This window comes from Gracilinanus agilis, chromosome 3, assembly GCF_016433145.1.
Source record: "Gracilinanus agilis isolate LMUSP501 chromosome 3, AgileGrace, whole genome shotgun sequence".
NCBI lineage: Eukaryota > Metazoa > Chordata > Mammalia > Didelphimorphia > Didelphidae > Gracilinanus > Gracilinanus agilis.
Genome location: NC_058132.1, coordinates 519,826,972 through 519,899,060, shown reverse-complemented (window position 1 = coordinate 519,899,060; position 72,089 = coordinate 519,826,972).

The following is a 72,089-nucleotide window of genomic DNA, read 5'->3' as shown; positions in this document are numbered from 1 at the left end:
TACAGGTTGTATTTCATACCTCATTATATTTCATTCTTCTTCCCATACTCTATATTTTAATACAAGTTAACTGCCTGGAAGCTAGGTGGTAAAATAGATAGAATGTTGGGCCTGAAGTCAGACAGGTCTGAGTTCTAATCTGATTTCATATACTTTCTTGCTTTGTGACTTTAAGAACATTTACCTTTGCTTATCAATTATAAATAGGAATAATAATAGCTCTTACCTCCCAGGAATGCTATGACAATAAAAAGAGATAATATTTGTGAAGTATTTAGCACAACCTAGAACCTAGAAGCAAATTTATGAAGAACAAATAAAAGTTTAAAACAAAAATACTTTTTTTTCCTCCTTGGGATCCTTAGTTCTAAGGTCTGCCATTTCCAAGGTAGGAAGTAAGTAAAAAAGGACCAGTAAAGGAATCTGCCACTTTAGGCTTAGTCTTTTCCTTTCAACAACTTTTCTTGGTATAAGTTTGGTCACTGATCCTCACAACAACTTTGAGAGGTAGATACTATCATCATCCCCATTTTATAGATCAGGAAACTAAGGTGAACAGAGATTAAATGACTTGCTCAAGGTCATAGCTAATAAGTATCTGAAATCAAAATGCATACAAAATAAATACAAGACAGTCTGGAGAGCAGGGCACTATTTGTGGGAGAAGGGAACAAAGGGCTTCATGTGTAAAGTAGCACTGGAGCTGAGGTGAAGTAAGGATTAAAAGAGAAGAGAATAGGAAAAGAATAAGCATATATTTGGCCAGATAACCATGCTAAGCTCATTACAAATATTATCTCAATTGATCAGAGACTAAGTACTACTACTAAGCCTAAAATGGTGCTAGATTCCTAGACTGACAGTCATTTTTTTTCTGCCTCCTACCTAGGAGATGGCAAACCTTAGAGCTATGGACCCCAAGGAGCAAAACTGGGAGACTTTTGCTAGTACTAGGATAAGGCTACTTATCTCAGAAAAGCACAACAGTTCTTCAGCCAGGACAACAAATCTGATTATAGCTGGATTAAGAAAGGCCAAGAAAAGTGATGTTTAGCTTGGAAAGTGGAAGCATGGGCAAAGGAAAAAGGAAAATTCCTTGAGGAATAGAGAAGAACACCAGGGGTGAGACTGTTTGGACTGATTTTCAGTCATTTTTCAGTGGTGTTTGACTATTTTGATTATTGCCTTTTTCTTAGTAAATATTATGGAATGGCTTACCACTTTATTTTCCAGCTCATTTTGTAAGATGAGGAAACTAAGGCAGACAGGGTTAAGTGACTTGCAAGGGTCACCTACTAGTGTCTGAGGCTTGATTTGAAATCAGGAAGAGATGAGTCTTTATAACCCCATCCTGGCACTCTACTAGGTCACCTAGTTGCCCCTGTGGACTGATTAGACATTAAAAGTATTCTTTTCCTTCCACCCACATAGACCCCACTGGTAATTCTTTAGCTCCATTCTCTCATTGGCCTTGCTTTTGGGACTCTAAGTCTTTCCCCCTAGATGCTAGGAAATATTATTTGCTTCTCTTCATTTGAAACTTTTAATTTTGTCTTTATAAGTTTTATAACCACAGAGATGTGCTAACTTAGGTGCATTTATTGGGAGCGCATTTGGAAAGGAATAATTAGGAGAGAGGGGGATATTCTTGAAGAGAGAAAGCTAGATTTAAGATTGAAATATTTTGTCAGTGATGCTTTTAGCTGGTGGTTTCTATCTAAAGAAGGAGAATTGTGAATACTTTTTTTACAATTGCTCAGGGCAGAGAGATAATAATTATACAAGGAAAATCTTTTGGGTAATAAGTGAGTAGAAGGGTTAGAGTGGGAGCAAAAAAAGAAGAACTGAATATTACCACCCTGCTGCATTATTGCACAGTATAGGTGTACACACACAAATATTGTCTGTACAGTTAGTTCATTAACTTCCTGAGGACAGGGACTGCTGCACTTTTGTTTTTATATCACTAGTAACTAACCCGATATTTGTGCTTTGTTGTTGTTCAATTATTTCAGACGTGTCTGAAACTTCCTGACCCCATTTGGGATTCTCCCACAAAGATACTGGAACGGTTTGCCACTGTCTAGCTTATTGTACATCTGAGGATGCTAAGGCAAAACAAGGAAGTGTCTGAGGGTAGATGAGTCTTCCCTAGCACCAGCACTGTATCTTTTGTACTACTTTGCTGCCCCAGTCTAGTACCTGGCACATAATATGTTTTTGTGGATTAATTGTTTGAAAATACTTAAAACAGGGGGCAGCTGGGTAGCTCAGTGGATTGAGAGTCAGACCTAGAGACGGGAGGTCCTAGGTTCAAATCTGGCCTCAAACACTTCCCAGCTGTGTGACCCTGAGCAAGTCACTTGACCCCCATTGCCCACCCTTACCACTCTTCCACCTATGAGCCAATACATAGAAGCTAAGGGTTAAAAAAACAAAAGAAAAACAATTTGAAAATACTTAAAATGGACATAAAACACTTTAAGGTCTAGTAAGTAAAACCATAGACAGTTTGAAGGAAAGGAAATAGGTATACAAATTGCTCAAATATCTCAGTGTCAAATGACATCTTTCCCTTGGTATATATTGGGACCAAATAAAACTGTTCTCCACATGCTTAAAACACTATTTTGTTAAGGCTCATAAAGAGATTCTCAGACATACCCAAACTTAACGATTTAAGTATAACACTGGCGTTAGTATTCCAACCCAACTCCTCAGCTACTATAAAGGAGTTGACATATTGAGAGAGATGACTTACGCAGTTTTAGTTATTAACACAAAGAACATTAATTCTCAATAAACTCCCAACATGTGTTGTTATTTAGCATTCTGCCAACAATGTGCATTTGCAAATTGCTTCATAAACAATTATTTGTTTCCATGACAACCCTCCTTTTTAAATTATTTTCTTTCATTTCAATCTGATCTGGATTTTGCAAAAATGTTCTGAACCACTATTCAATATGGCAGGCGTGGCTTTTCTTCTATTGATGATTCTGGAGAGGGTGATTTAAATCTAGTCTTCCTTATAATTTTCACAATATAACCTTATAGAATGACCATATTGCCAGATGTTGTGCTGAACAACACATCGGATTAAGGTTAAAATGTGTCATAGACTCACCCTAAATGACTTCTCTTTGGTCATAAAATGTACTCAATTGCCATCACAGGCTTTGAATTATCTTCATTCTTTCTTTGGTCTGTAGCATTTCTCACAAAGTTTATATTAAAGCCAGAGAGCTACAAAGAACTTTAAGAGGTCATCTGTCTCATTGCCATCCCATCACTCTTTCCAGATGCAGTCATTGAAGAAAGAGCTTCTGGTTAGCACACTGACCTTTTCAGTCAGCTTTAGGAGGAGGAGAAGGAGGAGTATTTTTTACATAAAATAACATTTAAAAGAATAAAAAAAACCCATTTCTTTTTCTCCTCTTCATTGGTCATGGACGATAGCTTACCTTTTTAAGAATCAACAACCCAAACAATCTCAGCTCACTGGAATTATGGATCAAATGAATCAAGATGAAATTTAATGGGAATAAGTACAAAACCCTGCAGATGCAGTGTTGTTTGGTGGGGGAGAGGCTTGGAATCAGAAAAATCTGGATTTATGTCACACCACTAGTACTTAACAATTCTGTAGAACCAAGCCAGGCATATAACCTCTATGTACCTAATGTGATTCTCTATGACATTATCCATGAAATTACACACATGTCACTATAGTTGTGAGCATGAGGAGCCTTCACACTGATAGAAGCCTTTGAGTATTTGTGTAAATATGAAGTTATACATTTTAGTGTAAATGAAGTCAACCTCAGAAGAGCAACAGTGTGACTAGGGAGGAATTCAAGTGAAGATGATGGGGGATTTTAATGGACTATAAATTCAATGTGAGTCACTAGTCACCAAATAAGAGTTAGTATGGCTTTAGAACTATAAGGGACCTCTGAGCCCATCTAGTCTAAATTCTCATTCTATTGATGAGGAAACTGAAATCTCCAAAAGGGAGGTGATTTAGCTATGTTCATACAGAGCCTGAGTGGCAGAGGTGAGAGTTTTAAACATCTGGCTACACATTAGAGTGACATGGCAGCCAAAAAGAGGTGATAATATCTCAAAATATCTTAATAAAGGCATAGTATATGAAATGAAGGAGGGGATGATTTTTCTGTACTGGTCAGATCACATACTTGGTGCTCAATTTTCTTTTTTTTGAGGCAGTGTTAGATAGTGGAGAGAGCACTGAACTTGGAGTTAGAATGGCTCTGAATTCTAATTCTGCTTCTCACACAAGTCATGTGAGTATGATCAAGTTAGTACAGAATGGTCAAGTCAGTATATCAGGGTGGGGAGTAGTGTCACAAAACCATCTCTAACCTTTCTTAAACTCAATTTCCTAATATGGGGATTGATTAAAACAGGGTTAAAATGTATTTGGGCAGCTACATTGGTTGTACAATGGATAGAGCGCTGGGTCTAGAGTTAAGCAGATCTGAGTTTATATTTGGCTTTAGATATTTACAAGCTGTATGACTCTGGGTAAGTCACTTAATCCTGTTTACCTCGGTTTCCTTATCCATAAAATGAGCTGGAGAAGGAAATGGCCAACCACTATAGTATATTTACCAAGAAAACCCCAAATGGGGTCACGGAGAGTTGGGCATAACTAAAATGACTGAACAACAGCTACCATCACCAAATCAATATAACCATGAAAGGTTTTCTGTCCTTCACTTCTCCTATTCAATAATAACTTTCTGCAAGTCTATCAAAATCTATCTATATTTTTCTTTACTGTTTATTATGGTAGTTTTGAGTCTTATGAGAGGTTTGAAGCAGAAGAATATATTATCTGAAAGCTTATTTTATTGGTGACAATTTTAATGCTGCTTTCCCATTTCTGGCATATGTAGGATGTAAAATTATAAAGCCATCTGGTATATGACAAAACCTTAGGTACAAGTGACTCATAAGCGTAGCTACTGCCTAGGTAGCCTGAGCTTTTGGGGGTACTCAAATGATCTGAATCCTTATGGATGCCTCTGGAGAAAGTGTGATGGAAAATAGTTTTTATTTTTTAAATAAAGTTCTACTTGGAACCTCAGAACTTTAACTCATGCCTCTGGATTGAAAGGACTCTATTAAAGGCTATAATGTTCATACCAAAGAGCTATAATCCTGAGGAACATTTATGGGCTGTATCTACACTGCCAAAGTGGATGGCATGAGCTCTAACACTCCACCTCATTGCCACAGGGATTTGGCTGTCTGCAGTCTCAACAATAGTATATGGGCTTGATCAGCCTTTCCATTACATAAAAGGATTTTTCCGTCCTGGCACTCTGAGCCTAACCTCAGAATTCTGCAATATTTGACTCCCACTCATAGAATGCAAGGCTGACACCACATTGGCCACCTTTCAAGTTACCTGTGCCAAAATCTATTCAGACTCCTTGCACCAGAAAGCGGTAGTTAGATTAATTCCATCTATGCTTTAAATAAACATACAAGTGTGTTTGGGTCATAAGGAACATTTCAGATTCCCAGGTCATTTGACAACCCAAAGGAATCTGTAGGATGTCCATTTTTTTTCTTAAACCCTTAACTTTGTCTTAGGCTAGGCAATGGAGGTTAAGTGTGTTGACCAGGGTAACATAACCAGAAAGTGTCTGAGATAAAATTTGAATCCAGGACTCACTGCCTGGCTCTCAAACCATGAACCCACCTAGCTGCCTCTAGGATGTCTTTTTAATAACGATTATTAGTCACTGAAGATACTTCCATGACAAATTTGAGTGCAGCTTAGCATATTGCTTGGCACATAGTAGGTGCTTCATAAACACTAGATTATAATGATTTAATAAATGACCTTCTGAAGTTTGGTGAATTCTAACTTCTTTAGCATCCAGAACCTACGACTTTTTCTTTCAAATTTAAAAGATTGGGTGTTAGAGTGTTTGCCCTAAGAAATGACCCAGAACTATCCACAAAAGTGGTATGGCAAAATGGATAGAGAGCTAGGTGGCTTCCACTTCAGTTCAAGTACTCCCTCTGCCATGTGCTGACTTCTAGATGCTGGGAAATTTATTTAATATCTCAGTGCCTCTGACTCCAAACTCAAAACACTCTAGTGGCTCCCTTTTGTCTTTAGGACTAAAATATAAACTTTTCTATTTAGCATTTAAAACTTTTTGCCATCCAGGCCAATCTGTATTTCAAACTTTATTATATATTGCTCCTCCTACTGTAATCTGAAATCCAGCTAAACTGACCTTTTCTCCATTCATTTGACTTAATGAAGTATCTCCCATCTCCATCCTTTTGCACTGGTCAGCCCCCATGAGTGGAATGCATATTCTCAATCAGTCTTCAACTGAGAAGCTAGCTCTTCTTTCAAGATATAGCCCAGACTTTTTCTAATTTCCCCAACTACTAGTGCCTTCTATAACAAATAAAAGGTGCTGCAGGCTCAAAACCAGAATTATAAGCATTTATTAGTAAAAAGAGAGAGATTGACATCCACTACGGGATAGAGGTATTTTATTATTCCACACACTTCCCTTCCTAACTACCTTTTATTTAACTCCTTGGCAATTATTTATATTTATTCTCTTTATTTTTTATGTACTAATATAAGTCCTTGTTATCTTTCTCATAATATAAGGTCCTTGTGAGTAGAGATTGTTTCATTCTTTCTATTTATTTCCATAGTGCTGACATAGAAAAGGCTCTCAAAAATGTTTATTGATTGATTGATTTTCTTTAGTATGTCTTGTCCATCTCTTATAGAAACTAGGATATATTCTAGCAGACTCTCTATTTTTCTACCTTCCATGCTAAAGGCTAACACTCTCAAGAGAAGGGATATTTCAAAGATTTCCGAGTGACACTATTATGTCTCTCTCAATAAACATGTATCTTAGGGATTGTGACTGAAAAAAATGCAAGAAAGGGAAATGTTTTCTAAACATTTTGTATAAACCCTATGCAGTGACTGAAAAAAAAATTTGCTGCCACAGGTCATCATCTTCCAGACAAACAATTAAAAGTTAAAAAATAAAAGAGAAGCAAATAAAGTTCAAGAGAAAAAACATCAGTGGTTTAAAAACACAAATTAAAGAAAACACAATCAAACATTATCTGAAGGTTAATAACCCTATAAAAGGGTTCTTTTACTTAACTGAACAATTTTTGACCTTTTTAGATTCTTATCTAACTTGAACATAATATTAATACATGTGAATACAAGCACCTTTCTTTTTAGGATTGTAGATTTTAAATATGTCATCTTGGAATGTATTCAGTTCTGTTCTTTAAAAAATGAATTTCCGCCCTCTCATAATTTCACCCAAATCAAAAAAATAATAAAAACTTTGATAAAATATAGTGCCAATGAAAGTTTTATCTGAAGGTTATTTTATTATTTTTTATCTTAATGGTGCTGCCTATGCATGGTTTAAATTAGACATTAGAGAGTCTCTATTCTGTATCATAAGCGACAGACACATATTGCAAGGTGAAATTCTGAAACTGTTTTTGTGTGTTAGTAATAGTCATGAAAATGCCCTGAGGGCGGATTTGGTGACACACCCAAGGCAGACAAAGCCACAAGAATATTATTATAATGTGTCTGAGAGAATAATATGGGAGAAGAGCATTAGCCATCAACTGGAGACATTGGTTTTCCCAAGCATACACATGGTGTAAGTTAAAATGTTGACCACCCAAAACCTCTAGTTCATGCTCAGTCATCTGAATCTTCTTCCAAGTCACGCCTGCTGACTATGGTTGTTGTTTCCCAAATCTCTGTCTTAGGCCTTCTTCTTTACATTTTTTACTTGTTGGTCTCATCAACTCTCATGAATTCAACAATCTTCTCTGTGCAGAAGATTCTCAGATATTTTTTGTCCAACCCTAACCTCTTTCTTGACTGCAAGTCTTACATCTCTTTTAGAAATCTAAAATGGGTGTCTGATAAATATCTAAAATTCAGTATGTACACAAATGATGGCAAACACCTGGATTGACATTTCTTGAGATAAAAAACATTTCCTTTATTACTGAATAATATCCCCTTACCTTTCTCTTTTCAGTGTCAAATGATCTCTTTTGCCATCATCTTTTTTCTTCCAACTCAGAATCCTTTTGAGTATTTTTAGTGACTGCTCTCTCATATCTTTGTCCATTTCTTAACATTCGTTTCCTTAAAAAATACTTCAAAGGACAAAGTTTACTTTGCAGTCCAATAATAAGTACTTTAATCAATACTGAGTTAATGGAATGTACATTTTCTGGCTCTTGCTAGTAATATTAGTAATGTACTGTTATCATTAAAAACACAGTCCTTTTATGTCACAGTCACTCATGTAGCAATCCGCCTATGCTATTTTTCCATCTAACTACAGCTCCCGCCCTGATCTTTTGAGCCTAAATTTATTCCTTTACATTAATCTTTTTTTTAATTTTATTACATTAGATTTTTCTGTGCTATACATAATTAGGATATTTTAGCATCCTTGCTTTATCCATCAATATGTCAGCTAATCCCATCCTACTTCATTGTCATACAGGAATTTGATAAGTATTCCATTGATATAACTTCCAAATCATTGTGTGGTATAGCAAAAATCAAAGATCAGGTCCTTGCATCAGCTGGAAAACTTATAAGAACATAGACTCATTAAGAGCTATATTTTGAGTCTGGTCATTCATTCAATTAGTTAGGAATTCTCTTAACTATAGTCTCATAGCACATATCTCCATTTAATCTACAGGAATGATACTTTGTTCAAAGTTCTGCTAATATAGGTATCTTTTGTCTATAGCTTTTATCTGAATTAGCTATCCCATGAAATCAGTGTGGTTCTGTAGTATATCTGAAGATGACAAATTCAATTCCTAGTTCTTTAATTGACTAGATATATAATATGGATAATTAAATAATTTTTTTCTGATTTTTAGTTTTCTTTTCTAAAATGTGGATAATAATTTGACCCACCTACTGCATAGGAATATCATAAAGGTAAAAGTAGGTAATGCATGAAAATAGTTTTTGGACTATCAGATCATAATATATATGAAAATGTGCTATGGGCCAGAAGATATAGATCCGAGTCCTAATTCTATAGCTAATTTGTACAGTGATTTCAGTTTTTAGGCTTCAGTTTCTATATCTAAAAAATATGAGATGGTTGGACGAAATGACAATTGCAGAATATAAGTATTAAAAGGAATCCCAGGAGCCAACTAGTCTAACCCATACATGAAAATAATCTTTAATATCACCAATTTAAATGTTTTGACCTTTCAAGGTTTATATGGTGCCCCTTTGATCAATGGTGGATGGGGAGATGTGTGTGTATAGGGAGTGTAATTGGATACAACAGTTCCAAAACTCAATTTACTATGCTGCTCAACTGCCTCAGATGAATGCTAATAGTAGAGGCAATAGAAGTCCCCTAGAAAGTGATTGAGAAACTATGCCTTAGAGCTCTTGAATCTACTATTTTCAAATTGATTAGTTCATGGGTTTCAGTTCTTTATAGCTTAAAACTATCGTACACATGATCTGGAACTTTTATACTAAAGCTCACTCATTTTTGTTCTTGTCTTGATATCCAACATCATAGGGACGGATTTGACCAGCTTAATATTCCTAACCATTTTTATTGTCATAGTTTTCAAAATATGGAATAGTAACTTAGATATGTGGAATATATATATATATATACATATATATATGTATATATATATATATATATATGTTCAAGAAGTATAGCATCTCATGTGTAAAGCCTAACTGAGCCCTTTCCAGGGTCACTTATCTACCTTTGGCATCCCCCTTACACTTAACTCTCACTCATGGCTTCAAGAAACTGTAGCATATGCAGTGGCCACCCTCAAGTAAACCAACCTGGGAGATGGGCTAAAACAGGTTGAGTGTAACCTAAGGGCTACAAACTTGTTGGTGATATAGAGGGATATCTACACCAAACATATGAAGACTTCCCCTGGAGGAATTGGTGGCTGAGAACAAAACTACAAAGGCAGCTAAATTCAGTACTTCAGAGTGCTTAGAGCTTGGTTAGACATTGAAGATCCACTTCATTCTGCCACATCACAGGTCATCCTGATTTTGGTCCTTCCCCTGGACTTTGATGTCTCTGGAAGAGACAGTGAGGCAGATGACTTTGTGCCTCATTTAAATCTAATTCATGCACAAATCAAGACATCACATTATGATGTCACTGGTCCTCTTTGGAAGGACCAAAGCCCATGTAACCTAGAATTCCTAGACCCTCTCAGTTGGTCTATGAGGATGGCGTGTCAGCTACAACTTTCTTGTCCATTTTCCCTCATCTGTTTTAACTTGGTAATGGCATTGTGAATGGATGGTAATCACAGTGAACACCCAGAGACCATCATGTCCTATATCTAATATCTGGCTGACTTAATTATTCCCTGCTCTATACTGATGTTATCAGAGTCCCTGGAGCCTCTGCTGTGAGAATTGCCCCAAATGTCAGTGAACCAACCAGTCATCCTGATTGATTTATTTAAACTGGGTCAGTGTTCTATGAATGCAGTCATACTGTAGAACTTCAAAACATCTTGATTTTTTATTATTTTCTTCTAACGAGAAAAAAAATCTTTCCGGGAGAAAAGCCTTTTTTATTACAAAATTTCAGAAGCATGTTAAACATCAAATATTGCCTATAAACATTTTAAAAGTGTAAAATACTCTCCTTTTGTTCAACTGTAATAACAACATATTGAAGATTACAAGTGAAAAATAATAATTGGAATGCACATACATGGGCAACAGAATTCAAAAAAGCTTTTTCCCTAGTTAGCAACAAGGAGTGTGAGAATGCAAAATTTCATGCAAATTAGGCTGAAGTTATTAATGTGCATGCTGTTTCATATATATAATTTTTAAAATGAGATAAAGAAGGAGATTTTTCAGGAATCTAACTGAACACCAAATATCCATAAAAGAAGAAAGTTTTAAAATCAGTAATTTGTATATACTTTAAATCAATTAAGCTCGTGAAAATTGAACTCACCAAGAATAACTTTCCTGTTTTCTATTGGCCATTTTTAGAATTGTTTCCCTATATTTCTCCTCACCTTGAGTTTCACAACAACTAATAACTATCTTGATGGGTTTTTACCTCTTACTTGGCTTAAGTTATCATCATTACTCAATTTACTTGTGAATTGTTACACAGTTGCATTTCCTTTCTGCTGTTAATGTGTAATAAAATAGCCAGAAGCAACCATGAGAGCCTTATAAAATTATATTACAGAATGTACCACCACCCTTTATTTGTTTGGGCATTTGTTAATTAAAATTTGTTTGAGGTGATCTTCCAAATACATTGCACTTGCAAGGATATTATCCTTTGGCTTTCTGATTTCTCTGGATCTATTGGGTCAATTATTTAAAAAATACTTCAGAGACACCCATAGTTGTGTATTGATTTTCCTTTTGTTGTTATTGTGGTCATTGTCCTGCCCATCATACTTTGTACTAAAAGGTTATTTTTATTTACATTTAATTTGTTTCATTTATTTTCTACAGTTCTCCCCGCTTTTTCTGAGTCAAGTTTCTTGTCTCTGCCATGATGGGATTGGACAAGATGATCTTTAAGTTCACTTTAGACTCATTGAAATGAAGATGCTAATAACAGACATACTCCAGTTGTAACAGTTTCACTAAAGAGAATATCAGCAAAACTAGAACAATTACCTTGGAATAATTACTACAGTTCCTAGGCCACAACACCAATGATGATGGGATGGAGGAAGTGATGCTACTGTAAAGCTACTTGATGTGGACAATGCCATTTTATAATATATTTTTATTTCAATGTTAAATAGTACAACCTTACATAATATTTTTCCTTCTTTACCTCAGTTCTTATACCAACAAATAGTCCATTATGTCTCTGATCATAGGGACCAAGAGTAGATAAATTAATTATGAAGTCTCCCTTTTCATTGCCTGAAACAGAACAAATTATCAGTAAGGACAGACACTTTTGAGAGAGAAAGAAAGAGATTGTTTCTCCATGCTTTGTAATCAAAATTGCAATGGAAGCATTTTTCTTTCTTGAAACCAGTTCTTATTGCCTTCTCCCCTTCATTCCATATTAACAATTATGTATTGGTCATTCTCAGCACAAGATACTCCTAGATTTTCATTTTGGTTCCTCTGCATGCACTCTCCTTATCTGTTATTGTTTTATTTTAAGTTCAGTAACATTTTATTTTTTCCCAATTATTTATCTGTGCTTGTATAGAATCAGAATGTTACAGCAGAAAGGGACCCTTATGACCATGTAATCCCAATCTCTCATTGTACAAATGGGCAAACTGAAATGGAGGGACACTTTGTGACATATTCAATATCACAAAACTGTTAAGTGGCAGAGGCTGATATTTTTTTGAACCTGGAATTTCTGACTCCATGTTCACTATTCTTTCCCCTGTTATCATGGTTTCTGTGTACCAATCAAACATCCTCAAAAGTATATTCATCCAAATAAGTATCTTCACTTTTCCCCCTTATATTAAAACCCTTATCATAGGACCATAGATTTTGAACTAAAAATTCATTATTAGCTCCCTCCCTCCCCCAATTTGTTCTACAAGAGTCCTTTATTACTACCCTCTAAAATACTCTAATATCCCTGCATCCACTGAATTGCCTACCCTGAAATTTCTAAACTCAAACCATCTTCAATATTTCTTTACTATTCTAGGCCACAAATCAATTTTTTAAAAACTCAGAATTGAAATGATCTCTTCTGACACAACTTTGTACTCTCCAACTATGATTTGAAATTAGCTAGTGCTGGCCAATCCTTCTATTTGTCCTTTATCAGCTCTCCTGGCCAACTTAATGTAGTAGCTGTCCCAGAACATTGCCTTTCTTAGTAAGCTCTCAGTTCCCTCCATACCACAGCTGATGATTTTGTCTTTTACGTTACCTGGAAATCAAAGATCATTCTAGTATGAGCCCCCAATATGGCCATCTTGCTTCTATTTTTGCATCTTCTTTTTTCCATTATTTTTGAGTTACCTTTATTGTGTCCAACCATTCTGCACCCCGCCCTCCCCCCCCAGTGTACCTATAATTTCTTTTATAAAAAGTGACATCACCTGCTTTCTGGCTTCTACCTTCAGCTCTAATTCCATTCTAAAATGTCTCCTTTCCTTCTGCCTTTAAAATGTTTCTTTAGTGTCTAAGTGGACTTATAGTTCATATCCCTAAAATTTCCTCCTACTTCTGAGTTCTCTTCTCCTTGACTGGAATCCTTAGTTGAATTTTACTCTTCTTTTTCACCTTTCTCTCTCCACTTTCTCATTCAAATTATCATTCATAGTATGGTTAGGTTATTTTATTTGTGATTCTCTGGTTATGTCCTCATATTTTTCAGTGACTTCTTAATACAATTTCCTTAACATGACATTCAAATCCCTCAAAATCTGGTGCTATACAACATTTCAAATCCGACTTCTGCTCCAAATGGTTGGCTGTCCAGACAAATTGGGATACTCTATCCCTGAATGATTCCATATATTCTTCCTTCTATGTCTTATAAAATTTATTCCTCTCAGAATGCCCTCTTCTTCCTTCTATTAGCTTCCTAGCCACCATTTAAATACTAGCTCAAATAGCATTGTTGTTTTTTTTAAAAAAAAAAAACCTTCTCTCCTTTGCCCAATTGTTAATGATCTTTTCCCTTTGGACTAACTTTTTTCCATCTCTCTTTATACCCTGATAATGTTATTATACTTTATTATCAATGGATCAATAACAAATTATTTTAAAGTATATACAAATATAAAAAGGATACGATCTTTACCCTCAAGGAACCTATATTCTAATAAGGGAAGATAAGATACATATGAGACAGGGGACAAGGAAGGCAAATGTTTGGGGCATCACAGGGCTGATGAATTGATTCACAATAAAGTTGGTTGGCATGCCCTTTCTTGGAACTTTTTGATACTATAAGTGTTTGATTATATTGCTGAGTCCAGAGAAAAATGAGGTAGAAAAGGAGGGAAGAGATAAAGGGTAGTATTGACAGTAGATGTGTAGCAGTAGGTTAGAGGGCAGCATGGACAAGGGAAATGATTGAGGGTCCGTGAAGGTTGTCTGGTCTGTTGACTGTGGATGGCTAAAAATAGCATTCCTATTGAGTTTATTCTAGCTTACTCAACAATTTTGTCAACTCTGCTTCAGAGTGGGATTTCTAATTTTTTGCCTCTTCCAAAATTTCTGTTAATTACATTAATCTTTCTGGATGCCAATTTCTTCTTGCCAATTCCCTCATTCTAGAAGTATCCTGTCTCTGTGAGTCTAATAAAAGGCAAACTCATTCAAAGGCCAATAGTTTTTTGTTTGTTTGTTTGTTTTATTTTTAACCTTACCTTCCATCTTAGAATCAATATTGTGTGTTCTAGGGAAGAAGAGCAGTAAAGGTGAGGCAATGGGGGTTAAGTGACTTTCCCAAGGGTCACACAGCTAGGAAGTATCTGAGGTCAGATTTGAACTCAGGACTTTCCATTTCTGGGTCTGACTCTCAATTCCCTGATCCATCTATATATTCTTTAATGTCATGTAGCATAAGTTGTGATTAAGAATTTCCTATTTTGAAATACAATCTAAATCATATGATCTTGATGTTGTGTTACACAGAAATAAGTTAAATAGCATAGGTCTTTCTCTGCTTTCCACTGATGCAGAAATGATAATTCATAATGAAAAAAAACCCTCCTTCAGAACTTGATAAATATGACTATTTACTGGTCTTGAAAGTATAATATTTAATCAGTGAATTAAGGTTTTAAAATTCTTTCTCATTATTACTTTGATTATGATGAGTTTCTTCATTGCTCTCTCTGCTTGGAAGTGAGCATAAGAACAATTAATATTTAGATGGTAGGGAATAAATGTTCACCTAGCAAAGGAAATCAAAATTAGAGCGGTGGAAGGAAATCCAAATGTGTATTGTCATAGGACCCAAGGGGAAAAGAAGTGGTGGTCAGCAATTTCAAGGTTGTATAGAGATCAAGCATTTATCTCTTAAGCAGCGTTAACCACTAAGCTTGTACTTTCATTTGAGTATTGAAAGGAAAGGAGGTAATAAAGGAAGGCTGTGAAAAGAAAGTGATATAAAAGAATAGTTTGAGAGGATAGCAAGATCAAATGATAATTCTTTAAGGACCAGAAAAACCTAGACATGTTTCAAGGTATAGGGAAAAAAATTCAAAAAAACAATTAGATAAAAGTAAATGAGGAAAGACAGGAAAAGAGCAGTGAATGGGGCACATTCATGAAGGATGTTTTCACTTTTCTCTTCTCAGTGTCCCTCTAACATTTTGCATAAAGTTTCCAGGAGACATGGCGATTTTTGCCCCATGGTTTTCTTTCCTCCAATATGGTACCAGAAATACATGGTATTCTACAAGTATACAATGAGAATCATGAAGAATACTGCACTTCACTGACAAGTAGCAAATATCTCACACAACACATGGTGAGTTTATTAATGAGAAACAAACAAAAGATCAATCAAGTAAAATTTTATAATATTAAATGCACCACAGAATAAAGGCCATCAAGTTTGGACTCTTCTAATTTGGAATTTTTGATGACCAGACTGAGATAGATGAAAGTTTGCTTTTCACTCTAGAGGAAAAATAAAATAAAATTAACATAATTAAACCACAGAGGATATTTTGAACAAAATCATGAAAAGAAAAATATTTTTAGAGCTTTCCAATTTGTATTTTCTAACAAATGAAAGGCATTAATTAAAATGTGTTTAAAAGTTTAGAAATATATTCTTTAACAGCTAGTTTGAATTGTTTCTACAATACTTAAAAGCAATAAAAATAAATCTATTTAAAATATTATACAATTTAAGATTCACTAATTGAGATGGATTTTCTACAACTAATTCAAAAGTATGCAAGATTTATGAATTGTTTATTCATTTTCCTCTCCAAGTACTATGTTTGGACAAAATATTCAGTCTTTTAATCTTTAAAGTATTGTATGTTTTTTTGCTGAAATCCTTCCAAATTAGGAGGAATGGCAATATAAACATTAACCTATTTTCCCCTGTTTAGGGACTGTATTGACTGCCTTCCTGGTGACCTTTTAAATAAAAGGACTGTCCATTTTTTTTTTTCAGTTTTTCATAAATTATTTATCTTATAAGTAGATTATTTCTTTCTTCTCCACCTCTCTTCAAATGAAGAATAAAAAATAGGGGGGATCATTATAACAAATATGTGTAGTCTAGAAAAACACATTTCCACATTGGTCATGTGTACAGAACTATCCCATTTTGCCCCCATGTTAGCTCAGTGGAAGAAATCTTTTTTTCCCAGTTTGGAGATTTTTTTTAAACAAACCCTGGGAGGTTAAAGAGGTGCTAACACTGATTAACAGGAAAATGAGGAGATGTGTGCATGGGGAGATGTTTCTAGTTAGCCCCCATGGGGAGGAAAAGGGAGGGAGGAGGTTGTGTACATTCCCAATGAGTGCTGATTTTATTAAATATATTTACATAATTTGCAGAACGTGTGAGAGTTGTATAAAATACTTCTTTAGAATAGTTCCCATGATTTTTGTAATTTTGAACCTATGAATTTTTAATAATTTTTTTCCTTTTAAAATATTTGATGATTTAAGTTGCTTTATGAGGTTATTTTGAGGAAAAGGGAGGTGGATAACTGGAAACCCTTTTTCAGAGAGAATAATTTTAGGAAAATATTTCATTTTAAAATTATTTTTATTTTATTGATTAATTATGAAATTTTTTCCATGGTTACATGATTCATAGGAAAATATCATTTCTAAAGGAAAATAAGACTTAAAAATAGAATGTTATCATGATGATCTTTGTTTTGTGCCTTTGAAATAAAGTTAGCTCCATTGGCATAGTTATTTTATTGACTTATAGTAATTTGGCATCCTTTAGTGTTACTATATAATAACTTTTTAATTAAGTTGGAGTGTGTAGGGAAAAGAATAAAAAACTCATGCTTTTCACAGAACTCTGGGAATATCAGTGTTCAACAGAACAATAACCTTGAAGTCAGCGTACAGGCGAAGACCCTTTGCAGAGATACCACAGGTCAACTGCCTCTGTAGAAGTCTTTGTTTCTGCCTCCTCAGTAGCCTCAGATTATGAAAATCTAGAAAAGGAACTTGTTGCTCCTAAAAGCCTTGTCACTTTAAAATGGTTTGCTATCAGAAATAGACATAATTTTATTAATAGAAATGATATTAAAGAAAGTGTATTACTGTCTGCTTTGCCACTTTACCTTAAAGACATTTGGCCTTTCCATTTGCCTAGCATCTGAAACCTTCTAATAAGTATTGTATCTCTTATTAAAATGTGAGATCCTTACTAATAGCTAGCGTTTTATATAGTGCTTTAAGGTTTGCAAAAGGCGTTATTATTTCATTTTATTTTATCTGTGCACCCTGAGAGTTGAACTATCTTGCCTTGTATCCCAAGCATAAAACACAGTTCTTTGAAAATCCTAAATGCTTAATAAATGACTTTTCATTTCATTCATCTTTGACTTCTTTCTGAACAAATCTGACATATGGATATTTCTTGATTTTGTGTTTCTAACTGTAACATTTAACACCTTTTCATCTAAGCTCTCATAAGACTCCACTGTTAACAACCATGTAAAACAAATTGAATTTCAGACAAAGGTCTGAAAGAAATTAGGGCTGGCTTCAAGGATTTCAGGCTATAGGGAGAGAAGAATTTCAATAAAAAGTGGAATTATATTCTGAGGTGGATGAGCTTCACTAAAGCAAACTGTTCTGACTTTCACGATGCCAGGCCATTGAGACAGAATTTCAGGGATGGGCTATCTCTCCCCCTTCTATACTCCCACATTCAATCTCTACCCTCCATTCCAATTACCTTCTGGCATGGTATAATACACCTAGTGCTTTTTTCTTTCTAACCCCTTAAATAATTTTTTTTGCCTGATGTCTCCACTTACTAATATATTTTCTCCTTAACCCTTTGCATCTTTCTTTGCTTAGTGGATTACACCCTGGGCTTAGAATCAGGTACTCTAGGGTTCAAATCCTGCCTATGCCATGTGACAACAGGCAAGTTACTTAACTCTGCTGAACTATTTTTTTTATGAAATGGATATAAAAAATGTTCTACCTATGATGTGAAGCATTGAGGTCATAGAGTGGATAGATAGATGACTTAGGAGTTGGACAGAACTGCTTGTGTGACTATGGGCAAATCATTTAAAGGTTTTTTTAAATTTAAAACCCTTACCTTCTGTCTTGGAGTCACTACTGTGTATTGGCTCCAAGGCAGAAGAGTGGTAAAGGTAGGCAATGGGGGCCAAGTGACCTGCCCAGGGTCACACAGCTAGGAAGTATCTGAGGTCAGATTTGACCCTAGGACCTCCCATCTCTAGGCCTGGCTCTCACTCCACTGAGCTACCTAGCTGCCCCCAAAATAATTTAAGTTTTGAATGATCTAAAGAACTCTTAGTTTCTAGGTTGTAGAGAAGGTGCCAGCTTCAATTGATGGAGGGAGTTTCTGTGTCAGAGAGTTTCTGTTGCAAAAATCACATAGTCCCTATGTTTACCTAGACTATAAGCCATAGAGGATTGTTGAATGAAATAAGGTAGGCAAAGTGAATTTTAAAACTTAGTTTGTTATTTAGTTGTGTCCAACTCTTTGTGACCCCATGGACCATAGCTATCTATGTGGTTTTCTTGGGAAGGATACTGGAGTGATGTGTCATTTCCTTTTCCCATGTGTACTTTTGTAAGGCCATCATAAGTTAGGGGATTCATCAAATGTCATGTAGGTAGAAAGGGCCTGGGGTTGGATTTGAACTCTGGTCTTCCTGATGACAAGTCTAGCACTCTGTCCACTAAGCCACTTAATTGCCTCCTATTTATATCAAGGTTAAGTGACTTCCCCAAGATCATACTGGATTTGAATTCAGATTTTCTTAATTCCAGGCCCAGTGTTCTTAACCTCTGAATGTTGAACATTTCTACCTCTCCCCAAATGCATTCAAGAAACACTTAAGTTTAATTTGCATTGGGCCAACTGGGTGGGTGAGTAGATAGAAAACTAGGCCTAGAGATGGGAGATACTGGTTTCAAATCTATTCTCAGTGACTTCTGGCTGTGTGACTCTGGACAGGTCACTTAACCTCAATTACCTAGCCCTCACCTCTTTTCGCCAATGCTTAGTATTTATGTTAAGACAGAAGGTGTAAGGGCTTAAAAAAAGTTTAATCTACATTATATACATTTTCTTTATCATTTCTTAACCCAGAAATCAACAAAACAATAAATCAAGCTCTGATTTGTAGCTTACCATTTCAGAGTTGTAAGTACTCATGACTTAAAATATAACAATCTCCCATGAACTGAATCCAGTACACTCCTGCTACCATTACTCTGAAAGTTTTGCCTACAAAGTTACTACTAAATTCCTCCCTTTACCCCATTAATTCAGTAGTTTTTTCTCCATCCTCATCAGTCTTTTCCTCTTTTCAGCATTTGACACTTGACTACTCTTTCTAGACAAAAGCCCTTATGTTGCTGATGTTTAGAACTCAAAGATAAGGCTTTACGTTTATGTCTATTTCATTTCATCTCTTTTTTTTTAACTTGACCCACTTTTCTAGTCCAGTGTGAAGAATTCTTTGGAACCTGACTGTCATTGTGCTAATTATGCCTCTAAGCTTTCTTCCTGGGCTACCAAAGATTCTCTTTTATTTTAGTCTTGTTTGTGTTTCCACAATAAGATTTGTGGGTTTTCCTCACAGTTGCATTTTCCTGACATATATACTACTTTATTATCCCCTTGAAAATCCATCTCCCTTTACTTCCTGGGATTATTAAGCACTGATTGACTGGAGCAACATAATCCTATATTTTGATTGGAATCAAAGAAATTCAGATTCTAGTACCTATACTGATAAATATTTTGCTTAGACCTAGAATTTGCCACATTTTTAGTGGTATCTAGTCAATGGCCTGAATCAGAGCTCCCTAACCAATACCAAGTTCACAGGCCTTACTAGTGCTGCCTAATTAGGGGAGAAGTAACAGTGATATGTCAGAGCCAGTTTGGGTGATGCCTGCTGCTGCCCCCCCAAATCCTGATGCTTTGTAGGCAGCATTTATGACGAAACTTTTGAATATACTTTTGGTACTCTTTGTCCTGCTATCATATAGTTCCCCTCTTGCTTAACACAGTACCTGGCATAGAGAAGGTGCTAAATTAATGTTTTTTTGACTGATATGCTGGCTTAAAATCATATGTCTGGTCTCTAGTTTCCAAATTCTGCTTTAGCCCCTTGGATTTTAGGTGTTCAAACAATCCTGCTTCTTGGCCTACTCTTTGCCTCCCAATTTCTTCCCTAACTCTCTTTTCCCAGGATATGGGGAAAGGATACTTATTCTGACTCCTAAAGATGCTTACAGATGATAGGAGGGTCTCCTATAACTGACCAGACACTTAGTTAGATTTAGCTCTCTACTGCAACTCATAACTCCTAAGCTCAAGTGATCAAAAAGCCTCAGTCTCCCCTGCAGCAAGGATTATAGGTGTGAACCACTATTCTTGCCCTGGGGACTCAGACTTGAAATCTCAGCATCTTTTCTTTCTCCCTCATCTACCATTTCCATTCAGTCATCTGTCTTGGTGGTTTTATTTCTTTAACATGTTTGTATTTTATCCCCTTCTTTTTACTCACACTGTGATCGCCCTAGTTTAATCTTTCCTCACTTCTCATCCAGATCACTGTAATAGGCTTCTAAAGAAATGGTCTCCCTATTTCCAGTCACTCTTTATAGTTCACCCTTCAAACTGCCAAGACAATGTTCTTAATGCCCAAAAGTGACCAGATCTCTTGCCTGCTCAAAAACCTTTGATATTTCTCATTGCTTATAGGATAAAATGTGACTTTTTATTTTGGCATTTAAAATCTAAGCAATACGTCCTTGACTTTGTGTAGGGAAACACATACTAGATCCACAATCAGAGAACTTTAATTCATATACAAGGTCTTTTATTTAATAATTCCGTGAAGTGAGACCAGAGAAGTGTAAGATCGTCTCTTAGGTCCTTAGTTTCCTCATTTGTAAAAAGAGGGTATTGGGCCAGAACACAAGACTCTTCTAGTTCTATAGGCAAGATGCTACCTTTGTACTTTGATTTTACAAAACTACCCTTCATGCTCTTTTCCAGAAAAACTAGATCGCTGGTCCTTTCTTGAAATCCACTGGCTACCTTTTGTGTCCCTGAATTCAGAATGAGCTATCTTCCATGGCTGGAATTCATTCCTATTCCTCATACATTTCTCAGAAACTAGTCTGGGGCTATTGCCTTCATAATGGGAATTTTGGATTTCCTGCCAATCCCTTCTGATTCTTTGTCTTTCTTGTCTCTGAGGGCTTTCAAAGATGCTGAGCATATGACTCTTGGAGACTATATTTGTGCTTTCCTATTCATGTGAAATTTTTCATAAGTCAGGGAATTAGTAGTGGTGGAAAACCTCATGGGAGTCTGGCACTGCAAGTAGAAATAATAGCTCACATTTTTATATATTTATATTATATTTTGACATTTGTAGGCTTAACTTTATGTTAATAAAATTACATGCTTTATCTTCTCTAAATCTTATAGAAATATTTTTATGTAGATATGAGAATTATTATTATCCCCATTTTGCAGATGAGAAAACTAAGGAGTTGAGGTTAAATGATGCCCTTTGTCATAGAACTAGAGTTAAATATGGATTTTGAACCCAAGTCTTTCTGACTATAAATCCAATATTCCATCTTCTATATCACATGCATACTCAGTAAATATTTGTTTTCTGAATCAGGAAAATTTGAATTCTCATCCTGCCTTAGATACTTTTACTTAACTTCTCAGGGTCAATTTCCTCATTTTAAAAAGTGAGAATATTAATATTTTCACTATCTATCTTAGAGAGCTATAAAGACAATGTTAAATAAATCTTAAAGTGCTATGTAGATTTATTATTATTAATTCTATTCTCTTGAGCTAAAAACAAACTACTTCATTTATTGTATCATGGCTCAGTTAACACTACTCTGTTCTCAACAATCTCCTCTCCGTTCTGGAATTTGTCAACCAGAATTTGTCATCTGCCTTCTCATTTGAAACTAGCATTTTCTTGTGCTCTCCAGTCTATTACAGTTCTCTCTACTCATGGCCATCAGTTCTCCTATTTATCCAGAGTTACAGGTTCAAGAAACTGCTTTTGCATATTTCTTGTTCCTATTGTAATTTCCAGAACATAGAACATTCCTCTTACAAGTATTCCTTATTGACATTTTCTCTGTAGAGGTCCATTTAATTTGCAATGCTATCCATTTGTCACCCTTATTATTGCCTTAGATTGATATCTAGTTTATTTCCTCAATTTTTCAAAATATTTTCAATTTACTGTCTCCTTAGTCTTTCCTTCCTCCTCACCCACTGTTACTATCTTCTAGAAGTTCAGGGTTCTTATTCATGAGTCCTTTCTAATAAATTGACTATATAACTCCTCAAGTTTCCTCATATCTATAGATTTCCTTCTTTACCCTTCCTCAGGAATACATTGATATAGCCAAACTTAAGACCTTACCATAAGGATTTAATCACTTTTAGGACATTTTCAGTTGTGTTCAACTCTTCATGAGCCCATTTGGGTTTTCTCAGCAAAGATTCTGGAGTAGTTTATCATTGACTTCTCCAGCTTATTTTATAGATTAGGAAACTGAGGTTGGTAAAAGTAAGAGGTATCATTTAAAATTGTATGTATGATAATATAACATAGTGCTCTGAATACAGAGTGGGGCTAATGATGGGATAATGAAAACCAAAATTAAATAATATTCATTTTTAAAGTCTAATGTTTAAAGCCTATTTTAGGCAAGTAGAAGGCTCCCTGAATTTCATTAGGTGCTCAAAGTTTTTTTTTTTAATTTTGCTTTTGGCCCTTATTAGATGGTGAACTGAGACATGGGAAGAAGCCATGGAAGAAGAAATATGACTAGCATATATATCTTAATATCCTAGTTTCTAAGTAAATATCATATTGTTAAAGATAAAGAGACCTAATTCCTTCACCTATTACTGTCAGAATATACTAGATAATATTTTTGTTAGCAAATATTGAGCAAATTATTTGATTCACTGTAGAGTCTGCTTATGGAAAATGTAAGCAACATTTTTATTATGTTCACCTTTCCTGCCTCAATGGCCCTAGGGCTAACACTATAAATGAGGTTTATAGTCTGATTCATTGCTGGGCAACTTGGAGATGCTCCTCTCTTTTGTAATTGGCATATATCCCTGTGGGGTGCCAGGTCCCATTATTTTTCAGTTTCTAACAGGGTTGAAGATCTTTTGTTCCATTGGTTTTACTTGTTGAGATTTTTTTTACTACCTCCTCCTGTAGACATAACAATGAGAAGTTGGCTTCTGTTCCAGTTCTCATTAGATCATTAATTTGCAAAGCTGTGAAAATGAGGTATGTACTAGTTGAATGCTATCGACTATGTCACTGTGCAAGTCTCCCGCCTGTATGGCCTTGTTCTTATTCATCTGATATGCAGGGTGTCTTTCACATACTTGGCACTTAATGCATTTTTACAGAGATGGACTGAAATGAATTGAATGTGGATGTGACTATTATAGTTATTTGGGAATATCAATCTGAATGATGCTACTGATATTTTTTACTCAGTTGAAAATTCCTTTCTTTTCTATGGGTACTAGTCCACTGCAAGGGGAAGAGAACAGTGACTATTTCTAGAAGGATAATAGAACTATAAATTTTGAGCTATAATGGAAGATCTGGTCTACTATCTTAATTTTACAGAAGAAAAAGTTAAAGCTCAAAAAGGTTAAATATGATTTTCCAAAAATTTTTTCTACTCCTTTGATTCTGAATTAGTGTGCCCTTATTTATAGTTAAGAGAATATATCAAGCTATGTGTCTTCTCCCCTAACACTACCCTAGGTCATTGGTCATATTAGAGGAATAACATAAAACTCTGGTCAGAATTTCTATTTGCCTAAGTCAATGGAGAATGAGAAGTTCTTTTATTTTAATTAATAATGCATTTTCTGTTATCAAATGATTTTACTTTCATTTAGAACTTGAATACATTTAAGTTATCATCCCAGAAAAGTCATCTGTTAGCAATGGGCCTTTTTGTGTTCTTAGTTTCTTGGGATTCTATTTTAGTTCCTTATTTTGCAATGTTGCATTTTTCCCAAGGTTATTTATATTTCACTGCTTACAAAGTGAGTAGTCTCTTTATATATTAAGATAAGAAAGAAAAATTTCTTTTAGGAACAAGTTACTTTGAAAAATAAGGATTCATAAATTTTGTGTTCTGATACAAAATCATTATCTGTAAAATTGTTTCAAGCAAATATCTTCTGTAAAAAATGGGAAACTATGTCTTTATCCATAAGTTCCATATATTTTTTCTCAATCTTATTCTAAGCGCATATATATTTAAACATGTTTTAACATGCTGAAAAGTTCCCAGAAATCTCGATAAGATATTCTTACTATGATACATTGCTCTTTTTCTACCTGGTCTTACCATGGTTGATCCTTGGAAGGAGTAGGAAGACAGGTAGTGAGCACAGATAGTCGCCATGAGGTATATGAGTTGTGGAGTAGAAGCTACTGATCGTATCACAGTTGGGATACTGATGTAAAACCTATATGGAGTCATCCATTAAAACTTTCAGAAGTCAATCTATTTCTTTAGGAGTAGAAGAGAAATTATTTTTATCAATGTTCACTAGAAAATACATGTGACTGAGGAAAACTTAAGCTGAATCCTGATTCAGGTATGAAGTCATATGTCACCAACTTGAAAATATAAGAACCGGGATCAAAGAGAAGGATTTACTTAGTTTAGCAGACTGGAATGATGCTTCTCTTATCAGTGTGATCCACATGCCTGAAATGCTGGGTGCTGTGTTAGCCTTGCCTCCCCCACTGAGCTTGGTAAACCAATAGAACCTTTGTAGACACCATCAGACACAATTACTGTTCCTTATCCTTCACTCCCTAGGATGCTCATACAGAGTCCAGGATTTTTGCCTTGTTAGGAAAGCACCAGTGGAATTCCTCCACAAACTTTACAGTAGTAATGTGGTTTAGGTGCTCCTATATCCCTTTACTGAAACTATAGCTAATGTATTTAACCAAGATTTTGAATTTCAAAAGTCCAAAATCTCCCATGCATTAAATTCCTTTTGCCTATTCAAATGCTTAATTCAAGAAATGTTTTAGAAAATGGTGTTTGTCCAAGGGGTATAAGTCCAATTTATGAGTTACCTGTTATAATAGCCATTATTAATATTCCAGATATATCCAGAGTGGGGTACATAATCCTAAATGATAAGCCACAAAAATGACAACTTGTATGAACCAAAATTGACCTATGGCCTGACCACTCAATTTTTTGGATACCGTGTCTCTGTAGATAGTCTATGTGGTTAGTGTCACCTAGTGGAAGAGACCCTTTTGTGGTATTCCAAAATCATTTCCTTGTAGGTGATTTAGATAACTTGAAAAGTATCAATTTTTTGAGCTACTTCTCATTACTCAAGGAAATTTTTAAAAATTATTCGTTATAGCAATGTGGGAAGTGAATTTAGGGAATGCCATTCACAGAAGACACAACTGGCATGGGATCAAATGTTCTATACATATGAATGGAGGGAGGGAGTTACAGTAAAAGCATTAACTTAGTGGTAGCTTGCACCAGAGCAATAGTACTCATTCAATGTTCTGTTTGTTTCCTTCAGCTAGCAGTTAGATTGGTAGGGATGAATGATTGCTTTACATGGAGTTTTTTGAATGGACCAATCATGTATATGTTACCCCCCCAAAAAAAGTTCAGCACCATTCATTGAGCTCTGGGAGTGAAATAACATATTATGCTGAATATAAGAGGAGGAACTTACTGGACAATGTAATTTAAAATGGATTCCTTTCTAGTTGTGGAGTCATTGTCCTTTTAGTAAGTGGTTAGTTCAGTTCTAACAAGAGAACCTCAAGCCTGATGCTAGAGGATCCAGTGCATTATTTCTATTTTCACCCCCAAATTCTTGCAGCTCAATGTACCTACACCTATCAGCAGGCTGCAATAGTCCCATATTTCAGCTTCTAAGAGAGAATATTAACTCTGGTTACAGTACACAACTCAACCCCTAATATAAAGTATAGAAGTGACCTACTAACTGTCAGAGGAGAACTATTCTGAAACTATGATTAGATTAATTTCTAAGCACTATGGAATAGTCCATATATTTGAAGCTGAGCAGCATGGTATAATAGATATGAGCTGACCCAAAAGACATGAGTGTGGTCCAAGTTGTATCTCTGGTACCTACTATCTAGTTGACTGTAGGCAAATAATTTAACCTCTCCATGTTCTACTTTACTGTTTCAGACCATAAACTTCAGAGAAGGGGCTAGCCTGTACTAGGGAAGGATGTTTTATGTCTCAGTATTCCCTGTACCAATGATATACTAGGGCAAGTTTCCCTCCTTAATTTTTAACCTAATCATTTGGGTTCCCAGGAAATGTTCACTTATGAGCAATAAGTTATAAAGGAAACTATGGAAGGAAGCACACTATCAGCAATGATTCAAAGAGGGAATAAATATACTGTCAGTTATATTTAGAAATCTAATGCCCAATAGAGAAATAGAAGGGGAAGAGGATAAGAGAAAATGGAAGGGAATGATAAAAGAGAGGGTGGATGAAAGGAGGCAGTAATCAGAAGCAAAATAGACTTTTGAGGAATGACTAGATAAAAAGAGAGAGGGAAGAAAGAATGAAAAGAAAATTTGATGGAGGGAAATATATCCATAAAACAGAAATAGATAGCAGAATGGATTAGAAACTAGAATCCAACTATATTTTGCTTATAAGAGACATACCTGAAACAGAAAGACAAACATAGAGTCAAAATAAAGGGCTAGAGTGGAATCAAATCTGTTTCAACTAAAATAATAAAAGAAAGAATAGCAATCTATCAAAAAAGAAAGTAAAAAGATAAGCAAAATTAAAACAAATTCTCAGAAATGCTACAGTTTTGCCAAAAGATACCATAGATAATGAAGTGATATAAAAATAATTAACAGCAAATTTCTCTGGTAGGGGCAGTTAGTGGTTCAAATGATAGAGAGCCAGTCCTGGATATAGGACGTATTGGGTTCAAATCTGGCTTCAAACACTTCCTAGTTTTGAAGTCACTTAACCCCAGTTGCCTAGCCCTTACTGTTCTTTTGCCTTGGAACCAATACTTAATATTGATTATAAAACAGAAAATAATGTATTTTAAAAAGTTTCTCTGATAATGACCTCATTTTTCAAATATATTTCTGAGTATAGAATTGAGTCAAATTTATAAAAGTAAGAGCTATTCCATAATTGATAAATGATCAAAGAATGTTACCAGTCACTTTCAGAAGAAGAAATTAAAGCTATCTATATTCATATGAAAAAAGCTCTAAATCCCTCTTGTTTAGAGAAATGCATATTAAAACTGCACTGAGGTCCCATCCTCAAAGTACACACCTATCAGAAATGGCAAATTCTGGAGGGATGAGGGAAAAATAGATACATTAATGAACTGTTTGTGGGTGGTATAGTGGAATGTTCCAACCATTCCAGAGGACACTTTTGAACTATTCACAAAGGGCTATAAAACTGCATAAACTCTTTCACCCAGGAATAGCATTATTAAGTCTGTATTCCAAAGAGATCAAAGAAAAAGGAAAAGGATCTATATGTACAAAAATATTTACAGCAACTCTTTTTATAGTGCCAAAGAATTGGAAATCTAAGCAATGCTCATCAATTGGGAAATGGGTGAATTATTTGTGGCATATGATTATGATGTAGTACTTTTGTGCTATGTGAAATAAGAAGGGGGGAATGTTTCAGCAGAAAAATGGCAGGAAATACATGAACTGATAAAAAGCAAAGTGAAAAGATCCAGGAGATCATTGTGTACAATAACAGCAATGTTATATTGATGGTCAACTGTGAAAGACTTGGTTACATGATTCATGAAAATTCCAAAAGGCTCTTTATGAAAAACATACTATCCACCTACAAAGAGAAAATTGATGAATTCTGAGTCTAATTTGAGGTATAATTTTCCTGCTTTCTTTATTTTTCTTGCTTTTTTGAGTTATGGCTAATATTGGAATATGTTTTACATGATTTCCCATGTATAGTTGATATATTACTTTTCTTCTCAGTGGATTGGGGAGTAGGTAGAGGAAGGGAGAGAATTTGGAATTCAAAATAAAAAAATAAAAGAATGTTTAAATATATAATAAATTTTAAAATTAAAAAAGAAAGTGTCATCAGTCTATCCATCCCTCCTGAAGCCCTATTTGATCAACTCTACATATAACCTCATCTTCTTAAGTAGTACATAAGAATTCAGTGTAGTAAATAATGATGTTTAAGATGATGATTCTGAGTCAAGAGAAGTTTTAATCATCTTTGTTATACTTGGTCTCATAACACATCAGAGGGCATAATTAATTTTGGAAAGATTTTTATTAAGGAAAGTTACTTTAATAATAGAACAGTTTTTCTGCCTCCTAAATGCATTCCACTCTTGCAGTAAGTGGGTCAGTGATGCCATGCCTGCCTCCCCCCACAGACCAAGTGCCATGCCCCTTCCTCCCACTGAGTGCCGGGGGTGCCCTGCTCCACCTTATCCCACACAGGTGAAAAAAATGTCACCAGGCATGGTGGAGAGGGGGAGGGGAGAAGCTCTGCCCAAATCCCTCTGCCTTTCTAGTGATGAACTTTGGGGGAAAGAAGGAGGGGCAGGATGGCCCTGTGTCCACAGAAAGTTCTCTATGTGCTATCTTTGGCACCTGTGCCATAGGTTTACCATCACTGAACTAGGCAATTTACTCCAAACTCACCCTGACCATGTTGAAACTCAGCCCTTTCTTAAACTCTGGAATTATTCTCGATTCACTGTATGGAGGACATAATATATTCTCAGGAAAAGCTGAGAGAATTACCTAGCATAGTCACCCTTTTGACATCAACACTCTGTTTTTCAATTAGTTCAGTTCTTGTCTTCTTCCTAAACTTAAGACCTTGATCCTGTCCCATTTTGTTAGAAACTGGGAACTTTGCCATCTACTTTGGTTCATCATTGGTTTATCAGAAATTGAGACCATTGTCTAACCTTTATTCCCCTTGGATTTTGACCTCATTTCTCTTCTTTTCCTATTACTTTATTCCTCACTTTTAAGACCCAGGATATGGCATATGAACTTGATCAATACAAGTCAGTTCAGCAAACTAAGGTCCCAGAATAATTTTCTCATTTAGTTGTCTGCTTTGCACATTGGTTCCCAACCTGTAGGCTCTAGACCACCAAAGGGCTATAGAGTTACTGCAAGTGGTCTGAGAATACAATTATACTTGAAGCATTGTCATTTGATCCTTTTTTACGTCTAAATATGCTTATCTGAAATTTCCCCCTCTTCCATTTGTTCCTTAAAGCCAAGTAGACAAAGACAAATCTAATATATCTTCCTTATGGCAAGCCTCATTAAAACATAAGCTGCTTGAAACCTGAGGTAATTTCATTCACTGTATTTCTGTCCCCAGTACCTAGCACAAATTGTTACATACTGCTATACGAATGCTTAATTAATTGATTGGGAAACCTCTCACATACCTAACAGGTCAGCTATAGCTCCTTGCCACCACATCTATTTTTCTCCAGGTTAAACACATACAGTTAATTCCTTTTACTTTTTGTCATAAGTACCTGATATTACATCATGGCACTAAACTGATCAAAGCAGATAGATTTGGTGAGTTAATTTCAGTGCATCCTGTTCATGATATCTTTGTATTGAGGTCTGGGAAACCTAATTTCATTAGGTACATGGCATTAAGGCATCATTTCTGTGAATCAGGTAGTATTTTGATCCTGGACCAAACTGGCTAAAGATGCTTAGCTCTGGCTAAGCAATATGAGGGGACACCAGCACTCGTTATTAGAACTCACTCTTGGTACTTTAGATCCATATTACATCTTGATCCACTTGGCCTGGGTCTTGGAGTCCCAATACATTTTTAGACATTTGGGATCTTTCCCAATGGGAAACTTGGTAGCTTATGTCTTTTGTCATACAATGCCTTATCTGACCATAGATTTTTGAGAGTAGGGGTTGACTATAAAGTAAAGGTCCAGTTGATAGCACAGTATAACATAGTATAACTAGAGAACTTCTCTATCTTACGCACACCTACACAGACACATGGGCACAAGTGTGCAGTCAAAGCCATTTCTGTGGAGAATGCATTACAAATTTTTTAATGAGGTGTCAGAACCAGGGACTTAATGTGAACTTCTGTAATTTCACACTCATTCTGTGAGGGGGGAAAATTAAAATTTCCAGCTGCTGCCCAAGATACAAAAATTCACAGCACACTTGTAAAGCCCCTTTTCCTGCTCACATGGAAGAGATTAGGGCCACAGCTGCTGTAATTCAATTGTTATACTCAATGCAGGGGGTGTCATGAATCACTTTCCACCAGAACTTACTAAGAGAGCACAGGAGGCCACCATCCATGGTGGGATAGAGCTTGCAATGAAGCTTTGGACCAGCAGGCAGCCAGGATGGATGTGATCTCAGGATAGACTCAACCCTACAACTTAAGCATTCCCTAGCTAATTCATAAGTTATACACAAAGCAATGGAATACATTTCAAAACTAGTCTAACTTGAACTTTTGGGTCAACCAATTATCTGATTCAGTCAATATGACAGTGACGTGACCAGGGTCGCAACTACTCTAATTTCTCCAGTTCTGACAATAGGAAGCTAGAGAGATGTTATGAAAGCAAGACCTGGAATATGGAAGGTAAAGATAGAACGACTAGAGAGATCTTGAGAGTGATTGTCTCTTACTCCTCTACTTTCAGATTGTAGTGAGGCCATCATAATAGCTATTACCAATACAACAGTGATACTCAGGTTATGAATTTGAAAGTCTAAGATAGCTTCTGCCTTCAATGAATCTTTAGTTTTAAACCAGTAACACAGGAAGAGAATAAAGTGCTTTAAATCTGCACTTTCCTACTACAGTGCAAATATTTGTTAACTTATACCAGATGTTCTAAATCCCTGGAACCTGAATCTTTTCTTGTATAATGATGATTGTGAGGATGATGGTGGTGGTGATGGTAGTAGTGATGGTGGTGGTGATGATGGTGATGATGAATAGTATTTATATAGAACTTTAAATGTGAAAAGAACAATCCATACTTTATCTCATTTGATCTTTACAACAGCACTCTGAGGCAGGTTTTGTTATCTCGTTTATATGGATAAGGAACAGACCTTGTTCAATGCAAATTAAAACATTTTTGAGATATCATTTCACAACTATCAAATTGGCTGAACTAGCAAAAGGGCAAAATGACAAATATTGGAGGGCATAAAGAAAAAATGAAACACATACACTGTTGGTGGAATTATGAATTGATCCAACTATTTTGGAGAAATATCTGGAATTGTATCCAAAGAGTTATAAAACTGTATATACCACGATTAGGTTTATTTCCTAAGGTGATCAAGGCAAAAAGGAAAAGAACCCATATATTTTAAAATATTTATAGCAGATCTCTTTGTAGTGGCAAGGAACTGGAACCTGAAGGAATGTCCATTAACTGGGGAATAGCTAAACAAGTTGTGATATATCATTAAGATGAAATATTACTGTGTTATAAAAATGATGAACAGGTTAAATAAAAGAAAACATGGAAAGACTACATGAACTTATGAAAATTGAAATGAGCAGAACCGAGAGAACATAGAAACGAAAATACCTTTTAAATAATTGCTTGTGTAGGTCCTCCTCCAGAGAAAGAACCAATAAATAGAAACAAACAAAACACAGTTTTATATATACAGATTAAAAAAAATCTTATCTGCTGGTGGAGGGCAAGGAGGGAGTTAACTGCATTTTTTAAAGTAACAAATCAACAAATTTAAATTAAAAAAGAAAGTAACTGTTGGAATGGTCCTACATTGGAGTGTGTAGACATAACTGAAAGGGATCTCAAGAGAGATTTTACTTCATTCCTTTGCTTTTAGATCACAGCTAAAGCCCAGGTTTGTGTGACATAAGCCTGAAAAATTAATATTGATTCCAGAGGTGCCAAAGGTACATCCAGAAAATACTCTGACTTTGGGAAAAGCCAGCTAAGTGAAGAATGATGCAAGTTATCAGTAGTCATCCCCTTTCTTAGGGAATGCTTGCTTCTATGTCTGGTCCCTATTTGCTACTGAGGAATTACTTTTGATTATGAGTTTGAAAGCAAAGATGGTGATTAGTTTTTGTGACTTTTACCTAAGAAACCTCTAGGGTAACATTCAGGCTCAAACCTCTTCTGCCTTAATTAGTTTGCTGAAACATTAATCCATGTATTCAGTGCTTGAGGACTCAACTTCAGTAATTGTTTATAGGCCTCCCAGCCATCTGTAGTATTGGGAGTTAATATAGAGTCTGGCCACTAGATTAACCCAAGGAATACACTAGGTAATGAGAAGGTTTTCAGCAAAATGGGAATTTCACTCCAAGATATAGAAATGTAATATGCTGAATGCACTGAGCACAGGTCTGGCAATATGCCTCCAACTTTCAGTTAGCTGCCAAAGGCAATTGCTTTGTTTTCAATATTCCTACAATTGGCCCATTCCTTTCTTTCCCTCCTGCCTTGTTCTTTCATGCTGGAGCTACTAGAACCATAGGGTAATAGAGAGTGAGAGTTAAGAGGAACTCTTAGAGATGATCTAATCTAACCATTCATTTCATTAAGGAGCAGATGAAGATCCCCAAGAAATTAAAAAACAAACAATCAATGAAATCCTGAGATGGCATTAAAGTCATAAATTTTATTTTACTTAAAAAAACATTTTTCTTCTTTTTTCTAACCTATATTCCTTCTAAACCCCATAATGTTTAACTTTTGTCTTTGTATCCCCAAAGCTTGACACAGTATGTGGCACATAGTAGGTTTTAATGTTTGATTTTTGATTGAATGAGTGAATACTGTACATACAATTAATGATACTGCCTTGGGTAGTACTCTTGTGGCCCTCTCATGGGTTGTAATCACTTTCTGAGTCAAATATAATCCTTTAATTGGGCTTAACATATTTCTGTCAGGTAGACACAATTTGTAGTTTTATAGATCTCACTATAGATCAGCCCATGTTTTCCATTTAATAAAATTAATTATCCTATGGCTTTCTTCTTTTATTCTTTATTATCACTTGACTGAAAGGTTTGATCAATATAACTTATATAGACCTACTTATAAGATCATAGATTTGGGATTAGGTATAATCTCCTCTTATATATTTTAATTCTTTTAAATGAGGAAACTCAGGTCTAAAGATACTAAGTGACTTACCACATAAGTAGTATACTTAAAGTTAGATTTGAACCTATGTCCTCTAACTTCAGATATATCATTCTTTCTTATGCTGTAGATTTTCTCCCAGGGTTAAGTAGTATGTTACTCCTATGAATGTGGAGTTTTCGAACTTTCTTAAACATTGTTCTATCAAGTTGGGTGTGATGCCACCAAATTCTGTCATAACATTCATCCAAATGGTAAGAAATAAGCTACTGGCATGTTTTCTCAGATATTTCAAATGGTGTCTTTGATTTAGTTTACTCAATTTAATTATATATTTTCTTTATTTATCACCAGGGTAGATTATCCCATCTAAGATAGAGACTAGATTTCAGATTTTTAATAAATAGAACTGCAAGAATTGGAAACTCTATGAGTGAATGTAGGTTGTTGGAATCTTCTTGGCTATTTATAGTTCTTAAAGGTATGCCTAGGTACAGAGAGATTAATGACTTGTTCAAAGTCACAAAACTAGTTTTGTATGTGTCAGAGAAAGTACTTGTGTCCATCCATGGCTTCCTGGTTTTAGAGTAAGTTTTCTATCCACTGAATCATCTTGCTTCTCCATTTATGAAAAATAAACTTCCATATACAACTGTTAGACTTAAATGATCAGGAACCTGTTATTTTTATATAAACCGAAAGGGAAAATTTAAGGCTATTTGTCCTAAATAAACACTTAGGTATAAATTGGGTCTCTTTTCAGTAATCTGTAAAGTCGTTTTTTAGTAACTCATCCTGAATCTCAGGTTTTTATAGTCATTTGTTCTCAGTTATACACCTTATTTTTTAGTGTCAATCTTTCCTTAAAAAATGGATATAAACAATTTTATTCTTTCCTCCCCACTGTTCCCAGTCACTGACTTTGGTGATTTTGTAAAAGGAATGGAAAACCTTAAATTTTTTTTCATCTTCTCTAATTTGAGGAGCCCTGCTTCTTTTCTTAATATAGGCAGGAATGAAAATGAACAGTCTTGGCAAGTACAAAGCTTAGAATCCAAATGATTAGATACTTTTCACTAACTTCTGTTTCTCTAACAGTTTATCTCTGACTGGATTTTTTCCCCAAATAGGACAGGACTCAACTCTAATTTTCCCATCCCATTAGCCCTTAAACTGGGAGCTTGTTTAAATGTTTTTCATATAAAAATTTTGGATCTTGATGTAACTTTATTACTTTTTACAGCTCCTTTAGAAATGGCTTCAGCTTACAAATTGCATTAGGTAAAGAGTTTCCAGAGACTGTTTTATTTAAGCCCCTTTATTCCTTATGCAGACCAGAATATTTGAAACTAAACTTTAATAAGACTTTTGGACAATGACTTAAACTGATTGTATTTCACTTTTGGTGTCTACAGCATTACTTCCTTCCTTCAGCTCCTTTCCAGTAAGCTGTCTTGGTCAACCACCTGCTTAGCACAATCTTTGAACATCCAAATTTTTTAACCAAGTGTTGTGATTATGCCTTATGTGTAGTCTTTCTTGATTGCTTATTTGTCTGGATAGTAGAGAGTGTTCTGGAAATGAAGTCAGGAAGATCTGGGTTCATATATCACCTCTACCACTTATTAACTTATGTGACCATGGACAGAACACTTAACTAGTTTATATACTTCATTGTCATCATCTGTAAAAACAGATGCTATCTATAGTAGCTATCTCACAAGATAATGAGACTCAAATGAGATATGTATAAAATATTTTGCCAACTTTAAGATTGTATTCATGCCAGAAACAGAGGCAGAAAGATGAAGGAAATAAAGCCCTGTCTTGGGCTCAAGAAGGCTAAGACATAAGCTCTATCTCATGCATATTGATTGTGTGACTGTGGGCCAGGTACCTAACCTCTCATGCCTCATGAAATTCCTTAAAAATAATGAAGAATTGGTGTTAGTATGGTTTGGTAGAATGAGTTTCTTTGCTGCATATTCCCTATAGCAATGTAATCCCACATCTGCCTTACACTTTAATACAGCAGACAGACACAGAGACAGACAGAGAAAGAGAGATTGAATGGTTGAATCTAAGAGTAAAGGAATAAATGCAAGCCGGTCTTTTAGTAGTGATTATGATGTCTTCTCTCTTCATTCATAAATTCCTTGATGGTGTCATCTGGGCTCATACTGTCTTGGTAAGGAAAAATAGGTACCCTTGCTAGAACACTCCCACCATGAAAAGATAACACCTTTAGGAGAGATTTTATGTGTTATAAGCTGCCATTGATTGACTTCTTTTTCTCTTTTGTCCATGGTGACCAACTCACTCACTTTCATTTAAAAATTTGTCTTCTTAGTTCTCTCCACAGATTGTATCTTTGGGTTTGACTTTAGCATGGTGTTATGTATACTCTTTTTGGATTAGGTGTGTTTGCTTTTAGTTTCCCAGTCAATTGGCTGCCTTCCAGGGCTTGATAATTGCCCCAGTCATCTGCAGACATGAGATGTTCCAACTTCCTCCTGGTTTGTGGTATATATCAAAGAGTTTCTAAGTCTTTTTTTTTATTTTTTAGTATGTATAACAAGAAACTTCTCCATAAATGCTTTATCATGATATGAAGGTGACCAGGTCATGGATTTTTGATGCTTATGTCAAAGGAGGACAAGTCCACAGGTGGCTCACATCTATAAAATCTTTGGCTACTATCCTGTTAATGGTTACTCTGCCTCTTGCCCTAAATAGAAGAAACTCACTGTCAGAAAATTGACTACCTGCTGAAGAATTTATTTTATCCTGGCAACTGATACAGACTCCCTATATCACTGCAGAGGTATTGTCATGTACACCAGTCTTGCCATAAGCATTTATTAAGTATATGCTGTGTATGAGGTTCTGTGCCAAGGCCTGGGAACAGAAAAAAAGACCAAAACTCTCCCATTTCCCATTCTCAACGACCTCATATTTTAGCAGTAGAGACAATATGAAAGTAGTGACAGAGGGAGGTTTGGGACATTAGATGGTACAGCCTGAAGTAAGGAAGATTCATTTTCCCAAGGTCAAATCTGGCCTCAGACACTTATTAGCTGTGTGACTCTGGGCTAGTCACTTAATTGTATTTGCTTCAGTTTCCTCTTTTTGTAAAATGAGCTGGAGAAGGAAATGGAAAAACCACTCCAATATCTTTGCCAAGAAAACTCCAAAAAGGATTGTGAATAATCAGACATGACTGAAAAACCTCAACCACTAAGTAAAAGGAGTTTGAGGGAAGTATAAAATTCTGTTTTAGATATTTAGAGTTTAAGATGCTGTAGGAGATATACTTCAAAATGACCAAAAGGCAATTGGTGATTCCATACTAGTGCTCAGAAGACAGCCTAGGGCTTTTTGTATAAATCCATAATCATCTGTATAGAGATGCTGGATAAACCCAAAGGAGATAATGAGTGAGGTAGTTGAGAGTGAAAAAGAAAGAGGGGCTAGGAAAGAATATAAAGATATCTATGGATAGAACAAGCCAAAGATAAGGAGCCTAAAAAGGAGATTGAGAAAAGTAATAGGTCTGAATGAAAGAGAAAGAGTATAAAGGAATATCACAAAAACCCAGAAATAAAAGAACATCTAGTTGGATAGGATTGAATTGTAGTGGTAAAAACTTCCAAGAGGTCAAGAAGGATAAATAATGAGAAATCATTATTAGATTTAATGATTAAAATGGTATATCCTTGAAGTTTCAGAGCACTGTATAATCAAAAGTAACTAGCATTCTAAGAGCATCCAGTATATATTTATTTACTGAATGATTTAAATTATCTATGAATTAATGGATTGTATGGAATTGAGTAATTGATCTCCCTATGTTTTCCTGTTTGCTTTCACAGAGTGGAGAAAAAATCATTCCTTATTATATAGGAATGTTAGAATACCTTTATTCTTTAAATTAAAATTTGTACTGTTTAATGTATAGATATTATGTAAATTGATGAGCTTAAGGCATGGAATTAAGATGTTAGTTATTCTGCCTAATCCACTACTGATATACTGAGTGACCTTAGATATTTAGGAAGAAATTAAAATAATAGTGGATTAAAATATATTATTTAGAATATCAATTTGATTTGGAGAGATTTAACAAATTTTACAAATTCTTCTTTATCTTCAGTAAATACTGTTGGCACATATGTTGTAATTATTTTCATGGGACTCCTTTTGAATTACTTATTTTAGTATAGAATTACGCAAAGACTAAATATACCATAAAATATGTTTCTTGTTACCTCTGGGCATATGACAAATCCCTCTTCTTTGCTTCCCTACAGAGTATGTTTCTGGGAGTAAGGTATAAGAAGACTGAAAAGATGATGGATGATTGTGAGTAGCATCTTATAAAATAGAGACAAGCAGTGGAGAGGAAAAAGTTTAAAGAAAGCTTGGTACAATAGTCAAGCAAAGTCATCCCAAGAACATTCAAAATAAAGAAAAACTAGAAAGAGAATTACAAATAGAAAAAATTGGAGCAAACATTTTAGCAAACTATTTTTACCATCAAAGATTGGAGAAATATTGTAGTTGGACCCTAAAATCATGGTTCCAAATGTGCTTATAAAGGAAGGAATGTTCTTCTTTTGTATTTGAAGAGGACCAGTGGCAACATAGGGTGATGCCTTGACTTGTGCTTGAATTGGATGTAAGTGAGGCAGAATTGCACAGTCTTCTGAGTCAGTTTCTCTTCCAATCATCATTGTTCAGTACAAGACAGAAGTCAGGATAACTGATGCAGTGTATGACCTTGGCATCTTCAGTGTCTGACCAAACTCTGTTTCCCAATACCTGCTTTAGCCACTTTCGTGACTTGAAACAAATTGTTCTTCTCTGTCCATTCCTCCAGGGGAAGTCTTAACACGCTTCAGGTAGACATCCCCACCTAAATGTATTTAAGACCAAGGGATACCTTTAGCTTGTTTAGCTCATCTGCTTAGGTGGTTTAACTGAGGCCACTATACATGCTACAGCTTCTTGGAGCCACAGGTAAGAGTTGAGTGAATGGCAGACACTAAAGATAGATGAGGAGCCCTGAAAGGGCTTTGAAAGCCCTGACTAACCACTAGAAATGGCACTATAGAAGACAGACAAGTATAAACCGTTGTGTTTGATCAAGAACAACATGGAAGAGAGCCATGCTAGAGTTAATGCAATTGTGAAGGTATTGAGGGTGGGGTATTGTTACAGCCTGAGTACTGACACATTGATCTATTTGCTGTGAAGAAAGAAATCAAAGGCGTAGAAAGAATCTCAAATATTATTAATTCTCCATAAGGTAAGTTCAAGGACATAAATAATAGCTGTCCTATAAGCATATTCTTCTATCTATAGAACATCCTTATGAGGTTCATCCATTAATGAATCAGATATTCTCAGTGAACATTTATTCAACAGTAGCTCACATATAAAATATTTCACAACTAACTGAAAGACTATGCATAATATAAGATTTATATAATAATACTACATTATTATAGAGCATGTAAGATCTCATTGTACTCATTATAGAGTATACAAAAACATTTCATTCACTAGAATAAAATGCTGCCTCATAGATATATTTATATTATGCAATTTTATACTCCTACTTAAAAATAATTCAAGATTTCTTAGAAAATGAAAATAAATTCAGAAATGATCCAATGACTCTCTCTGATAATAAAACCAGATAATGCATAAAATAGAGAGATAGATGTTTGCCAAAGGTATTTGCCACAATAACAGCACAGAAGTCAAGTTGAAGAGGGATTTTCTTTGGATTAGAGAGTACTCCAGATGCTTCTGTTTGTGAATTATATTGTTCTGCTTTCATCAAGCCCCAAGCCATTTTAGGGCTTCCTGTAGGAGATCTGTAGTCACTTAAGAAAGACAAAGTGAATGGGGAATGATTTTGTCATGAATTTGGATGATAACCCCAAAGAAGTTGTCCAATAATATATAGAGATCTGGGACAGATAGTTGATATTTACAATGCACAGGGTCCAGAGTGGAATAAAAGTAGGGAAGTAGGCTAGATTGCTTTTGGGATAGTGTAGAGGTTTCTTAATGATTCCAAGTTTCTTATAAAAACAAAGCCTCATCTTTTTCACTACTGAAATTTTACTAGTATCACTGTAGAGCAGTAAAACTTGAAGCATCATTGCTTCAGAGAAAATAAAGCAAGCCTCAACACTGAGTACAATGGAGAAACATATGGTTAGTATGAGCAGTCTGTAGCATATGAACAATGAGGAATTTTGAAGGAAAGAGGAGTAAAGAATGTCATTGAGAAAATTTACAACATAAAGAGAAGAGCTAATCATCTAATAAGAATGTGGGGTGATAGGTAGACAGTGAAGTGTTCTTTTGGTATGTTATAAATTAGGAGGAAGCAAAAGAGATCTCTAGTTTTGATTGGAATCCCTATAATGAACTTTGGAGCAACATGAATAAGACACATATTGGATAGGATAACATGAAGACGCTGACGTTCTGAAAGCTCCTAAATCAATGAGATCACGAACCTATTTAGATATAAGTATTTGAGTGCAGGATATTGTACCCACATTAATAGCATGCTTTGAAAATTGCCCTAAATGCCTTAGATTGTGATAATCTACAGACTTAATTTGGAGACTTTCCTTTATTTGTCCAATATATTGCATTTAATTATTTGTCATGGAATTAAACTTCCAAGGGGAACTAAGCATAGTCTCCACCTGTTTTAAATACTGTGCTTCTCAATTACAAAACTTACTCTAATGAAACATTAGAGTCTCAGAGTCCATGTTAAAGCTAATGTTTAACTGGAAAACAGATCAGTTAAATTTATCTTTTAGATTTTATTTAAAGCCCTTGAGAGCTGGCACTTTCCATACCATTAGGGAAGACTGAAATCCCATTCTTTTATAAAAGTTAATTTTCTTTTTCAATACCATGAAATACCAAACTGAAGTTGACCCTGAACAAGCATTCATTTTCAAAATGGATATGCAAACACTTTAAAAATCACTTCTGTGTCAATGTTTTTTGGGAGAAAATACACTTTTAAATCCTTAACGCTCTCCAAATTGGTTTGTATAGAATATTCAACAATTCAAATATACAGGCTCAAATTTTCAAGGGTTAAGGAATCTGTACAGCTGTAAAAATGAACATATACCCATTGTACCTATAACAGCCTTTCCCTCCCCCAAACATCTGTCTGCATACCTATTGACATTTACAGTTGTATTTATTGCCAAATATATTTTCAGTGGATAAATGGGTCACAACCTCTCCACAGGTGTGTGAATATTTCTGAGCTGTATACAATTTACAAAGTAATAAAAACTGGCTCCGAATTTTGGAACTAACATACTAACGACTAAAGAAAACTAATGACTATATTCACAATCTAAAATATGTCTTAGGTAAATAATAAAATTGGGTTAAGTGAAATCCATAAAGGGAGGGAAAATATGATCACAAAAACGGTTAGGTTTTTTTTTTCTTGTGTCTTACCTTCTCCCATCATCACCACTCTGTACCTATCTTCTTTCTGGTTGAAACATAACCTAGAATATACTTGACACTCAGTACTTAGGGATAATATTATCATGAATTGAAGGCCCAGGGTCATAATAGGAAAACAGGTAACCACATTCAATGCAGAGTTTTACATTTTGCATTATTGTATGAGGAAGATGTATAAGTTCCAATTCTCCTACTGCGATTGATTAACTATTGGTATGGACTTAGGCAACATACTTTTCTTGCCTGGGCCTCATCTTCCTTCTCTGTGAAAATTAGGAAATGAGACCAGTTGATCTGTAATATTCTCTCTCTAATATCTATAATGCTGCTATTTCACCGGAACTTTGTTTAGTACATTTCTGAATATTAATTTAACTCAATTTAGTTAACTAAAAGAGATTTCTTAAATATGACAGGCAAATAGCTTTATCAGTTCTGACCCTTTTGAAATGAAAAGGGACTTGACTTCATTGCAAGGATTTTTTTAAAGCCTTGTCAAATAGATGTAAGATTCCAAGTGATAGACTTTCATACTTGGTTAAATTTTCTTTTTCTATGTAGGAAAACATGTTGTGAATCTGACTGATTTAAGGAACTAGAAATGACTCATAGACCTAAAATATCCAATGTTCTTTCTGCAATTAAATCAGTGCCTATATCTGCCTGAGACCCTGCTACCCTTCAGGAAGAGAGAGGCGAGATGGACACATGTAGAGTTTTTTTTTTTATCTGCAATAAAAATTCTTCTAGTAATATGCTTTCTTAAAAAGAACTGAACCAGTTCTTTAGCTGAATGGAAAAAGAGAATATAAATCCTTTATCTTCATTTCCCTTGGAAGGAACTGAAAGAAAGAATGCTTAGAGTAGGAGGAAAGACAGCTGCCATTAAATATTTTAAGGACTAATTCGAGCAAGAGTGTGAAGAGGTTTGGATCAGAGGGCAGAACTAAGGGGGAAAAGAGTAGAAGAGAGGTCACTTTCTTCTTATACAAGGGAAAACTTCCTAACATTTAGAATTGTCCCAAGTGGAAAGGAATTCCTTAAAAGACTGTAAGTTTCCCTTCACAAGAGTTTATCAAGTGGAGGAAGTATGGTCAGTGGTTGCAGTTGTTGGAAAGATTTCTCTTCATGTACAGGTTTCACAGATATTTCCAGAGCTCTCTTTCAGCTCTAATATTATTCCTCCTTATCTAAATAAATTTGATCAAGTTACTTAATTCCCAGTGATTTAGTTTTCATATTCACGAAAAATGAGGTGATTGGTCTAGATGAACTCTAAGATCCATTCTAGTTATAAAAAATGCAATTGTCTTAGGAATCTTCCTCTGTATTTTCTGAAGAAGAAAAGTACATGAATAGTTAGGGGATGTAGTAATTTTTATTTATTTATAATTATTTATTCATATATATAATATTATTTACAATTATGATTTCATTAATTTATAATTTTCATTTACTTAAAAGTAGTGGAACAAAAATTATAATGTGTGAATCACCTGGAGATTGATATGGGTATTGAGAGAAATCACAAATCATCCTAGATTTTATAAATTATTTCTAGAATATGGAAGGAAGAGGAAGTAACAAAGGATGTTCACAAAAGAATGGCAAAATATTGTGAGAATAATATCAGGAGAATTTAAATTCAGAAAGAGCTAAGTCTGCCCAGAGAAGTTGAGAATATCAGTTTTTAAATCTATACTGAGGAGCTGAAAAGCAAAGAAATGATAAATGATAACAAATAGGAGACAGCTGCCTAGTTCTAGTCTTTTTTTCTGCCTTCTCTGTAAGAAGAATGAATTTTGGACTAAAACAAAAAAGTAGAATATAAGTAGCTAAAAAGGAATTGATATCAAATATAAGTAAAAATTGATAAAGGTATACTGAACTGCCCTTGATGAATTCAAGTCATCTGACACAGATGACCTTCATTCTTGGATACTGGATGAACTAGAGATCTGATTGTTTTCTCTGTGTGATAGTGATAGAGTACTTGAGTATTTGAAAGGTCATGATGAGTGAGAGACTTACTGCAGGCTTACAGAAGAAAAATTATTTTCCTGATTTTTAAAAAAAAGGTAGTCAAATAAATCTGAAAACTACAGTTCACTCATTGAGCTTGATTTCAGTTCTTGAGAAAATTATATATGTTAAGAGAAATTTTTGGTGAACATTTGAAGGAGAAATTATAATTATAAAGAATTGGCCTGATTTTATTTTTTTTTTGTCAAGAAACAGGTAATGTAGGATTTTTAATACAGTAGTATTTTTTGAGAATGATGCTAAGTTTGTAGTTCAGGAGATTACTGTGAATATAACTGATTTGAATTTTAGCAAAATGTTCCACAAGTAGTTTATGATATTAATAAAGAAAAGATGTAAAGTTGTAGAGATGAAAGTACAGTTAGATGGATTTAGGACTAATTATGCTTGAACTTAAGGAGTAATCTTAAATTTTCCATGTTAACATAAAAGAATTCCATCAACATATTGAAGTAGACATGAGTAGATCTGTTCTATGTAATGTTATTGTCAGTGACCTGGTTAAATGGATAAATGATATCTTCATCACATTTACAGATGAAACACCACTAGGAGGAATAACTCATACATTGGATGACAGTCCATATCCAAAATGGTTTTGACAAGCTAGACAATTCAGCTGAATTTAATAAGATGGAATTGAAAGGGACTACAAATAAAAAGCAGTACGCTCAGGTTCAAGGAAACAACTTCATAAAATGGAGGAAGCATTTTATAACAGTTCTTTAAAAAATTAAAGACTGATATTGTAACTAAAAAGCAAATATGAGCCTGGGTTTTGCTGAGGGGAATAGCTTCCAGGAATATGAGAACTTTGGTTGAAATGTACTTTACTCTGATCCTACCACATCTTGAATATTCTGCTCATTTCTGGACATGATCTTTTATAAAAATATTGATTAGCTGAAGAACATAATATAGAAGGACAAGTAGAATGCTAAAGTGTCTCTAATCCATTTTATATAAAGATCAATTGAAGAAAATGATGATTTAAAAAATTCTTAAGAAGAGAAGACTCAAGGGGAATACTGAAGCTATCTTCAAGTTCTAAAAAGGATGTGAAATAGGAGATTTAGACTTTTTCTCTTTGACTTCAGAGGAAAGAACTAGGAAAACTAGAGTTAAATATAAAATGGACAAATCTATTTTTGGTTTAACAATAATTTCCTAACAATTAGATCTAACTAAAATAGGAATGACCTCTCTTGGGGTATTTTAGTTTCTACTCTTCTCCACTTCTACTCTTCTCTACTCTTCAGTAGAGGCTGCATGAATATGAATCAGATATTGTAAAGGAAATTCCTTTTCTAAGTATGGGTCATACAAACTGTCTACTCTGTTCCCCTCCCATTTTGAAATTTTGTGATTCTATAAAAAATAAACAAATAATCTTCAACCAATATTTCTTTTCAGCATTAATGTTGTTAGCTTTAAACCTTGCTTTGAATTACTTTGCTCATTTTGTAGTGAATGGATATTTCCAGTTAATCTGCTGAATTGCTTTGATGTAAATAAGGACAATGCTTTCAGCAGAGGAGGAATTGCCAGAGTATTTTACCTGGGAATCAATAGAAGTTTCTGATAATGCTCTGCTCTGACAGGAGTTTAAGAGATGGTAGGAAGGTGTATGAAGGAAAATAGAATACTGATTTAGGTCTTAAATCCCTACCCATTCCTTGAAGCATAGTTCATATACCATACCACCTCCATGAATCCTTCTATGAAGGTATGATCAATCATCTCTTCTCCCATTCTTATCCATTCTTCATTATCACACTGTATTTTGGTTTACATCTTAAATCACTTATCATTTGTTATTTTGTGTTGTAATGTTTTGTGTAACTCTGTATATCAAGATGAAATTCCTTGAAAGACATAAAAATTGGAATTACTATTTCCAACAACAATCTGATTATTAGCCCTGGGTTTGTCATACAAAAGAAACAAAATCAACAAATGAGTCTGCTTCATCATGGAAAATGCCTCATCATGAATTCAAACTGAGGAAGGATTTTCTGTAGCTAAAGAAGTCCTTCAAATGTTTAATTACAGAGAGCTCATTCTGATTGTCCTAAGAAAGCTCCAGAATATTAGAGAATATCTTATGTAAGGTCCATAATTATTTAAACAATATTGGTCAATGAGATTCATACTTGCTCAAAATATATTGGTCTAATCCATGCAAGAAAATCTAATGTTTGAAAAATGCCTATGGTTAGCATTGTTTACATTACAATAATTTAACAGATCAGCTACAATTGGTCTTTCACTAAAATGTAAACAGATGAAAATTTGTAACTGGGTGAAAAGCCCATAAAATAAAGCCATTAACTCATATATTTTAGCAGAAACTACACATATGAGAAAATGTAGGCCCAGAGTTGAGCAGAAAGAAACTAGTAGCTGAGTTACTTTGCAGAGTTGGACAAAGCTTTTAATGATAGCAAACTTCTTCCTGAAACAAAAATGGCATTCCTCCCCATTAATGTATGTTATTTATGACCTCATATCAATTTACCAATATATTCCCTGATTGAAACTTAAACCTTGAAAAATGAGCAAAATCAAAACTATCAAGTCATGATATCTTACAAAATATTTGAGTCCACACTCGGAACTGTCTACCACTATCAATTATGAACTAAGTAGAAAAGTCATTAAACTGTTCAAAAAGTTTTGTTCCAACTATCTCATTAATGAGAATAGATATGAAAGATCAATAAAAAAGAAGAGTATCATATATCATAAATTATTATAGAATCAGTATTTGTGATAGCAAAAACTGGAAGCAAAGTGCTCATTGAAAAGTAAATTATTAAACAATTTGTGGCTTATGAACATATATTCTGGAACACGATTATATTACGGAAAACAATGTGAAAAGGAACTTAAAGAAACAAGGGAAGATTTTCTTTTGCTTTTTTAATTTTAAAAATTTATTTTCTAATTACATGTCAAAATTTTTAGATATTCATTAAAAAATTAGGTTCCAAATTTTCTCCCTCTCTCTTCCCTACCATAACTGCCATATTGTAAAAGAAAACACAGACCAGGTGAAAGAGAAAGAAATCAAGAAAAACAAAGTTAAAAATGTATGCTTTGATCTACGTTAAGATTTTATCAGTTCTTTTTCTGAAGATAGGTAGCATTTTTCATCATAATTCCTTCAGAACTGTGGAGGATCTACTTGAACTTAATATAAAAGCAAAGAGGGCAGAACATCAGCTTTCTTAATGACAAAATTCATCTAGTGATACTCTTTGGTTACAATTTATGGAATATCTTTGAAGAATTAAATTTGAGAGTCACTCAAAAGATAGTGGAGAGATGCCTGGAGAAGAAGTGAAGAGCAGATTGGAACACTTTATCCATGAGAAATTGTGTGGGAAAAGGAGTATAAAATATATTATCAGAGAAACGTATTATAGTTCATTTATGGAGAATGAAAGATGGCCCCTAGAAAGTTTTCATTGCTCCACTGGCTTACATATAATCTCAAGTAATCCAAAGAAAGATCCCTAAAATACTGAAAGAACCCTTTTTGGAGGATTTATGAGAGAACACAGGCAAAATTTACATGAGATCGAGAAATATAGATGAATTCTGATCTTTATTACTGGAGTACTCACATGGATTAGATCATAACTCCATTGTAATATGAGAGAAAGTTATATGTATATTCTATATCTTCTTCCCAGATAGGAAATTCCATAGGCATAATGACTATATCTTATTATAATAACAATAAATCATTTTCTTTTGAACTTTGAGGGCTACAAAGCTCTTTCTTAAAATGGCTCTCTATGGTAGATGTTAACATAATCGCAGTTTTCATATAGAAAAAAAAAAAAACAAAGCTAACAAAAACTCAAGCCTGATACTCAAAGAGTTTGAGAGCCATGTCCATATTTAAAGAGCTACCAGGCCTAACCTGAGACTTGAGTCCAGGGTTCTTATCTCCAATTCCACAGCTTTTCCTAATATGTCATGCTGCCTCTAAACTAGTCTCTCACTAAATGTTTGTAAAATTGAATTAATTATAATAAAGAAAATTATAGCTAACATTTATATACTGTCTACTATGGGTCAGGCACTGTATTGAGCTTTACAGATAACATCTTATGTGATTCTCACAACTCTCAGAAGTATGTGCTATTATTATTTCCATTTTATATATGAGGAACTGAAACAAACAGGTTAAATCAGTGGTTCCCAAACTTTTTTGGCCTACCACCCCCTTTCCAGAAAAAAAAATATTACTTAATCCCCTGGAAATTAATTAAAAAAATTTTAATAGCAATTAATAGGAAATATAAATGCACCTGTGGCCATCACCACTTTCCTGGATCACTGCAGCACCCACCAGAGGGCAGTAGCGCCCACTTTGGGAATCACTGGGTTAAATGAATGCCCAGGGTCACAAAGCTAATGAGTGCCTGAAGCTGCAATTGAATTGAATTGAAAAAAGAGATTTTTACAAAGGTAGATGGTGTCATTGCAAGAAGAGAGTCATTCAAAAACCTTCCAGATGATGTTGGTGTTTATTATGCTTCAACAATGCTACTATTAAAATAATATTCCACTTGTGTTTGACCTTTTGCTTTGCTTCATTACAAAGTATGGTGACATTCAAAAAGAAAAAGGAAAAATACGTTTTGGGGAATTCATGCAATCCATGTTGATATGTGATCCTGAATACTGGAACACTTTTTTTTTTCATTTTGTTCAAGCTAAAGAATCTTCTAGTCCACTTTTTCCTTTGTGTTATAGAAAAATTTTAAAATGTAAGAAAAACAAACAAAATCTTCAGTATCAACATCAAAGTGAATGAATAATTTAATAGCTAGAATATTAGCAAATGAAAATATACTTCCGCAAACTTCTTAAAGTCTGAGCACATGAGTTCAAATGTTGCTTCTGATTCTTTGTTCAGTCACGTCCAACTCTTTATGACCCCTTTTGTTTTTTGGCACAGATACTAGAGTGAATTGCCATTTCCTTCTCTAGCTCATTTTACAGATGGTAAAACTGAGGCAAATAGGGTTAAGCGATTTGCCAGGGTTATACAATTGAGTGTCAGAGGTCAGATTTGAACACACAGAGGTAAATCTTCCCCACTTTGAGCCCAGCACTTTATCTACTATATTACTTAGCTGGCTTTTCTGATTCTTATTATAGAAATATTTGACCTCCATGTGCTTCAGAATGAATGAGATTTGACTAGTTGGCTTCTGAAATCTCAGTTAACTCTAGATAATTGATTCTACTTTGTATTTTCCCCAGGTTTTTGTTGTAGATATTTCACAGGTACCAGGAAAACTGCCTTCATGAATCAAACAAATATGCTAACTGACTTCCTAATATGTGAGAGCCTGCCTGGAGCTTTGAGTAGCATATTGACTTTTGAGACAGGAGAGTATATGTTCAAGTCTCACCTTTGCATATACTAGCTGTATGACACTAGGCAAATCACTTAACATCTCTAGATTTTGTTTCCTTGTCTATAAAATGAGGGGATTGGGTTCAATGACTTCTAAGGTCCTTTCCAGACCTAAATCTATAGTCCCTGCCTTTGAGAAGCTCACAGATGAATTGGGTGCTGTAGGGATTATTTTCACAGCTTGCTTCTTGTTCAGCAGCTGGACAATGTTTCCCAACAAAGAGGCAACCAGTGAGCTGATACTGTGAAGATTCCAAACTGTAACTTGTTAGGCTCACTGTTCCCTAAGGATTTGTAGCTTTATATCTTCTTGATGTAATTTGGATTACTGCTTGTCTGACTGCAAATTGGTAATGAAGGAATCAATTATAAGCAAGAGTTGGTAGTAAGCTTGTATATTCTTCCTAGCCAGAGAGTTGCCCCTCAACCACCAGATTTGGCAGTGAGCATCCTGATGGAGTTGGTGAACTAGGTCAAACAACAGATCTCAGGTAACAGATATCTATATATAGTTGATGAATACAGGAATAACTTGAAGTAAGGGAATAAATGGTGATGAGTAAGGACAGAGGTATAAGGATAATCTAAGCTGAAACTAGTTTGATGAAATGGCTTGGCAGTTCCCTCAGATGGAATGTTGATGCTCAGGCTGGACTGGAAATCTCTGGCTTAGTCTAGCTGCTAGATGACAAAGCTAAACTTGATTGGCAAAGTATAGTTGTTGATTTCTTGTGATGATGTTCTCAATGATGTTCTTGAATATTGATTGATGTTGTTGATGAAGTATGCTGCTAATAGTGGGATAAGACAATTGACCTAAGTAACTGGACACTAAGGGGAATCAGCTGCTCTAAGTCTCTGGTAAAGTTTCTGAGTTCAATTGGAGAGCTTTCCATTCCACCCTTCCACCCACCTAACTCATGATTGAGTCCCTTTGGCTTGGGGTGGTCTCCTATTTATAGGGGTGCTCCAAAAATCTTCCACTGCCTCATGCCAGCTTTGGGCATTCTAAAATCTGACCACCCTCTTGCTATATTTGGCACAAAATGGCTACTGGCAAAACTATTTACAGGAAATAACATATATGAAATCTTTCAGCCTCAAGACAGAAAAATTCCTTTGTCCTTGGAGTGCAGAGTTAAGCAATTGTGATACTTCCTTATAATGTAATTTCAATTGCTAAAATTATATCTATTCCTGATGTTGGATCATTTAATACCATCAAAGACTTTGGTCACAAAATTTTTTATTTTTCTGAATTTTCAATAGATAAGACTATAGAACCTACAGAAATAGTTGCCAGTCTACTTCCAGCAAAGGTATTGCTTCTTAAGATAATGACTATGGACATGACTGGAAACACTGCTATTCAAAAAGTATGTGGGTTGAGGTTCTGGCCAATCTCCATTAGCCTCTGAGGGGAGCTTGTGGTCAAAGTATTCATGATAGTTTGACTTGCCTGGCACCTGTTGCTTCCTGTCTTTACTTCTCAGGATACCTTCCTGCTTTAGCTAGGTTGACTTGCCAGTTAGGGCATAAATGATGGAGATGGCTGGACTCTTTTCCACAGGAATTATTTTCTTGACTGGTAGCTTTGAAGATTGGGCTTTTACTGAAATTCACAGTTGTTAGAGATCCAAATTTGTAGGTTTTTATATGATCATGATAGATAAGGTTATCATACCAAGAGATAAGATAATTTACTAATATACTAAAGCAGAGCCCAGGGGTCAAAGAATGCTATAGCAAAAAAAAAAAAAAACCAAACAATTCTTGTTCTTTTTCTTCTTAAAATTTGGGAATAGCTCTAATCTAGTGACTATAAAGAATGACTGTGATCTCCCTCTTGAGGCTCTTACAGTTGGACTACAATTATGTGTAAAATTGAAGTTAAAAAATACCATAGCAATCTAAAATTCCTCTAGGTTCTTCATGTATTACACATTGATCTAGTTTAAAAGAAAACTGCTTAGTTAAGATAGAATGGTAGAATAAAAGCCCCACACCAATATGATCAATCATATGTGGGCTAGGCATTAGACTCAATGGTATAGTTGGTTCTCCAGTCTTTGGAATATCCTAGAACTTCACTGGGGCTCTACTCTGATATCATTTTGAATTCTTTCTATAGGGGTAAATAGGGCACTTTAATGACATTCATGGTTCTCTGTGATGTGCACATTTTAAACCCTACTTTGTATATTTATCATCTTTCCAGAAAATTGTCCTATTCCTATCCCAAGCCAAAAGAAATATAAAGAACCTTAGATCAGCAGCTTACTGTCTATCCATTATGTCATATTACTTCTGACAAGGTAATAGTACAAATATTATTATTCTCATTTTACAGATGAGGAAAATAAGATTTAGTGATACCAAGTGGTAACTTGCCAAGGCCATTCAACTAGAAGAGGTTGAAGAAAGCTAGCCAAGTGTTCTGATTTACAAGAACAGCATTCTTTCCAACATACTATGTCACCTCTCACCAAATAATATGAGAATAAGTATCAACACAGATCACACAGGTCAGGTGAAGCCTGAAGGTCAGAGTAATAAAAGATTAATTATTTGGGTGTAAAAGTTCAGAGAAACAAATTAAAAAGTAAGGAACAAACTGAAAACTACAGGGAATACAAAGCTACAAATTCTAAGAGCCAGTGTATGTAGAAGTGGATATGAGGGATATAACGGAGAAGTTCAGTTACATGAAAGTAAGATAGGTACTTAGGTATTATATACATAGTCAGAAGAGTATGAGGAGTAAAACTAATAATACATTAACTCAAAATAGTTCTGAACCTGAGGTTGTGGTTAGAGCAGTACTACCTCAGGAAAAGCCAAATGATATTTTTTTAAAATGTCAATTACTATTACTAAAACAAAATTTATTTATTTAGAATATATTATATGAATTTTTCTTTTGGCCAGACCAGCAATTTTATTGATATTGGGAATTCCCAATGAGGAAAGCTCATCTACCACATGCTCTATAATTATAGTCTTATAAAGTTGTCCAGGATACTTAGAGATTAAATTACTTGCTTAGGGTTTGCAGGTAGTATTTGTCAGAGGTCAAACTTAAATGTGTCTTTCTAATTCTGAGTCTGGCTCTGAGTTCTGTGCTATGTTGCTTCTCATATGGCAAGGCAGATAATAATAATACTAATGATGATGATAATTATGATACAATGATAAATATTTCTATATGAATCTTCACATAGGCATGAATATTTTACTTAACTCAGAAATAAATGCAAAGCACATTATATAAATTGTCTTCATTTAGAAAAAAAAAAACACAACTTAGAGTAGTTTTCTTTAAAAACCCAAGAAGTAAAATCTGCTAAGCATCTGATTTAATGTGTTCAACTCTATTTAAAATGAAATCATTATCATAATAAAGACATCATTACAGAATGATAATCCAGTGGTTATTAACATTTCCATTTTGTTGCTTCAAGGTCAACATGGGAGCAGCAGAGTGTTTCTCTGTGGTTGCCTTACGACATTTCCATTTCACTTTGCAAAACATTTATATCTCAGATTGATATGGCTTTTGCCCTATACACCCTGAGCTGTATCTGAATCTTCATTGTTATAGGCAAGGAAATTATTGAGTGAACTTCTCTGTCTCTTTTCAAAGATCTCCTCCTTTAATAGTAATTAGGGTGGTACTATTTGTGCTGTTATGGTTAAGCATTTCCATTAGAAACTAGCTTTTTGAGAGATTAATAATTTAGCTGTAAAAAAAGAGCTTACATTTTAAAATGAGGCAGACGAGGTATAAAATCAATAACTTTGACATTGGAAGCTTGTAAACAAGTAGAAGAAACAGAGAGAAACAGGTGGCCCTGGTATTTGGAGATGGTTTAGTCCACTTCCAAAGAGCCAAGTGTCAGAGCTTTAGGATTGTCAGGTTTCTATCAACAAACTAGTCGACTCAAAAAAAAAAATTAAAAACCCATCAAAAAACAAATGAGTTCACTCACTATGGGCAGTTGAAAGAAGGAATAATAGCTGAGGTACTTGGGTTAAGAATCGACTCCTGAATATGTATTTTAGAAAATGCTGCATGAATACTTATGGAGTTCAGGAAATGCTTAAAGGAAAAACTTTCCAGGCCTCTAAACATCTAAAAATATATCTGATAATCATAATTGATCAAATGTGATGTTGTCAAATGTGGTCACAAAAGTATATGAATACCAGATTGAATGAAGAACAAGATAAAAAAAGGAATGTGCATTCACATAGGAGTCTTTTCTTCCACCATCTTGATTTTTTAAGTCAAAAAATTAGCCAGGGCTTAGAATATTGGTCATTCAAATCATTGTCTTTGAATTATAGGAATAAAGTATTGTGTACATTTAAAGATTAATTATTATTATAGATTTGTAGCTATGAGGCACCTTAGAGGTCATTTGGGCAAAAATCTTCATTTCTCAATATTTCATTTAAATAAGACAATATTTGTAAAGTGGTAAGTATGATGCTGCACTATGAGGTGGTGTAATAAATATAGTGTCTGACCTGAAGTCAAGAAGACTCATCTTTCCAAGTTCAAATGCAGCCTCACATAATTTTTACCTGTGTGAATCTGTGTGTGTCACTTGAACTCTTTTACCTAAGTTTCATCATCTATAAAGTGAGCTGGAGAAGGAAATGGCAAACTACTCCAATATCTTTGCCAAGAAAACCCCAAATAAAGTCACAAAGAGATAGATATGACTAAAATGATTGACAACAACAAAAACAAAACTAAGTGCCTGGAATACAGTAGGTACTTAGTAAATGCTGATCTTCAAACCCTCCCTTTCCTCCCAACCCAAGCTCATGTGAAGAAGGAATCTGATACTCATTCAGTACCATTCAGTGACTTCTCCAAGGTTTACGGAGTCAGGATTTGAACCAGTTGCCTGTTACAATAGAAATAGCACTGATTTTAGAGTCAGGAAATCTAGGTTCTTGCCTGATGTGACTGAGAGATATAGTGGGAGACTTGAAGACATATTTAAAAATTTAGAATAGCTTATGTAAAAAATGAGATAGTGAAATGAATAGAGAGGTATAGGGTGTCATGCTATATATAGTGAAAGCTTATGAGTTCATTAACAAATTTGCAAAATTGGGGGCTTAGAGTATTGGGATAGCAATATGTATATTGAACTTTTTTAGTAGGAAGACCAGAGATGAAGAGGGATAGACTCTGAGCTAGGCAGAAAATTCTTAGAAAAAGGAAAGTGAGTTCTGGTGGTTTATAGATAAAACTGACCAGGATTTGAGTTTAGTAATAAATTTAGATACATTGATAGTCAAAGAGGTTGTTTAGTAAAGGTTGTCAAGAGAGAATCTGGAAGGCAAGATGGAGCCAGTGATTTGGAATGGGGGTAGGAGAGAAAATGTACCAATGCTGGAAAGTGTGATGGAGTAGGTGGTATCATTGGGAGGAAACTATAGAAGGTGATAGGAATGAGAAAGAAAGAGGCATGCGATGAAAGGCAATTTATAAGTTATGGATAAGGAATTCCAGAAGGCACAGTGATAAGGCAGGACAGATTGGGAGTTGGGACTTAAAGAGGGTTTATTGAAGTGAATAGATGAGAGAAATTTACTTAATTCACTTGTGTAATATTTAAAATTGGGGTGATCTTCTTTAGAATACTTTCAAGAGCTATTTTGAAGAAATGAGAAAAAAACTATTTTGTTAACTATGATATGTCATAAAAATGAAGGTATTACATATGTCCTTAATTTTATAATTAAAATGGAATTTTACATTCTTCCCAGGCCAGATGAATATAAAATCCAAAGCATAAAAACAGTATGGAAAAAATGGAAAGAACATTAGTTGTGGGACCCTTAGCAAGTCATTTAACCTTAATCTGCCTGTTTTCTTATTGATCAAAGAGGGATAATAATAACCTCTACCTTCCAAGACTATTGTGAGGATAAAATGAGTTAATATTAATTAAACATTTTGCAAACCTTAGAACATGATATACATATTAGTTATTATTGTTATTAATGTCGAGATAAATCACTAATTGGTAGCACTACCTTGGGCAAATTATCTAACCTATCTAGGCCTATTTTTTCATCACTTTAAAAAATAAGAAGATTTGGATCATATGATCTGAAGTCTTTTCAGCTCTTAAACACTATGATCTAAGTGACAAGATAAACTGAAATGAAAGGATTAAAAAAAAATTGTACCACTGCTTTTGTATCAGCTCCCTCTACCTCTGCTGGCTATAGTCAAAGCTCTTGCAGAGACCCTGACCAATAAGAAGGCTCACCTGTAATCTGCAGACATATACGATAATATCTCAAAACTAAACTTTATGTATATTCCTAATTGTACTTTTGTATGACAGTTCTGTGAAAAAATATTAATTGCACTAATTGATCTTGAGATAACTGCAATATAATTGCCAGGCAGCCTGCAGTAGCTTATTCACATGGGCTTTTTGAAGGGAAAAGAACAGGATAATTTTTTTTTTTACTGTAACAAGAAAATCTTTATTTCAGACAAGATTCCTAAGTAAAACAAACCTAACTTGCACAATACTACTTCCCACTATTTGTGCTTTATTGGAATTTGAGAGAAAGGTACATTTATTATTTATTCTTTTTGTCTTATTATTCCCTTTTTCTTTTTTAAACAATCTTATTTATATTGATGCCATTCCTTTTTTTCAATCACATTAATATAGGAATATATTCTCTTTTCCCCCTTCCACTCCTAAGGGAAATATTCCCTCTAACCAAGAAATGATAGGGAGGCGGGGGAGAGGGGAATCAGTGAAGGAAAACTAAATTTTGTCAATGACTTTGTATAAAAAATAGTGATTGTTTACAAACTTGACCCGCAATTTCTGCAACGAGGGGAGTAAAAGGCCTTTCCCAACTCTTTCTGGAGACCAAGAATGGTCACTGAAATTACAAAACATTCAGATTCCTTTGTTAGTGTATTCTTTCCATTCTTTTTATTCTAGTCTTTGCCTATATTGTTTTCTTAGTTCAAATTATTTTGTTTTTTATTATATATGTATATATGTTTTGATGATTATCATCTGTCATATCTATGTGTCTGTCTATCTATCTGGGGTATATAAGGTGCCCAAAGAAGACTAGTACCTCTGGTGTGATAGCTTGTTGAAACCTTTTCAATACTACTTTCTTCTTTTGGTGTCTACCTTTCACCCAGCTCTTCCCTCTGACTTCAAGGAGCTGTAGTTCACATCCCCATAAACTCCCTTAGCAGGTGGTCCTCACAACATTAAGAGTAACTAACAAGCCTCAAACCCATCAGCAGCTAGGTAGTGGTGTCTACACCAGGCATTTGAAGAGTCCTCTCAGCAAAATGAGTGGATGAGAACAATTTGTTCCAATGGCAATGAAGGCAGTGAAAGCAGATGATCTGAGGCACTTAGAACTTGGTCAGACATCAAAGAAACCAAGGTCATCCACTGCATCCCAAGACATCACCAATTGCTTTGACTTTTATCTTGCAACTGGACTTTGATGACTGTGGAAGAGAGTGAGGCTGATGACTCTGTGCAATTCAATATCACTTAAAATCAATTTATTCTCTAGTCAAAAGACATCATCAGTAATTCCATTTTGGTCCTCTTTGAGTACGAAGGACAGCAACCAATCACCTATTCATCTATTCGTCCATTCCTATATCTATTTATATCTATATTTTTTCTTTATTTCTGTCTACTTTAATATAGGAAGAACACAAGACAGGAATTAGAAGTCAGGAGAGCTGGCTTCTCATCTCAGCTCTGATATTGACTCGTTTTCCAACATGAGACAAATCACACTATACCTCAGTTTTTTCATCTGTAAAATTAAGGGCTTAGATTGAACAATTCCATAGGTTAATTTCATTTCCAATGATCAGCATTATATTTTCTCACTGTGTACATGTATGATTGTATATATATGCGTGTGTGTATATATATGTACATTTGCATAAAATATTTATGGTACTCATTATGATCCATAGTTTCACACATACACACATATACGTTTATTTATATGTGCATGTACATGAGAGGTAAAACAGAATAATTAATATTTATCTCCATACTCATGTGGTTTAATGAGTTTATAAATACATGTATGTACATACAGAGTGACAGAACAATATGATCAACTCATGAATGATTAGAAATAAACTGAACCTTAGAAACTGGTGAATCAAATCTCATTTTTAATGATGAGAAAAGTAAGACCCGAAGGATTTTGTCCAAAGGAGCCTCTCAGGACATCCAGTTTCAGTCCAGTGCTTTCCCCATCACACCAGACTACATTTCTATTTTTTTTTAAATAAGAGAATCTATCAGTAGAAGGGGAGCTTATGTCAAAGAACTATCAGAGACTATACCAAATCCCACCTCCATCACAACATCAAAAGAATAATTGAACTAAAAGTCTGAAATGAATTTATGCCTATCAATCATTTTAAGGTGGATGAATTTAAACCATTTCTGAAACTAAGCTCAAATGGGAATTATCAGGCCCAATCAATACTGAATAAAAGGTTTTCTGCAAAACATTTATCTGAGTGTAGTAGAGTGAGGGGGAGAGTTTTCATATAAAGCTGCCCCATGAGGCTTAGGCGAGACCAGCAGTGCCACAAATTGTTGTAAACTTTGCAATATCTCTCCAGGCTGAAGACCTCCTACAGTACAAGCTTTCATTGTGTAACTGCAACTGTCTCTGAGGGAACATACCTGCTGTTAGACTAGAGACCATTCCCCGAAAGCAAGCCCTAAATTAAGTGGCTCTCGCTGGCTTTCAGACTCAATACTCTTTTAAAAGATTCTGTGAAATTTGTAGATGTTTTTTACACAGGAAGAAGTAACTGACAAAGACATCATCAGTGGACAGGAGAGAAATACAATTGTGTGTCTTAGCCTTTAAAACTTCATCCAAAAGTGGACATGGGATGGAGATCAGATGGTGCGATTCTAATAACTTTGTCCCTTTGAAAAATGTCCTTGAGGAAAAAGATACTTTTAGTTTGTAAGCTTCATGAACCATGATGACTTTGCAAGTATATTTCTATCATTCTAATGAGACTCTTGCCAACATCAAGCTCTAGTGATGGCCATATTCACAAGTATCAGCACATCAATTATTTGCAACTGCTTCCCCCTGGAAAATAAAACTCTCTCCAAGTAACATCAGGAGAGGGGAAATTGATTTCTGATAGCCACACAAAATCTGGTGAACTCTGAAATAAGGGTTGGGGTATCACAAACAGTCCTTCGTGTTATCTTGCTTCTATTTACTTCTGAAAACAGGGTACATGGGTAATATACAGGACAGACGGTATCAGTAGAAATTAAGGGTACCCAGTTGGGAAACCAGTAAGAATTCATATTCCTGTGAAGATAGATATTGTGTATAGATTTCACGATACATTGTTAGGCTTATGTTATACTCATATCTTTAAAGAATATAAAAAGGAATATATAAAATGTTGTTAACATAGGAAAATAATAATTTGCTAAAAATAGATCTACTTAAAATTTAGAGTAATTTTAGTATTTTTCATACCCAGATTCCCCATTGTTTAAAATTTCATTCATCTGAATCTTTTCTCCCTTTGTTTTTACTTTCAGACATTTTCCAAAACCATTTATTTTTTCCTGCATTTTCATCTTCATCTTAGAGCACACCTTGACACCTTTAGACTCTTAAGTCTTGTCATTGGACTGTCTGACTTTGTACCTAAAAATCATCCTACATTCAATTTGCAACATGATATCATTGCCCAACAATGGTTTCCAGGTATCCAAAATATTAAATTAAATATTTGTGCTACAATGGCCAAAGCCCTCCTATAATTACTCTTACCTTCTGAAATTGCTAGCTCCCTTTCAAATAATTTAACTAATAACTTGGTAAAACTTATAACTAATAATATCTGACTTATCTAGACTCTGCTAAAGGTATATGAGTGCCAAATTGGCAGTCAAGAGGCCTGGACTTTAGCCCTGATATTGACTCTATCTTTTTGACTTTGGAAAAAATTTGTTTATTAGAAATTTTTACTATATACATATGTACATAGTAAAAATAAATAAAGTAAAAATTCTTAATAAATAATTTTAAATTCATTTCTTTATTCAATCTTAGAAAGGTAAAGTGGGTCTTAGAGAACACAATTTTCCCAAAGTCAAAAAGATGTTCTTGAGATGTCTCCTTCAAAGGAGGGGCTACCTTGCTTTTCTAGTTTTTTCCCTTTCCTTATCCATATTTAGCATTTTGTACAGAGAATTAAAAAAAATTAAAACCCATAGCCTCAGTCTTAAAATTGATACTGTATATTTGTTCTAAAGCAGAATAGCAGAAAGAGGTAGGAAATGGCATCCCTGTGGCTGATGAGGTGATAGGTCTGGTGAACAGCAAGAGGAGTAATTATCAGGTCACAACCCCACAGGATTGTTTCAAATGATGATGGCTACCGGACTTGCCTGAAAGTAAGATTGATAGTCTAAGAGGTGCTGCCATGTCTGTGGCTCTTGGGCTTACATGCCCATAGGTTTTTAGCAGTTGGTGCTGACAATGGAAAAAGTATCCCCTTTCGCCACAATGATTGCTCTCCTAAATGATGAGTGTAGTGTGTGAATGAGAATCTGAGCTGATAATCTGGGGCAGTGATGGGCAAACTAAAGGCCTGCAAGCCAGATGCTGCCCCTTGAAATGTTCTATCTGGCCCCATGGACATTATTCCTAATCTGATGAATATAATGAGTAGGATACAATGCAATGAAACTTCGAAAGAGTTGCCTTAGAAGCAGACTGACATTTCCTTTCCTTTGGCCCCCTCTTTAAAAAGTTTGCCCATCACTGGTCTGGGGGAATGCTGCTAATTTCAAGCTTTTGGGGTTGAGGATTCTGTATTATCTGAAGGTCTGAGAGGGGTGGCAAGATGATGGGGGTGGTTTAGTTTGCCTGGGATATACTGTCTCCAACTCACCCTCAGGGTTCTTGGGACTTCAGCTAGACTGGATTACAAATCCCTTAGATAGCAGTTAGTGGGGATGAGTGGTCCTGCCTCACCACAGTTGCTTTCCTGGATGATGCATATAACTATTTATGAATGTCATTTCCATCATTAAACTTCAAAGTCCTTGAAGGCAAATATTATTTTTTTTATCTTCAGTATTTGGCACAGTAGTTGGTACATAGTGAGCATTTGATAAATGTTTGCATTATCTTTAAGACTCCATGACAGTGATTGATTCAGATTATGTAAGACAATTATAGAAACTCTGCATTGTGTCATTTTACACTGCAAAAATTTAGCACCCACTGAAAACCTAGTAACAAAAGAATTTAGGGATAGAATTATACGTCCAAAAAATGGCTATCACTCATAAACTATCAGAGGACAAATTTATATAATATTAATATAGACCTTTACAAAGTCTTAAGAATTTAAACAAGCAAACAGTACTAGAATTCAACCATTTTCAAAAAAGAACTGTGCAGTCTCTTATGCATGATATAAAAGTATAAAAAAATAAAAAGAACAATATTTTTAATGAGGAAGATGACAATAATTTATTAAGTGCCTACTTTGTGCCAGGCAATATGCTAAGTACCTTATAAATATATCATTTGGTTCTCACATGAATCCTGGGAAGTAGGTGATATTGTTTGGCTCATTTTGCTTTTGAGGAAACTGAGATAGTGGTTAAATGACTTGCACAGCATCATGAAGCTAATAGGTACATGAGGGCCTCTTATTCTTCCTGACTCCATTCCCAGTTCTCTATTTACTTGTCACCTAGCTGCATTGATAATAGTTCTTGCTTTATCAAATATTTAAACTTCTCTAGCTATATGGAAGGGGAAACTTACAAATATAGAAACATAGAAAAAATAGAATTATGTTGAAACAGGATGGGGTATATCAACCCCATCTGCGTATCAACTAATAACTATCCTGAAAATTCTTTCAGTGGTGAAGTTGAGAATACCTCCCAATATTTTTATTCAATTACAAAAAGTTATTTTGATCCAATTTATAGTAATTTGCAGAACATTAAATATAAAATAATAATAATAATAGAATAATGACCTGCCTATGGGTCATTTCTCACTGAATACCAATTGAAAAGTCAAGAAGAATAAAATTATTGTTAACAATAATACTAATAAAATACCTTTCCTATACTGTTTTATAAAGCATCAACAAGAGAAGCTTTGTCAAAACAATAATTGTTGTTGAATGTTGTTGGCAAAGCTTTACAAAGTGCTTAACATATTTCATCTCACTTGATTCTCACATCAGTCTTATGAAGTAGGTATGAAAACTATCCCCATTTTTATAGGTGAGGAATCTGATACTAAGAGAAATTAAATGACTTGCTCAGGACCACACAGTTGTGAGTATTTGACATCTTATTTAAGACCCAGTTTTTTTGACTCCAAGTTCAATGCTTTCCGCATTATTCCATACTGCTCCTAAGCATTTGGATTATAACACAGGAAATATTATGGGGGAAACAACAAAGCTATTATGAAAAGTGTTGAGAAAGTTCATTTATGAATAAAATCTTTTTGAAACCCATTTTACCTAGAGGTTCATACAGCTGTTGATATTCTTAGAACATTTAGTGCAAATGGAGTCTCATATACATAGTAAAATAAACTCATAATTTATTGTTTATGTTTATTATAAGCAAAAGCAATTAGAACAATGAAAGTGTTGCAATAAAAATATGCATAAATTGGTGAAGACAATGTTGGAAGAGGTTTAATACTGTAAACATCTCCTAGGGAATTGCTTGAAAGCTTACTTTTCATAGGAAGCAGTTTGAGAATTATTTTTATAAGCAGGAAGTGGTAAGAAAGTCAACTGCTGAAGAGTAAAGGACCAGTGAAACAACAACTCAATTTCTCTAAGAAGAAAGTTTCAAAATAGACCCCATTTGAATAGAATTCTTGGAATCTTAGCAACAAAGACAATGATAATCTCTTCAGGTTTTGGAAGAATGCATAAATAGCTCAAAATCTTAAAAAGAGTTATTTTTTTAAAAGTTTACCTTGTACATTTTGTTATTCTTCAGTCATTTTTCAGTCATGTCCAACTCTTTCTTGACCCCATTTGGGGTTTTCTTGACAGAGATACATACAAGAGTGGTTTGCCATTTTCTTCTCTAGCTCATTTTACAGATGAGATCAAAGCAAAAAGGGTTAAGTGACATGCCGAGGCTCATATAGCTAGCTAATAAGTGTCTAAGGTCAGATTTGAACTCAGGCAGATAAGTCATTACTATTTGTACCCACGCATCACTATGATCCATCCTAGAAGACCTATGAAGAAACAAAAGGAAAGAGTAGAGAGGGTATTGTGCTTGGGAAATGTAGGTATAGGTTCAAATCCTGCTGCTTGGATACATCATCTGACTCAGAAAGTAGTTGTAAACAAAGTATTTTATAAGCTCTAAGGTACAATTTAAATGTGTTATTATTATCTAAAAATAACATTTTTTGGCCCTTGTGGAATTTATATTTTTCATTTGGATTATGGAGGTTATCTTTAACTCATCCTTAAACAACAGTGGCCCAGAGGTACGATGGTCTCTCAGAGGCACTCTGTATTTATCGGGCTATTAAAAAAAGTGCTTATGTCTCTCCTGCTATTTTTAACCTATTTGTTTACTGATAAGTGATGCATCTGTAGATTGGGTCAAGACATAGTGGAAATGATTCTCCCTGCCACTTTGCAAGACTAAGGAAAAAAAAACAGAGAGAGAGAGAGAGAGACAGAGAGAGACAGAGACAGAGAGAGAGAGAGAGAGAGAGAGAGAGAGAGAGAGAGAGAGAGACAGAGAGAGAGAGAGAGACAGAGAGAGAGAGAGAGAGACAGAGAGAGACAGAGAGAGACAGAGAGAGAGAGACAGAGAGAGAGAGAGACAGAGAGAGACAGAGAGAGAGAGAGAGACAGAGAGTCAGAGAGACAGAGAGAGAGACAGAGAGAGAGAGAATGCAGGGTAGTAGTATTGGAATCCTGAAGGCATAGATTCAAATCCTATCTCATACATTTACTCGCTATGCCAACCTTTGGAACTCATTAAACCACTCTATTATTCAGTTTATTCTTCTGTAAAATGAGGAATCTAGACTTGATGGTTGCTAATGTTACTTCTCATTCTAAATCTGTGATACTAGTGACCATTGATATTACCAGGGAAATTAAAGTAGACAGAATGTAAGGAATTATTTAAAAATCTGAACAAGACCCCAGAGAGAGTTAGTATGGCATGTAAGGATGGGATTTGTGCAAGGGGGATAGGACCAAAGGAGCCAGAGAAAGCAGTTGCTGGCAGTTGCTGACAGTTGAGACCAGAGGATTCTGGGAATTCTCTGAGGAAGAGGAGGGAGGAGAGGTCTTTGGGTGGAGGACTGGAAGAGGGAGGAGGAGGACAACTCAGCTTGAATCCAGTCCTAAGGACTTCCTGAGGATCTTCTTCTGGAAACTGAAACTCTGATTCCCTGATGAAAGCCATTCCATCACAACTCTCCCATCAAGACTTCAAACATTGATCAGCTAAGTTTTTGGACTCCATTTGGGAAGCAATTTCTTAGTCTCCTACCCATTACCCAACCTTGCTGAAAGACCCTTTTCAGTCAAAACTTAAATTATAGAAAGGGGTAGAAACATAAAAATAGAAATAGAAATAGAAAGAGAAGGGGTGAGAAGCTTGGGAGTGGGAACCACTAAGGGTCCCACCTAAGTGACGGAACCAAAGGAATAGCGAAGAGGGCACCCCAAATCCCTCTGTCCTTCACCCCTTTCCCCAATCCTTATATTGATAATAATAAAAGCCTTTCATTAGTCAGATAGTGTTCCAGAGTACCTGAGAGACAACAAGGGGGAGAGGAACCACAGCTTGGTCTGACTGCTTCCATCTTGAAGCCAGACCACCCGCTGTGAAACGGATTGACCTCTGGGGAGGTTTGAGTGAAAGCTGTCCTTATTCAGGATCAGACTGGGGTGCCACATGCCTCCTATTATAGGGAAGCCTCACCCCGACTCCTGTGGAGTGGCACGACCATCCAGGTCACCCAGTTTCAGGGTGACACCTCCTTAAATTCTCCTAGTATATATTCGACTCTAGGGGAGTGCTGGGAGAGAGACTCACCACATAGACTTTCTCTATCTCCCTTCAATCATAACCTCTCTGACTGACCTCTTTTATTCTTACAGGCATAACAAATAGATGGGTAGCCTTAAAGACAGAAATAGGTTCCAGTATGACACAAAAAGTCTATGTAACACTGGGTAAGTCACTTAACCCTAGGAAAAATAAGGTACCACTTACATTGTTGGAGATTTCCACATCTTAGCATTTCTCATACTAGCAGAATCATTGGTCTATCCCCCTCTCTCAAAGTCATAAGTATATGAAAAATAAGTTCACCAGTAAAACAGTAGAAATAACATAACATTGGGAGTCAGGAGACCTGACTCTACCATCTGACCATCAAAAAATCTCCTCAATAAATTCCTCATTTCTAAAAAGGAGCCATTCACTGGATATTTCTAAAGTCCCTTTCAGTTCTGACATCCTTTGATCCTATAATTGTTGAACACTACAATAGGCCTTTCGCAACCATGTCAATGTGCTAAAAGTAGCCAATCAACCTGTCTATGATTATTCTGGAAGTATATCTTCCAATACCTTTCCTGACAAATAAAATTCCTGAAGAGGTAAGCTAAGAAAAGAGTCTATGGCAGCTTATTTCCATTAAATTTTCTAGCATTTTGATATTGTTTTTGAAATTCATCTCACCAAAACAACAGTGGCCATCCTTACCCCAGCTGACTGCTCATATTCCTTCCAAATGGATAAAAATAAAATTAATTTAATACATTTTAAAAGCCCATGTCATCACTGCATGAACTTGGTCATGATTGATCGTGTTGTTCTGTTAAAATTTTTAGAGCTGATGAAGTGATGTATTCTTGGTCAGTTAGATTCTTTTAGCATATTGGAGAGAGGTTTTTATTAGTAACTTTCATCCTGAATCACTTTTATGTCATTTATCCAATATACCTCAGGAGGCTTTCACTAGTCTGTCTGGGTGGCAAATTAATCAACAAATGTAAATATTTAACAGGACTTTAGTTCAAAGGAAATACTTTCAGCATCCTACTCATAATGGCATGCTTTTAGTCAAATTACAAAGCTTCTTCAGGTGGTTATAAACTTCTGACTTTTTTATTAGTTGTGACTATGTAATAAATACTGTAAAGTGCACATACATTTGGGAGTTATTATTAAAACTCACTGTATTCCTTTTCCAAGCATCCCCTTGCAAAAGCTATTGGAAACATCCAAATTGTTTTAATATAAAAAAGAAACACAAATGTCATCCTGTTTTGTAGTATACTGCAAAAGTGTGGAGGAGCACCTATGAAATATAATACTCTAGAGGAGTAGATATTATAAATGACATTTCCAACTGATTTTCAGATTGCATTAGCACATTTGTCCTGGATTGTGGATTCCGGTGACAATGTTTTTAAAAATGAATGCAGCATCTACTGAGTTGGTAGCTATTTTGTTATAAACTAATGGCTTCATAAATTTTTTGTCAATAGTCCAGTAAACCTCCTTTAATATTAATGAGTCACACCCTGCCCCATGCCGAAAATCCATCATTTTATATATTACACCACTTTGAAGCACAGTAGAGATAGCTCTGCCTCTCATTCTTGATTATCTCATGTTGTCTTAGACCAAATTAGAATAAACCACAATAAAAAGTTTTCATAGCCACAAGAAATCATTTGTATCTCTTCAAAAAAGAAACTTGAGTCATCAGGCATTTGAAATAAAACATTTAACATATTACCCCCCTCCCCAATTTTTTTTTTTGTAGAAGTACAGTACTTTCAACTCTTAGGGACATGTTACATTCCTAAGTCAATCTGTATAAAAACTGAAGCCTCACAATGGTTATTCAAAAAGTCTTTTGCCTTAAGTACATAGCAAATTAGTAGCAGTAGGGCCCATGGTAACATGTCAAGTCTCTTAAAGCCTATTGTAGGGATCTTATTAGATATAATATTCTATAAATTATAAAGCATGATTTTATAGGCATAAAAAGCAGAGGAGTAGAAATAAACAACTTGTATGAAGTCAAATGCCAGGTGGACATACTCAAACAATTCTGTTTCTCTTACCTTTAAGCATGCTGTTACTTGTTACACTCATCCTTTGTCCTTAACCTTTTTAAAATCTGAAGTAGAACTTTTCCATTTTCTACTGCTTCATGCTTACTGAGAAATATATTCCTTCTTTCCCCCGTGATGTCTTACTCTCCTTGTTTACTTCAAACTATCATTTATAACAGTTATACAAAATGATCAGGGTTTGTTTTCTCTTTACAGCCTCCTGAGCATAACAGCATGGTAGACTGGATAGCAACCAGGTCTTGGAGATGAGTTCAAGTTATGTCTTTATCCAAAAGCTGTGAGATCCTAGGCAAGTTACTTTATTTCTAAGCCCCCCCCCACCCTAAACCCCAGTTAAGTCAAAGAGACTGCAATTTGCAGAACAGATGTTAATAATGTTATTAAGTAATGGCAAAGGAAGAATTTCAACAATACATCCCTATGCAAATGAAATCACAGTAAACAAGTAAACAAAAACAAAGAGCTTCCATTCCAACTATATCAACAGAAAATAAACAATGACCAAATAAATAGGAAAACATTAAGACTTTTTCTGTAGTATTTGCATTCTTTGTTAAAATATATATATATATATATACATATATATATATATATACATATACCTGAGGGGGCAAAGCAACAATGGTAGAGAATAGTAGAACACAGACTCACTTGGTTTCTACTAAATTACTCTCCAAACAACTATGGTATTATCTTTCAAAATAAATTTTGGAGAAGAGTAACCAAAAGAATGGCAGATGAAATCATTTTTCTAGCTCAAAATAACTTATAAAGCTATCATGAAAGATCTACTGCACCTGGTTGTAAGTAGAACAAAAAATAGTATGCCAAGGCAGGTCACATGAATGTAACAGTCCTTGAGGGAGGCTAAATCAATTGCAAAGACTTTTAGAGGTTCCAGTCACAGATGACAAGAGGGGTTATATACCTGCTGCTTCTGGGTATGAGACTCTTGTTGTATTTCCCATAAGCAGATCCAGTTCACATTCCTGAATTGTAGTATCAGGGTGAGGAGGAACACTAGCATTCACCAATGCTTGCGGGCTCATGGGAGCAAGGGACCCTGGTCATAGTTCCAAAGTGGAAGAGAGTACTTGTAACTTATAGACCTCAGCACAGGATAGGAGAGTACTAAACAGATTCTTCCTTAGAGCATACCACCTTTAAAAAAATGAAAACTGAAAACAGATCCCCACAGCTATCTCTGAAGACAACTACTCAAAAAACCTGAAGCTTGAAACAAGGCTTCTAACACCTTAAAGACAGACCCCCAACATTAACATTTTAATGAAAAGAAAAAGGAAAAGGCTGGAAAAAGAGCAAACAACATTAACAACAAAGAATTCAATATAGAAAGTTATTTTGGTGACAGAGAATACCAAAACACAAATCCAGAGGAAGACAACAAAGTCAATACAGCTGCCTCCAAACCTCTAACAGAAATAAAAAAATTGCTCTCAAATCCAAAAAAAATGTATATAGGAGCTCAAAAAAAAGCTTTAAAAATCAAATAAGAGAGGTTGAATAAAATGGGAAAAGAAATGAGAGTGATAGAAAATCATGAAAAAATAATCAATAGCTTGATAAAGAAGGCAAAAATGCTGAAGAAGAAAAATACCTTAAATAACAGAATAGGATAGTTGGTAAAAGAGGCACAAGAATCCATTAAAAAGAATTTTTTTATAAAGCAGAATTGGCCAATTAGGAAAATAAAATATATAGAGAAATGCACTGAAAAGAAGATCTTCCTAAAAGGCAGAATTGGCCATATGTAAAAAGAGGCATAAAAATTCATTGAGAAAAAGGACTCTTTAAAAAGTTGGTTCAAGGGGGAGCTGGGTGGTTTGGTGGATTGAGAGTCAGGCCCAGAGATGGGAGGTCCTAGGTTTAAATGTGGCCTCAGACACTTCCTTGGTGTCACTTGACCGCAACTGCCTAGCCCTTACCACTCTTCTACCAGATGGAAGGTAAGGGTTTAAAAAAAAGTTGGTATAAAAGCTTACTAAAGAAAATAATGCCTTGCAAATGAAAATTGGGTAAGTGGAAGCTAATGATTCCATGAGAAATCAAGAAACAAACAAGCCAAAAGAATGAGAAAAGTAGAAGAAAATGTGAAATATCTCAATGGACAAACTGTTCTGGAAAATAAATCCAGGAGATATAATCTAAGAGTTACTGGATTACGTAAAAGCCATGATAAAAGAAAGAGTTTAGATATCATCTTTCAAGAAAATACCAAAGAAAACATCCCTGATATTCTAGAAGCAGAAGACAAAATACAAATTGAAAGAATGCACTGATTACCTCATGAAAGAGATCTACCAAAGTAAACTTCCAGGAATATTATAGCCAAATTCTAGAACTCTGAGGTCAAGAAGAAAATATTACAAGCAGTCAAAAAGAAAGAATCCCAATATTGTTATCATGGAGCCAAAGTCATAATAACACAAGATTTAGAAACTTCTACATTAAGAAGTTTAGGGGGTCTGGAATGTTACATTCCAGAGGGCAAAGAAGCCAAGACTTCAACCAAGAATTATATATCCAGCAAAACTAAGTATAACCCTTTAATGGAAAAATAAGTATTCAATGAAATAGACAACTTTCAGACATTTCTACTGAAAAGACCAGAGCTGAATGGAAAATTTAACTTTCTAATACAAAGCTAAAGAGAAGCATAAAAACATAAAAGGAAAGAGTAATCAAAAGATGTTCAATAAGGTGAAACTGTTTACATATCTATCTGGGAAAAGAATTCTTATAACTCCTAAAAACTTTATCATTCATAAGCCAAGTAGAAGTAGTATACACAGGCAAATATGACCTTGGCAATCTAGTGTTTGATAAACCCAAAGATCCCAGCTTTTGGATTAAGAACTCACTATTTGACAAAAACTACTGGGAAAATGGAAAATGGTGTAGCAGTAACTAGATATAGACCAATATCTCACACTCCATATCAAGATAAGATCAAAATGCATATATGATCAAGACATAAAGGGTGAGGCTATAAGTAAATTTAAGGTATGTTTACCTGTCAATTCTATGGAGAAGGGAAGAATTTATGACCAAAGAGATAGAGATCATTAGCAGATGTAAAGTGAATAATTTTAATATATTAAATTAAAAATGTATATAAACAAAACCAACATAATGAAGATTAGAATAGAAAAAAATAAACTGAAATAGAAAATAGAAAAAAAATATAACAAATTTCTCTGATAAATGTTTCATTTCTCAAGTATATAGAGAAATAAGCCAACATTTTAAAAATGCAATTCATTCTCTAATAACAAATGATTTAAAAGGTATGAATAAGCAATTTTCAGATGAAATAAAAACAATCACTAGTCATATGAAAAAATATTCTGAATAATTATTGATTAGAGAAACACAAATTAAAACAACTCTGATGTACCTATTATATTGACCAATATGACATTAAAGGAAAGTGACAAATGTTGCAGGGGATATGACAAAATTGGGACACTAATGCACAACTGGAGGAATTGTGAACACATCCAGCCTTTCTGGAGGGCAGTTACACTCAGTCTAATATTACAATGTGATAATATTTATTAAATATAGTATGATTATATAGTTCTAATTCTATCTACATTAACATATTCTATTTAAATAAGCTCACACAAATATATGTCGGGCTATCTCTGCCTTGTGAATTATTGTATTAGAATTTGCATACCAATATATTTGATTCTTTTTGTAATCAAATAGCCTTAGCACTTACTCTTTTGGTGGTGGCAAGGAAATAGAAAGAAAGTAGGTAATCACTGAGGAACAAACTATTATACATAAATGAGAGGGAATATTATCATGCTGCAAGAACTAATAGATGAAGAATTTAGATAACCATTGGAACACTTAAAAGAACTGATATAGAGTGCAGAAAATAGAAGAAAGAAAATTAAATAAAGTGAAACTATAACATTGTAAAGAGAAGTGACACAAATCTGAAACTGAATGTTGTAGAATTACCATGATCACCCTTGGCATTGGAAAAACTTGAGAAAATGTACCTTCCTCCCTCCATTGAAGAAGACTATGGATATGGGTAGTAAATGCCTTGTTTAATTTTGTTGAACTGATTTTTCTCCTAAAAGTATTCTTTGTGCAGATGGATGGCTGGGAAAGGAAGGGGGAAGAAACATATCTTGGGAAATAAAGGTAATATATCAATAAAGATATATATGACTAGATACAATCTTATAAATTCAATCATTCAACAAGTATTGCTGAAACTCTGCTAGAAATTATGCTAAAAACAGGGGCTATAAAGCCCTGCCTTCAAGGAATTTATATTCATATATATATTCAGGGAACATATTTATAATATGTAGGCACATATTATAAATATTATAAATATGTTCCCTGAATTTTTCTCAACATCCCACCAAGCTGTCTTTAATAAATGCTTTTATAGAAAAAAATAAAAGGAACAAATGAAACGAACAAAACAGAAAAATAATCATATCCAATTATTCATACCTGTTATCTACTTCCCCCTCTTTATCTTCCTATTTCTTTAAAAGAATAGGGAAGTATTTTCTATTATCTTTGCTTTGGAGCCAAACTAGCTATTTTTTAAAGTTTTTAATTGTATTTTTTGACAGGGATATTTTTTCTATTTTATTTTTTTTCAATCTGAACTTAACAAACATCAAGTAAAATGATCATTTTGATATACCACAACAGGCCATGCTAGTTCTTTATAAACATTCAATCTTTGGTTGTTTTGTTATTGTCTGTTCTATTTACATTAATGTCATTATCTATTTTCTTTTCCAGGCCCTGTTTACTTCCCCCTACATCAGTTAATTTAAGATTTTCCCTGCTCTCTGTATTCATCATTTACTTTTTATCATTTTTATAGTACAATACTATAGTTAAATTGCTGCCTTTAACAGGATGCATTTCTAGGTTACCATAGCTATTAATGTCTTCCCATTTAAAGTTATTTTATATCTATTCTATCTTGTAAATATGTATTTAAATATATTGTCTTTTTGATTTGAATGTAAGTTCTTACACACTTTCTGTAGAAGCTAACAATGAAACTTTAAAGGAAGCCATACATTCTGAAAGGCAGATGTTGGGAAAGGGAATGTTCTAGTAATGGTATAGAAACAGTCTGCAAGATCAGCAATTTTTCACCCATGGCAACCCTCAAATGACATCTCTTCAGTTGTATGGGGGGTACATTATGCAACTCTAAAGGGAGAATGCATACTGAAGCAATCAGAAATCTTTAAAATATTGAATTATGTATAATAATAAACATTGATTATAAAGCAATTTACAAATAAGAAACTCTAGAAAATATAACATGTTCTACCCTCAAGTAAAACTCTCCAGTTCTAGTTTAGCAGATTCCTGAAATTAGCAAGTCAGTCTACAAGGCTGGGTTGTGAGAAAATTTGTAATTCTTATTTCTGTTGTTTTCAGGCAGTGGAAATCAAGCTACATCTCTCAAATGCATACCATTCACAAATGATAAAGATTGACATAGATCAATCACTGTCCATTAACTCACTTGTAGTTAGATCACCTGGTGTGAAAGAAATCTTAGCCTGAATATTTGACTAATAGGAGTCTTTTCTTCCAATATAGCTAATGATACTGTTCTGGCTCTAACTATAGGTTTGGTTATATCAGGTTATAATTTCATGCCCCATAATGAGTAGCATTTCTCTTTGTTAGATAAGGTGATAAAGAAACAGTAGCTGAAATGGTTGGAGTTCTGAATTCATTATGGTGCCAACAAAGGGCCATTCTCCATTTACAAGAACAGGAAAGGACTGATTACAGAATCACAGACTTTCAAATATGGAAGATTCTTCAGTGGCCAACTACTCTAACCCAAACCAAAAAACAAAACAAAATCCTTTTTCAACTTCTCTGACAAATAGCCCTCCAAAATTAGCCAGAGACATCCAATGATCCTGCAATACCCTGAAATATAGTGTCTTCCCCTTTGAGACAACTCTAAAGGATTAGAAATTTTCCCTTATATCAAGTGCATATTTGCATCTCTGCAACTTTCAGACATTTTATTTTCTCCTACACTAATAACAGTACAATCCATCCCCCCCCCCTCTAAATATCTCCAAAGTAGTTGGTTGCATTAAATTGCCAGAATAGTTTTTTTTCATGATTTGCCCAACTGGAAGTAGAGATTATCTGTTGAAAAACTAGCTAAGGACTAAGACACCAAATCCCTTCATTTTTTTCATAGGTAAATTTACAACATTCCCAAAGAAAACCTAGAGTAGTCATTGTTAAGACATTTGGC